The sequence below is a fragment of the Cucumis sativus genome, chromosome 2 (assembly GCF_000004075.3).
Source record: "Cucumis sativus cultivar 9930 chromosome 2, Cucumber_9930_V3, whole genome shotgun sequence".
In the NCBI taxonomy this organism is placed as follows: Eukaryota; Viridiplantae; Streptophyta; class Magnoliopsida; order Cucurbitales; family Cucurbitaceae; genus Cucumis; species Cucumis sativus.
The window spans coordinates 8,856,432-8,923,480 of NC_026656.2; the positions used below are offsets into that span (position 1 = coordinate 8,856,432).

The 67,049-nt window shown below is 31.6% G+C and overlaps 6 protein-coding genes across 7 annotated transcripts; 2 read left to right on the forward strand and 4 right to left on the reverse strand.

Annotated features, from left to right (window-relative positions):
• Positions 1–15,390: 15,390 nt before the first annotated feature.
• LOC101214231 (small EDRK-rich factor 2) lies at positions 15,391–16,380 on the reverse strand. Its single transcript, XM_004138912.3, has 3 exons — positions 16,165–16,380; positions 15,905–16,007; positions 15,391–15,806 (listed from the first exon to the last, which is right to left on the reverse strand). The coding sequence occupies exons 1-3, from the start codon at positions 16,169–16,171 to the stop codon at positions 15,710–15,712; spliced, it is 207 nt and encodes a 68-aa protein (XP_004138960.1). The 5' UTR covers positions 16,172–16,380; the 3' UTR covers positions 15,391–15,709.
• Positions 16,381–24,570: 8,190 nt separating this feature from the next.
• On the forward strand, positions 24,571–29,268 carry LOC101214469 (PLASMODESMATA CALLOSE-BINDING PROTEIN 3). The gene is made up of 3 exons (XM_004138913.3): positions 24,571–24,960; positions 25,473–25,506; positions 28,708–29,268. The coding sequence occupies exons 1-3, from the start codon at positions 24,642–24,644 to the stop codon at positions 28,955–28,957; spliced, it is 603 nt and encodes a 200-aa protein (XP_004138961.2). The 5' UTR covers positions 24,571–24,641; the 3' UTR covers positions 28,958–29,268.
• A 400-nt stretch (positions 29,269–29,668) lies between these two features.
• On the reverse strand, positions 29,669–37,806 carry LOC101214711 (purple acid phosphatase 15). 2 transcript variants are annotated; one of them, XM_004138914.3, is made up of 8 exons: positions 37,200–37,806; positions 36,050–36,241; positions 35,612–35,948; positions 35,208–35,425; positions 34,915–35,105; positions 30,429–30,713; positions 29,959–30,127; positions 29,669–29,876 (listed from the first exon to the last, which is right to left on the reverse strand). In XM_004138914.3, the coding sequence occupies exons 1-7, from the start codon at positions 37,462–37,464 to the stop codon at positions 29,972–29,974; spliced, it is 1,644 nt and encodes a 547-aa protein (XP_004138962.1). In that variant the 5' UTR covers positions 37,465–37,806; the 3' UTR covers positions 29,669–29,876; positions 29,959–29,971. The 2 variants fall into 2 exon arrangements, with proteins under 2 accessions (XP_004138962.1, XP_031737178.1); XM_031881318.1 differs by having other exon boundaries at positions 30,011–30,127; positions 37,200–37,491.
• Positions 37,807–48,678: 10,872 nt separating this feature from the next.
• Positions 48,679–51,966, forward strand: LOC101214953 (ER lumen protein-retaining receptor). Its single transcript, XM_004138915.3, has 6 exons — positions 48,679–48,987; positions 50,088–50,353; positions 50,500–50,615; positions 51,248–51,321; positions 51,404–51,467; positions 51,573–51,966. The coding sequence occupies exons 1-6, from the start codon at positions 48,897–48,899 to the stop codon at positions 51,607–51,609; spliced, it is 648 nt and encodes a 215-aa protein (XP_004138963.1). The 5' UTR covers positions 48,679–48,896; the 3' UTR covers positions 51,610–51,966.
• A 567-nt stretch (positions 51,967–52,533) lies between these two features.
• Positions 52,534–56,271, reverse strand: LOC101206604 (UV radiation resistance-associated gene protein). Its single transcript, XM_004138961.3, has 6 exons — positions 55,842–56,271; positions 55,092–55,298; positions 54,242–54,422; positions 53,712–53,860; positions 53,237–53,464; positions 52,534–52,911 (listed from the first exon to the last, which is right to left on the reverse strand). The coding sequence occupies exons 1-6, from the start codon at positions 56,037–56,039 to the stop codon at positions 52,795–52,797; spliced, it is 1,080 nt and encodes a 359-aa protein (XP_004139009.1). The 5' UTR covers positions 56,040–56,271; the 3' UTR covers positions 52,534–52,794.
• Positions 56,272–57,580: 1,309 nt separating this feature from the next.
• Positions 57,581–60,501, reverse strand: EF1 (elongation factor 1-alpha). Its single transcript, XM_004138916.3, has 3 exons — positions 60,361–60,501; positions 59,226–59,702; positions 57,581–58,700 (listed from the first exon to the last, which is right to left on the reverse strand). Exons 2-3 carry the CDS (start codon positions 59,685–59,687, stop codon positions 57,819–57,821), a joined length of 1,344 nt encoding a protein of 447 aa, XP_004138964.1. The 5' UTR covers positions 59,688–59,702; positions 60,361–60,501; the 3' UTR covers positions 57,581–57,818.
• Positions 60,502–67,049: the final 6,548 nt, after the last annotated feature.

Here is a 67,049-nt window from a genome sequence, read left to right on the forward strand (position 1 = left end):
CACATGATTACTACTTTTATCTAAATTTTGAAGTCTCCGTTTTACGGATTCTTACTCACATATCCAATAATCTTAAATTGTTAGCAACCTACATTGTGGTAAATATGATCACAAAAACTTACAATTTTATTTCAACTTCCCTTTCCGTGACTCACTATTCACAAATAGACAAGAAACCCTCTTAACAAAGAAACATAAAAGAAAAGTATCTTTTAAAACATGTACCACAAGGAAAATAATAATAATTAAATTATAAGTTTAGGCTATGAAACATCTATTTGTGGGGTGTACATGAGTTGGATTGGACGGGATTGAGAAAAATTATGGATCAACCCAAAGTATTCGAATTGACAAAAAAAAAAAAAAGAACAGGGTCAACCCAACCCAACTCAATCCAAAAAAGTTTGGTGTACACGAGTTTGGTGTTTTTTTTTTTTTTCTTTTTCATCTCTCCGTGATTTAGACAATTTTTCATATTATTTTTCAATATGTAAGATGAATAGATTGTCATTTAAGAGACAAGATGCAACAAATTTTCATATTGTTCGAGAATGCAAGGTGAACCATTTTTCTACAAATCCATTCAAAATGAGGTTTACTTTTAGGTTTTTTGTTCTAAGTCTACAATATCTCATGCACGCTCGAGCAATCTCTGGCAAAATTAAAGAAAGAAGTGAAATTTTGAGACTAAGTGTTTCTTGACTGAGATGGAGGACAAAGACCTTTAGAAATTAAGTTCTTGGACAGGAAGGCAGAGAAGTTAAAAAGCTTAGAACTCGGACCATCTCGGGACTCAGTTCTGTTGAGATTGAAAATAGAGAAAATAGTTTTATATATATTATATACATAATTGGGTTGACCCGGATCTCAACCGAGACCCTTACTTGCACGACCGAACTACTTGGCTCAACTTTTTTTCCTCAATTTTTCTAACTCAACCTATCCCAACGCAAAATTTAACTCAATCCAACCCTTACAGTTTGAGTTGGGTAATCTGCATTAGTAGAGTTACCAATTTTTTGAACACTCTTATATATTAATTAGGTCTTTAAATTTGTTAGGATTTTGAACTTTTTAGTTAAAATTTATTATAGGTCATTAACTCATTCAACATTTTAAAAAAAACTCATGAATCTATAGACACATGAGTTTAAGTTATTTAATGTTATGCTAGATGCTACAATCAATTTTGTCAAATACATTAGATTAGTTAGTTAAATAATTAAAACACTGAACATACTAAGAACTTGTTAGACACATGCAATCAAAAGTTCAAGAACATATTTAACATTTTTAAATTAGAAGAACCTCTATTAGAGACTAAATTTGAAAGAGTAGATAGTTGTTAGATGGTTTTAATTTATAAAGTGCAAAATAATCTCTTAAACACAAGAATAAGATTAAAAAATTTGTCTCTATATTAACTAATCTATAAAGAATTTGGTAACCTATGTAGTAGTAGAATGATTTATTTCTTTTTTCCCTTTTCTATTTCTAGTGCAAAAGTAGTATTATGGCATTCATGAGTTAGCCTTTTGAAAATAATCAAACAAATGTACAACTCAAATTCAAATTTTATGTTTTTAATTTTTGTACTCTTTTTTAACATTGTAATATCTTTAAATTTTAAGTTCAATATTAAATTTAAAAATATGTCACCTACAAAATTAAAAACACCAACAACAACAAAAGTAGTAACCTATTAATTTATATAATCTGTTTGATTGACACCAAACTATATTATCAAAATGACCCCCAAGTGGTTGGAAATTGAAGGATTGGTCCTATACCACATAAAATATATTCAAATAGTCCCATAATATAAGTATATATGATGTTAGGGCTTTTATATATATATGTATATATATAATTCTCAAAATGTTATGAGAAGCAAAATCATTAACTTGGGACAGACCTTAATTTGGAAATTCTGATAAAAAGGAAATTTAATATGTTATTATGAGGAAATCATTGGTGGGTTTTGTCAATAAACAAATGGGCCACAAGAAAGTTTAAAGAGGAAGGCATATATATATTATAATGCATTTTATTTTGGGGGATGGGGGGTGCCTTTTGAGATGGGTTTTGGGGCACTCAAACAACTTCATAAGTTTCAAAGCATACACTACACAACCTCCCAAATTTATGCTTCAAATGATTGTAATCTTCTTGGAGTGGCGGATGGTTTGGAGAATTAAATTTCTAATACTACGCTATCTTTATATATTCACGAGCTAGATATGAAATTATGAATTGATGTAGTACTAGATTTTACTTTGGGTATTTTATAGTTATAGTGTAAGCCACTTGCTTTGGTCATTGCCATTTACGGGTAAAGGCTTTGAAACAAATAAAAGGTAAATCATGAGAATGAAAGAATGTGAAAGAAAGAGTGAGGAGAAAACCCGTTTGTGGAAGAATTTGGTGAGTAGAATAATTTGAATAATGTCAAAAAGTGAGAAAAGGGCAAAATTGGGGAATCTCCCTCTCTTTCTCTATGTTAATATCTATAATTGAGTTAGCACATGCCTTCAAGCTAAGCTAACTCTATTTATGTTTTAATTTTCTAATCTTCTAGTATATAATATGTTATTAAGAAGCCAAAAACACACTAGGCCCCACACTTCTTTCTCCTTTGGTTTTCCCTTTTTTTTTTTCTTTTTCTTTTTTGCCTTTTCTTTCCCCACACACTTATTCTTTATTCCTTCAAACAAAAAATTTCCCCTTTCTTTCCCTTCTTCTTTGTTGCCTTTCTCAAATCATCCACCATCTTTATACCAAACACAAAATTAAGGTTAGTTTCTTTCTTACATACATAAATTTTATTCCATAATATAAAAATATACTTTACCACTCCAAACAGTACTATATATGAATTTCAATAAAACAATTAGATCTTGTTTGTGGGTAGATTAAGTGTTTCGTTTGATATTTGTTATTCTCTTAAAGTACAAGGTATGTATATTATGATTCGACTAGTAGTTAAAAAGAGGATGAATTAGAGCAACTAGTAAGCGAAAGATTAGGAAAGAGTATTATTATGTGTCCCAAATTAAGGACACGTTAGATTGACATTCTTATGTCTACTAACTCATAAGTTTATGAGAGCTTTCCAAAATGGTCCAATTTGGAGAATATTTTATGCATACATATATATATAATAAATAAAGATGACTTGGTTTTGTCTTTGTTTTATATGTCTCTGTCCGAGGGCATTGGCCAACTCAATAACTAAAACTTTTGGATGAGAATATAGAGAGATGGAGAAGTATTATTTCTTTTTTAACCAGCTCTAAACAATTAGGGTTCATTGCATTTAACCAAATAGACCACAAAGAGAAAAAGAGAGAGAGAGAGAGAGAGATGAATTTAAAATGAGAAAAAGAAAAAAGAAGAGGAAATTTGTCATTTTGTTAATAAGAGGTTTGGACTTTGGAAGATGTTGGCTTCTCAACCCTCACAACTACCCTCCAAAAGCCCTTTTGGTTGAAGTGTGTTTCTCTGCCTTTTTTCTTATTTTATTTTATATTTTAATAAACCAAACATTATACTCATTATTATTCAAACAAATTCCCAAAATATCAAAACCCTAAGCTAACCCCCACTTCTTAATATCTAACCAAATTCACTTACTTTCTTCTAATCACTTTACAATTTATTCATCCTATTCTCTAACTATCTTTATTTTCTTTTTTTCATCTATTTCTTTTTCTCTTCACTTCCCCCTAATTCTAATGCTTATTCATGTTGCAAACACGTAGTATTAAAAGGTACAAGTTATTGTCTAAGAATTGGTGGGTAACTCTGTCACCCTAACTAGAGTTAGTATGAACCTTAAACAACTACCATCTACTAAACTCATGTTGTTCAAATATTATTATATTATATTAAAGATATATATCATAATATAAATAAATAGACCATGATAATAAAAACGATATTAGTTAATTACATCTAGAAGCAAAAGAGTCAACAAAACAATTGTCTTAATATATATATATATATATATATATATAATCTTAGTACATAAAATTGAATTAATTCTTCAACTAAAATTGACAATACAACCAAATTAGTTAAATACAAAGAACTATTTGATTGATTATAAATGTCTAACCTTTAAAATAACTTCCAAAATTGTACTTATACAATAATTAACAACTCTAGAACTACCCCTTAATTTCTATAACATTCCCCCACATCTTTTTGAATCTTTTTATCCTATGATGTGAAACATTATTAATTACTCTACAAAAAAAAATATTTCTCATACTTTTTCCATTTTTTTTTCTATCATAGAATAATTTCCATTATCTTTCTTCTTTCTTTTTTCATAAAATATAATTAAGAGGTATTTGAAAAGAAATAGAATCCATATATCTTTATAGTAGAATCTAGAATCTTTGCATTATCTCTCAACCTAAATTTAAACATCTCCACACACACTCATATTATATCATTTCTATATATAACCAAAGAAAAATGTATTTTTAGACATTATTTCTCAACTTTTACACCTTACAACTCGAAGAAAAAAAATCACTTTATCTTGCTTTTCATTACCCTAAACGAATATTTTCTTCCAAAAATGTCTCGGGAAGAATATCTAACTATGCCTCAAAAAAAAAAAAAGAGACAAACGAAAAGCTAAAAAGAGATTCGCGGTTTTTATCTGATTCCTTATAAAAAAATTTAGCTTCTCTCAATGAAATTTTCTCCAATGCTACAAAATTTGTCGAGAAAAATAGTTTTCCTCCACAGTAAAAATATCGCGTAAAAAAAAAGTTTTAACACCGTGATTACTTGTCATTGGGATAACAAATCTCTACCGATGATACTATTACAAAGTCAAGAGTTATAAAATACAAAAACAAATATTGAGATCGATAAGATATATATGGTTTTCCATCGTTGTTTTAATTACATCCACAAGACAAGAGAGAACAATATTGTTAGAAAGAATGTTTTCTGAATATAAACGGTAGAGAGTTTACGTATTGTACTTTTTTATATACTTTAGGATCAAAATCCTAAATAACCATAAATGCATACGTTGAATATGGAAATTGAGGAGCTTTCGACCGAAGGACTTTCATGAGCGCGCTATCATATTAATATTATCTTTGAAATTATTATAATGTTAGTACTAAATAAAAACAAAAGCTAAATGTGTCCACAAGAGTAAACTTAGATTATTGTATATTTAGATGAAGATTAAGAAAAAGAGAAATAAATAAGTATGTATAGAAAATGATTAATTAAGAGTAGACTTGAGAAAGCAGCAAAAGGGAGGAAGAGTTTGAAGATAAATTAGAAAAACTTATCCCTTTGCTCTGAAAACAAATGAAAGCTTGTGGATCCCTATAAACCATATTGCCATCATGACTTCCACTCCCACCTAACTAACAAGCAAACCACATTTGATCAAACTGCAAACCATTGGAAATAAAGTTCTCTCTTCTTTTTCTTTTTACTTATATATATTATTGAACAGCTTGGATTTGAATGTCAAACAAAATATATTTTAATTCTATTATTAGGGTTATGATCCTATTTTGTTTTTCTAACTACTCATAATTCTCATCTTTCAACTTCACTTTGAAATTCACGTACACTTAGTTCTTACAATTTCTTTTAGGATAACATGACTAAGGGAATGAACGATGGAATAACCTCTTGTCTATTAAACAATAACGAAGTCATGACAATTACAGTTGAGTTAAGCTTAATTAATTTGGTTGTTTTTAATTCTTGTAGTTACTTTTTTTAAAAAATGAAAATAATAATTCATAAACTATCCTTAATTAACGTAAGGCCCTCGGTTTGCTATATTGTCAAATATATTTAAAGGCTAAAGCTATATGTTAAATAATCGATTGACCCAATTGATGGATAAAGGTAAAATTATTAACATTATACTCACATTTTAATACTATAAACACATTTAGGTGAGGAAGTGAAATTAACAAGTTTAAAATTAAAATGAAAGTAGATTAAAAAAACTCAAAATAGTTAGAGAAGATGATGTAAATGGTTAATGAAGGAGATGTTATGAAATAGAAAATATATAAAGAAAAAGAAAAAAGAAGTAGAAAAGAAGAATAAGTATAGGATTAAATAGAATTAATGAATGTTAAGGGTATTTGTTTAAGTTATCACTTATGATGTTGTTGTGATTAATTAGGTGTAATGGAGAGCCTTAGTGGCTTAGTCATTTGAATAATGAGGGAATGGGTGTGGACTGTGGAGGAGCAAATGATCATGTCAAAAAGTGCAACCATTGTCCAATCACCTTCTTACACTTGTCAACTTTTTCATGGTCAACAATTTAGAGCCACTAGTTTATTTGCTATAATTTGTGTGGCTGAGGCCTATTTTATCACTTTCTTTATGCTTTCTGTTTTGCATATGACAATTATTAAACATAAGAGCAGTTTCTAAGATAATTTTGTTTTTCTTTTTTCTAATTAAATGTTATTTTCAACACCTCACTTTTTTGTTTTGTGCTTCTTCTTTTCGTTAATCAAAATTATAAAATTCACCGATAGTTCCATCTCTCATTTTATCATTGTTGAACTCTAAAAAAAAATCAAAATATCGTCTCTTCAATTTACAATGTCATTCATATTATAATATTTTAAAATAACAATTCAAATCATTAGTTCTTTAAGTTTAAAATTTGATTTCAATTTGGTTTCTAGGTTGGTTTCAAACTTTTAAAAGTATCCTCCTTTATATTAAAGGTTTTGTTTCAATTTGGTATCTAAATTTCAATAGTTATTATTTTTAACTTCAATTTTTTATTACATATTTAGTACGATATCTATTAATTAATTCAAAAAAATAGTAACGAAGTAAAATCATGAGTGTTACATAATCCTAAACACATGGAATTGATAGGAACGAGATTTCTTTCAAGTGTGAAAAAAGTAATTGAGTCTTAGCCTACCTTAGTCTCGACCAAGGTTAGTAAATCTCACACATGCAACCCATAGTCCCTTATCTAGAACGTCCCTAGTGGATCAATCCAACCGTTCTCTATCATTTTCTGAAATGGATAAATGAGATAGAACATTAATGGTTAAAAGGGATGAAAGAAAACCTCGGACCATAAACTATATGAAAATAAAAGGGGTTCTTCTCTTTTCTCTTTTTTCTTTTTTTATAAGGTGATAGAGAAAGTTGATGTAAATTTTGGTTGGTTTTGATTGTGATTGAGAAAGAGAGAGATAGAGAATATGATTAATTATGTTTGTATGAGTTGTAGTATATGTTATATTATGTGGTCACATTCCCTCTCCATTGACAAGTGAAGGTCTTAGGATAACTTTATTTATTAATATTTCAAACCATTTTCTTCCTCCAAAATGACAAAAACTATCATCATTTCATGTCTTCTATCTCTTATTTTTTTAATACATAACAAATTAAACAAAACTCCCAATTCATTAAAAAGCCTCAAATACCCCAACAACTCCCATTAATGAATTTAAAACTTACAATGTTAATCCTAATCTTTTGTCATTACCCCCCACATTGACCTTGTTTTAGCTCTTGATTATTATTTTTTTTAAACTTTTTTTTTTATTAATAATTTAAACAAAAGTGCATCTAACATGGTTATTTTTATTTATAAAAGTGTTTGTGGTGTGATGTTTAATATAAATATGTTTGGAGTTAATAAAAGTCAAAACCTCAAGAGAAATAAATTTTCCATCTCCAATCAAAAACGAAGATGAACATAGTGTTATATAAATAATATCACGCAATATCATCAAAAAATCACAAAATCCTATGTATAAGAGAGAATATGAGTCACATGAATTCACGTTATATTGTTTTAATGTCTCAGTTTTAAGCTTAATTGTCTCATATAATAAAACATATTATATTTCTTATGGAAGCTCAGCACCTTGTTCGTAAGATTCAACCAACTCTACTTTATGAAATAAACTAAACTTCAACAAATTTACTTACCAGAGAGAAGTTTAAAGAAAAGTAAAAGTACAATTTGAATAAGAGACATATTTTTATAAACTAATTTGTGGTAATTCAAATAGTAGCCTCTCTTTTTCAAGTTGGTTAGTATTTTAAAAGAGAAGATTTATTCAAAAAAGAATAAAATTTATGAAAATTGAAAAGATGTAACTTTTAGGAAAATAGTAACATATCATTTATTTCACTGATACATAGTAGATATGTTAAAAAAATGATCGTGCTCAATGAATATACGATATCCTCGTACTGAATTAAATTAAACTTAATTTAACATTTGCATGTTTTCGAAAACAAGAGATTTTGGATTCAAATTCTCATTTTCAAGTTGTACTTACCTTTAAAAAAATAGAAGAATATTCTTATATTGAAATAAAAATTTGATAATACTCACATTAGTCAATAAAAACTAGAATATGGTAGCTTCAATTAAATTAAGGCATTATTTTGTTTGAATAGCAATATAAAGGGTTATAGGAACTATAATATGTTATTTTGAGGTGTGATTAATTAATATATATTAATTAGATTTTTGTTGCTCATTGTCAATGACAAAGACATTTTGTAAATTTTAATTTTAAAAAAATGACTAAAATCAAAATTGAAATATATAGAAACCATAAATATACATAACCTTTAAAAATAGAAATTCTCATATGAGCCTTTGACATGCATGAATTAAACCATGCATGCTTTCAAAATAAATTTTCTTTTTTTGAAAAACTATAATATATATATAATAAGTAGGCTTTTTGGGAAAAGAAAGAGGTGTGGATAGCACGTTAACGTATTTGGAAGTGCTTTCAAGTTCCTAGTAAAGAATATTTTTCCTTTTTAGTTTTAATAATAAAAGCATTCACTTTTTCTTCCAACTTTACTATTTTGTTTTTATAAAGAAAAAAAAAAAAAGCCTTATTTTCAAGTAATAAAATTTTTAAATGTCGATTTTAAGCTTTACTTTAAAGAATATTTTGAGTATTTACCATATAGGATAAGATGACTTTGGATATGTGTAATAAATAATAACATCTTCACTACAATATATTGAAGTCATAAGAGGATTTTCATTTTCAATGAATAATTGCAAAGACTAAAACCAGTATTATTTTTAAGAAGTTGAAAGATTAATATAAATATTTTAAAAATTTGTAAGTCAAAAGAGATTTTGAGCCTAATACTTATATACATTATTATAAGACCAAGGTAACATGTATGTTGTTAGAATGAAGTACTATTATAGAATAATATAATAATCAAAGCTTAATTGAAAATTAAAATTTATAATAGTTGACAAAATTACATAAAAAAGAACAAATTTATGTGGTTGATAACGTATTTATGTAACCATTGTATATTTGTTAAATAATTGATATAGTATATCTAAGTGATTGTTAAAGATGAGAATGAGATGAATCAGAAAGTAGAGTTTGGAATAATGTTATTAAAGGAAAAGGAAAAGTGTGTGAGGATGAAAAGAGGGAAAAAGAAGAAATTTTTTGAAAGTAGAAAGTAAAAAGCAAAATGATTTTGGACCACATTAAAATAGTGGAAATTAATTTAGATGAGATGACAAAAATATCATATATTGTTATATTTTAGAGTTGTATAACTTCATATTCATATGGTTTCAATTTTGCTCTTTCAACTTTTAATTTTGTGTTTAATTAATTTTTTGTTTTTAAATTTATGTTTAATGGACTTCTAAACAATGGTTTTTTAAAAAGTAACTCATTATGTATAAAGATGAAAGAATTTGGTCCTATTATATGTTAATTGGGTTCATTTGGATTTTAATTTTCGTTATGATTTTTATACTTATAACATTGGTTCTCCTTTACCTTCAAAATGTTCCGTGAAATTTCAAAAAGTGACCACAGAAAATATGGAGTATTATGGAAAAAATTTGGTTCTTTATTTATGAAAATTTTAGTTATAATTTTCTCGAATATAATTCTATAAATGATATAGTTGCTTGAAGAATCGACAAATGGATGATTCATGTGCAAATTTATTCTAAAAACAACGTGAAAATATAAACAAATGACAAAAACAGTACAAAGTAAAAAATATTGATAAAATAGATATAAAAATTGTGGGTCACCCACATACCACCAGGTCACTCCACTGCTTACTAGAAGTTACGGGTGGAATCGGATTGAGTTGAGAGATATTCTTAACCCAATCCATATTTTTGGTTATTTGGATTGACAACTCAAATAATTCGAATTTAGTTTCTAATCCAATCCAATCCAACCGTAAAATATGGGTTGGATTGTGGAATTGTATATATAATTTTTTTTAAAAAAATTTTGTTCCTATTTTCTAGTTTCTAATGGTTATAAAAGTTTCTAATTTTTTTTAAAAAAAAATTTTGTTCCCATTTTATAGTTTCTAATAGTTATAAAAGTTTCAAATTGTTACGTTTAAAACTTTCATACAATAATATTTGTTTATTTATTTATTTATATATTATATTAATTCAGATTGAGTTACCAAATTTTTCGATCCTCAAACTTGGAACCCAACTCAACCCGAAAAAATTAAATTTTTTTAACCCATATATTTTACCCTAGCCCAACTCAACTCTTATAATATGGGTTGAATAGTTCGAGTTATTCGAGTTTAACCTATATTTGTACACTTTTGAAAGGGTGAAAATTGTAAACCTAATTTACAACTTCCATCTAAGAGTTTAACCTATATTTGTACACTCTCAAAGGGTGAAAATTGTAAACCTAATTTACAACTTCCATCTAAGATTTACAACTATTGTTATCGGTGTCTTATTTTATATTTTGGGTTCAATTTTCTACTGCTTTAGATTTTCTTATTTTGATTAGAAAAAATTCTTATTATGGGCCAAAGTACATGTTTTATAAACATATAAAGACAATGTAGTTTTCTTTAGAAAAAAAAATGAAGAAAAGAAACAACACTAAGTCACGAAAAAAAAAAGTGAAAAAAGAAAAAAAAAAGACTTAACGTGGTTAGTAATTAAACCCGAGTCTAAAATATAGTTAGTAACAAATTTATATATCTTAAATGAAAAACGTATACCAAATTCACAATTTTCGTCCTCTCATGTGATGGGATAAAAATCGTAGACTGATTCGCAATTTCGACAACCATTTTTTTTATCTAAATAATATTATGTTAAAAAGATATTCATCTTTCTGATTAGGTTTAAATGTTCCACAAACTTATTTACACAATTTTCAAACCCGTTTAGATTCTAATAATCCATGGTTTTACAAAGAAATTTGGTTCACGTACATTCAACTAATTTTACGAAAGAATTTATTTGACCCGATAATACTTTCGACAATATTTGAATGTCAAAAAAATTTAGGTCACCAATCACCCTAAATTGAACAATCAGTCATGTTATCAATGTTATTGTAATAGTCATTGTTTTACACTGAAGCTATGTTATCAATATATTAATATATTTATTTATATAGAATAAAATAAATGACACTTTTTAAGTTGGAGATTTAATATCAGTGTTAGAACTATTAGACTTGCAAATATATCAATATATGGATGAATACTTTCATCAAAATTCAACATACCCCTCAACAATAAAATAAATAACGCAACCCTTCAATCTATGATGTTTTATGAACATTTGTAAAACTATGCATATTTAATTTCTCAATGTAAAACTCTTCCATTTATTTTCATCTTGAATCCTAACATATACTTTAGTACATAACTTTTCAAAATTATAAAACTTTTCCAATTAAACAACCCTTGAAAGACTAAAAATTGCACAAATCAAATCACACCTAAGATGTAAGTGTTTGTTCGACGAAACTAAAACTTTTTACATTTACTTTCTTATTCTTAAATAAAGATGGCAACTCAACAATCAATCTGAAAACCAAGTTTTGGTTTTTTAGCATATGTATAGCTTCTAAATATAATAGAACAAAAAGCGGATAAAAATCATATAGTTTCATAACTTTAGTGCATATTTCAATACATAAGAGTTTGCATATTTAAAACAAAGGATAATACGTAAGTCCAAGAACTAACAAGATTGAGTTTGATATGTTTTCATAAAACTAATGCAAGTAGATGAAATCGAGTTTCTAAACCTAATTCTTGTCTTCTCTCCTCAAGCTTTTCTAATTGTTTACAAATATTCTAATATCTCACAACTCCTCACCTACTAATAACAAAAACTTCTCACTTTCAGCTTCTCACTTTCAGCAATTTTGATTCTCAAACTAACCATTCCGCAGGCTTCCTATTTTCTACACTATCCATTCCAATGTCACCAATACTAAATCTCACCCTAAATGAAAAAACTCCATTTAGGCTGATGTTTGGCTCAACGCATGATACAACATTAAATGGATCGCATCACTACTCTGATAAGAAAAGACTCGTGGAATTGAAGCCTATAAGCACTTCCTAGAAGCAAAGGATGGCAAGGAAGAGCAATATGATAGATCATGACCTTTTTTGAACAGGATATGTTTCCTGGTGCTGTAAGCTGAACAAGGATGCGTAATGATCAAAACATTGCATATAAGCAGTGTTGGCAATGAAGAAACTGGCACAGGATCGACAACAACAGTAGCCTAAGATTTCACCCACCTTGCCACTGTTAATTGGAACTACTTTGGTTGAGAAAATCTATCCCTTCATCCACTAAACAAGGCCATCTCCTACATCCCCTTTCTAGGAAGGTTACTATTCCAAGACAGGCTGATAGGCGATAGGCAGAGTAGGAGAAAAGATTCGAGAGGGAAAAATATTGCAGTATAAGTTATAAACAACTCCAAGAGAACTAATGAAGACAGGGAGATTAATTACGACTTCAAAACACACTATAGGCCACTATCTACAAATGCTGTTATGTACATTGCTAAATGAATATCATTTGCAAGTTCAACTAGGTAGGGCTTCCGTTTGATTGCTAATGTCCTTGAAAATTTTGTTTCCAAGGGTTTTGGAGATCAGTTTAGCTGAAGGATTCCATGAAGAAAGGGATAGTTCATCTTACCCATCTTCACACTGTTGATGAAACTATCCACTCCTCCTAAAAGAGAGGAGATGTGACACCCCAAACCTAGGATTCAAAACCTGGATATGGCAACTGACATTCCCCTACGATCTGACGATATCATCCATGCTTGTATTAAAAGGTTATTAGTGCAAAAGTTGTCCCCACAAACCAACACAGATCCTTCCATGTCCTCACTCACATGCATCCAAGAAAATTTCCCAAGTGGTTATCCAACAAAGAATTGCTCCAAACTAAGCATGCTTAACTTTAGAGTTCCTATGATTGAGCCAACGAAAAAGAAGGTGCACCCGATTCAGGTCTCTTTAGTCAATACACATAAGCATAGTGACCCATCTTTCTTCTTCACAAACAAAATTAGTACACCCCATAGAAACTCACTCGAGTAAATGAATCCCTTATCAAGTAACTCTGGAAGCTAAATCTTAAGCTCTTTCAATTCTGTTGGAGCCAACTTTAAGAAGCTTTAGAGATGGGAGCACTTCTAGATTCTAGCTCGATTGTAAAATCTATTTCTCTGCACAACAGTAATCATATGATATCTTCTAAAAAGACATCCGGATAATCTCTTACCACTGGATCAGACGACAAAGGGACCTCAACATAGTATCAATTACACTAGCCAAGATACTTCACGTACCTTGGTTTTGTGGGCTTTCATAGCAAAAATTACTTTGGGCAAGACTATAGTTTCAGCCCCTTTGAACTTAAAACTAACTTTTGTAAGAGGGTTAAAAATTACCTCCTCGCAGGAGCAGTCTATACTGGCACAACCAATCCATGCCTACTATCACATCAAAATCTCGCATGTCAAAGACTATTAAAGATTACATCTAGTGTATGGTTTGTTATCTCAATCTAGGACTACTCATATCTCTAAAGCTTAAAACTAGAGATGTTGAGGTCACTTTTTCACCAAAGCTCAAGGTAAGAGATTATCCAGACGTCTTTCCAAAATATCTCCCAAAAATTGTGGTTGTGCTAAAAAAATAGATTTTACAATTGAGTAAGAACCAAGGACTACTCCTATCTCTAAAGCTCCTTCCAGGATGCCTTCAACAAAATTGGAAGAGCTTAAGGTTTAGCTGCAAAAGTTACTTGACACAGGATTCATACGCCTGAGTGTGTTTCCCTTGGAAGCACATGCTTTTTTTTGTGAAGAAGAAAGATGGGTCACTATGTTTATGCATTAACTACAAAAAGTTGAACAAGGTGCATCTTCCTTTTTTGATGGCTTAATTATAGAAACTCCACCAATTCTACGTTGAGTGACCTTCTGAGAATTTTCCTAGAATGCATGTGAGTGAGGACAAAGCATGATGGGAGGACCCTTGTTGATTTGTGGGGACAACATTCACTCTAATAAGTCTTTAAGACAAGCAAGGATGACAGTGTCAGGTTGTAGGGCTGCAGGAGAATGTCGGGGTTGTCAGTTGTCAAATCCGGATTCCGAATCCTTGGCCTGAGGCACTACAAAAGACCTTCGATGATATTAATCTCAATCTTATTGAAGATATGTAGTTGGGAAATTTGTAGTCAAACAACATTAATGTTGTGGGCTAATTTGGTGGGTGGGTGTGAGATGTTTTAAAAACCTTTTTCTAAACTTTCCCCTTAAGTCATAATCAAAGATCTTAATTTTTCTAGGGTTCAATGATTGAAGGTTCAAAAACAATTCTCACAAAAAAATAATAATATAAAAAAAAGGGTTAAAAAAAGCTTATTTCCATGGAAGAACCTTTTGTTAATCTCTTTGATCCAGTATTTTTTAGATCTCATCCTCAGTTTGCAATAAATTGAAGAATAGGATGAGAGGTTTTTCTTTTTCGCAAAGAGTAGATAAAGAGGGATGGTTCACATTTGGTTTGGTGTGAGGTTGTTTCATGAAAATGTGTGAGAATGGCAAGTTTTGTGTAGAAAATTGGTCCCACAAGAAAAGAAGCATGTCCTTTCTAGCCAGTGAATTACGAAAGTATCCCTTTAGAACCTAAAGCAATGTGGCACAGTATTATGTTAAGTAGTCCAAGAAGAGGATTTTGGTTAGTAAGTATTCACATAAGAGAACCTAGAGTGTTGTAACTTGGCTAGTTTTTTTTGTTGGTTATTCTGTGTACACAAAGTTGAAAATCAACCAGAGGTTTTGAAATTAGGAAAAAGATGTGGGATCTGGCCCAATTCAATGCCTCTCTCTAGTGTTCAAGGACTAAATTACTGAAATAGAAATCTCCTACTCTAGTTTTTCCCTTGCTTTTGTTCTCTCATTTACTTTAATGACAATTGGCTTATTTTGTTACATTAATTTGTAACTACAGAAATCTAACTCAGTGATAGGATCGTAACTATTTGCTATTTCCCCAAAATTAATAATGGCATAGGAACCAGTGAGATATCATAACAGATGAACAATAATTTTACAGTAGGATCCAATCTCAACAAAATCCGCAATTAACAGCATAGTTACCTCGACAGAAGAAGAGATCAAGAGTACAAAGATGATGACAAACAATAATCAACAATGAACGTTGACAGCATAATACATATATCAATTCACATTACTGAAACATATGAAGGTTATTCCTCCAATATCAAACAGTCTAAGAACCACGAGATCTCAGCGTTCCGACAAGAACAAAGCTAGGAAAAATCAACATAATTCATGATTCTAAACCCAGGACCATTTTACTTCTTAGTGCTCGGTTTACCTCCGGATGAATTACCTCCCGATCCCGCCTGAGCCGCCTTCTTCGCGGTTTTTTCTTGTAGCGCCTTAGCATCTCTAAACCAAAATGGAAAACCAATAATAAAAAAAAAAAACCCAGATCGAAACAAAAGGGAAAAAGAATGAAGAGAGAGGATAGAAGATAAAAGAAAAACCTTTCACGGCGCTGCTCGGGAGTCAAACCATCGTCTTTGTTTTTTCCCTTGCCACCGTTGCGAGCCTGAGCCCTTTCTCGGTCTTTCTCCCTCTGGTTTCCGCGTAGAGATCTGAGTCAAGGGAAACAAACTTGAAAGAAGAAGAAATTTACAGAATCAATGAATCAAAAACACCTTAAAAGAAAAGAAAAGAAAGCATAAATTGATGGAAAATCGAAAGAAAGAAAAAAAAGATGAAAATTGAAGATTGAGAAGGATATGAGTCATTTGAGGGAGATTATTGAAGTGGGTGGTGAAGAAGGTGGTGGAATTGGAGGATTGGGGAAGAGACTTAGGCGAAGAAACGAAGAATTCCAATCTCTAAAAACAGAGAGTCAACCGAAGGTAATCGAAAGAACAGGGGAATCGGAGATTCATTATATAGTGAGTGCTCCCACTTGTATTCCTATTCTATTTTATCCTCTTCTCTTCTCTTCTCTTCTCTTCTATTCCTTTCTTTCCTTTTTAGTAAAAAACAAAAATTAACCTAAACTTTTAGAATAAATTCTATTTCCTTTTTATTTTTTGGTTTTAGTTTTGTATGAATCCTTTTTATATTTTGGCTTAAATTTAGGTTTTGTTTTGCCTTACAACCAAAATTAGCAAAATAAAAGGTTTGCTTTACTTTAATAAAAAAAAAATATTTAAATTGATAAAATAGCAAAATCAAAAAATATGAAGAAAAACAAATTGTTGAAACAATGTCTTGGATGCCTCAATTTTGAATCCTAAATACAATTCTTTAAGAAACCACAAATACTCTATAATTCTTCAAAATCAAACTACTAACACGCAGTTAACCTCTATCATCATCAAGGCTCCACATAATTTTTATAGTCATTTCACATCTTCTTCAAATTATGCACGTTCAAGCATAAATGATTGGAGCTTCTAGCATTGTCCCCTTCAAACCCTTCAAAGACTTCATACATTTGGCACAAATCAAGGGATTTTCTTCTTGTCGACTCTTCTAACCGGAGATTCACGTGTCAAAGAACCAAATTCCAAGAAGAACCACGAATGAGAGAAAGAACATCGCGATGAAACTCACTATGAAACTCGTCGAAAATGTCACTCAACCCTTATATCCTCCTGCTCGCGCCAAACACAAACTTTCTCTCTCTCATTGTGTTTGTCTCTTGTGCCGACCGCCCCCTCTCTCTCAATCTCATTCTTTTCTTTTCTTTTCTCAAATAAAAGTAAAAAAAAAAAGATTCAGATAATTGCAAAAATACTATTGAGGCATAATTACAATTCTAAAATTTAAATTCAAATTGTTATTAAAGATATATTAAGTACTGTTTAATAAATTATTTAAAAAATAAAAAATAATCTTTAAAATCTTATTTATATTTGGCATTATTTTAGGAGAGGATCTAAAATTTATATTCAAATTGTTATTAAAAATATATATTATGTATTATTTAATAAATCGTTTAAAATATAAGAATGTTGAAAATCTTGTATATTATATTTGTCATTATTATAGGGGTGGTTGTTGCAATCTTGTCCAGCAACAAAATAGCAGATTTAGTTCAACTAAATTTGAATGTTGTTCGCAAAATACACCGTGCTACTATTTCAAATATCTCGTCTTCTCATTTTTTGAGCTATTCAAATACATTGAATTTGGAATATATGAATTACCCTATACCCCATAGGAATGGTACTATATATTGACGACCAATTTTTTTTACATTTTTGTGTGTCCCAAATTTGTTGTTTATAACATCATTCATACTCGACATATACTATGTTTAGAAAATCTTAATTCTATTGGTTATTATAAAGTTTGGTTAGTTAAACAACGTGATTATGATTCAATGACACTATTTAGGAAATCATTCTGATTGTTGGTTTTGTAACAAATCCATTTTAATATTAAGTTTTTTGAATTGAGAAAGTATATGATTATATTAACAAATAAATATTAATATTTGAATATGTGATCATGATATAGAAAGGATAGTTTATCACACTATTTAAAAGTATTATTACAATATAATTGACTTCAGCAACATATGCTATACATTCTGTCAAATACTGTGGAGCTAATCTGTAAAGAATAATATTGTCCTGTAGTATGTACAAATACAATGTAACTCTATAAAAAATCAACGCAATCAAACTTGGCCAATTTAACCAATAAATCGATTTTGTTAAATTAAGAAAAAAAGAGAAATAAACAATAAAACAAATGAAACAAATTAAATATATTCAAATTTATACTTTCCTTATATTTTCTAAACAAATATTTTCAAGTAGGTTAGTGAAATATATTTATTTACTAACCATACAAATATTTTTAAAGAGCTCAATCAAATATTTTGGATTAAATCGAATTTATTAATTTAGGGTTAATAAATAAATAAATTTAAAGATTATAAAAACAAATTAAGACTAATAAAAATTTTCCTATATCAAACTAAATGGTTGTTATAAAAAAATACCAAAACAAATAAATTTTCAATTTCAAATTGTTATTAACTATACGTATTTGGGTGGTAGTTAAATTCAAATTGTTACTAGAAATAGGAAAAATATGTATTATGTATTATATAATAAACTATTATGAAATATAATGAAATTGAAATTATCTTAGCCATTATTTTAGAGGTAAGAAAAAAAAGTTGAATTCAAATCATTATTATAAATTGTTAATTAATTGATTTAAATCCCAAGAATCCAAAAATCGGGTGTAAATTATAGTCATATATTTAGGGGATGTCATCATATTTAGTTCAGACTTTTCAAAATTGAATGTTATTTGCAAATACATTGTATCTGTGATATTCTATTTCATTCTTTCATTCTTTTGCAAATACATTGTATCTGTGATATTCTATTTCATTCTTTCATTCTTTGTCATCATATTGCCAACTATACATTGTTAACATTTGAGGTTTTGATATAAATCTTAATATTCTTTTGATTTACTATTTTTGTTATTTAATATTTTGTGATTCGTTATCTAAATAACAATTTACTTAAATAATTATATTCTATATAACATTTTAGAAGCCCAACAAAACCCTAGATTCAATCATGTATAATTATAAAAATACCATTACAATTCATGCAATTAATTTTCACATTTTTTTTGTTTTCATATGTGCCTCCTTTTTCCTTTGAGATAGAGATAGAAACACTAAGATTTTAAATCTAAATTTCTCTAAATAACTGTTATTTAGGTTGTGATTGATTCATGATCCAAAAATTATCTTGAAAAACAAATAATTTAGTGGAAAAAGAAAACAAACTCTTCTTTTTTATTCTTGAAAATTCAAAATTTGTGTTTGGTATGAATTTGAAAATACAATAGTGTATCTCTTGTTCACAATTTCTAAAAATAAAGAAAATGATAATTTATTATTTTCGAAAATTGGCTATTTCATACATCGCACCCCGTCTCCAAGCCCCTTGACTTTTTCGGGCCTACAAGAGGGTGCAAGGGCTAACAAATAGTGTCATACTTTGATAATACTCACCAACTAACTAACCTACCTATCATAGCAGCCTCTAAACTAACCTTGCATGTTAACTAAAACGACACAAGCTAACAGCTTAACAATTATACTAAAAAATAAAGAGATACAACATAAACATTATAAACTTTTTTATTTAGACCCACGACTTCTAACTTATGCTAAATGAAACCACATTTTAATTATTAAGAAAATAAGCTCAAATCACCAATAGCAGTTGTAGGGCAAGCTCAACACATTGAACACCAGCTGGAAAGTGAGAATACGTTTTGAAAAGAATAAGTTAAAAAACTCAATGAATGACTATTTTATAAAACATGTTTTTCTAAATAGTTATGTGATAACCGGTAGAAATACAAGTTATTATAGACTTTTAAGTAAAATAATGAAGTTTCGTTGCATGAGAAAGGAAGAAAATAGAGAGAAAAGTAGGTAATTTGGTTATTTCGTAAAATGAATGATACAAAAGAACTTTATCCCTATTTTATTGCTCATTAGTGTTCTTATCAAAGGATTTTAGGTGAAATGGAGTGAAGCTCGGCAATACCATGTATACGAGAGATGACTAGTTCAACCTTTGTGGTGAAAATAAATACAAGCTAGGCGATTAAGGCACTAGCAAACAAAATTGGTTGGCGACATGAGCTTAGCTTAACTGACATATGTATGTTCCAAAAAAAACAAAAAAAAAAAAACAAAATTTGTTGGCGAAAAATTATGAGAAATGACGAAAAGACGTCTGTGTAGCACTTTTTAGAAGTTTTAATGGCATGCATAATTTTGGCCAAAAAGGGAGAGAGATTCATCCCCCATATTTTCTCCCGACAAATAGGCAAAAATCATAGTCAAAAAGTGTGAAAAATCACACTTTAAGGCCTAACATTTCATTTGTATTCCATTTGTAAATTTTTTTATTGTATTGTCATATAAGATGAACACCATGACCAAGAGGCGTAATTTTTTTTTATTATTAAAGCAATGCACTTCTTCTTCCATTCTCCCATCTTTCTAATCTTTTTCATGTCAATATGTTTGGTTAGAGCGCTAGTGATAATTTGTGTTTTTGATACTTGAAGAATAATAATGGATGTTTTATGAATTTTGCTAAGTTAAATGTGAATGTCTTAACATTGCATATTCGAGAGAAGAGCAATGACTTAGATCGTAATCACCTGACAAGTGAAAACCACATTTAACTAAGCGAATGGTAAAAAAATTGTAGCAATGCAATCTTATTGCCAAACTCATCCTTTGCATACATTACTGTGAGGAAATCATGTGTGCAGCGAACGCATTGAGAGGTTCCCGCCTTAATTAAGGATAAATTATTTATGAAATATTCAAGATGATCAGATATAAATCATAGATTAACTGTGTGTATCTTCATCCTGAGAGGCGAGCAAGTATGACAAAAGCACCGGGAGACTGCTCGCCTTAATACTTAGTTAATACATGCTTTGCATTGCCTCATAGATTGATCGGGTTACAAGTTTGTTAGAAAACCCTTAGGATTTACGTCCTAAAAACTCATAGATTGTACATATAATCTATTGATCGTCATTAATAAAGTGTTATTATTATAATTTCAATAAATGTTATTGATTATATTATCAGTTTTTTCTTAATAATCAAAATCTAATAAGCTAACATCCTAAGTTGTTTGATGAGTCTTGAACAGTATGTAAAGACATACAGAGATCAATGTTCAAGATCAACTTAAAGGGTTCATAGTATAAGGTTAAGGTTGAGTACATTATCTTGGTAACACTATGAATACGACTCACTTTGTATTTGATACAAACGCAATGATCCAAAGGGTTCATGTAGGTGACATGCGGGTGAGGATATCCTATGCAATGAGTTTGCATAAGATCGGGCCACAAAATAGTAACCACTAGATGTAACTCCGTTAACTAGTTGAGTTTCTATTTCATTAGGATGACCTAGGTAACTTAGTCTTAATCCTGAGTGTATTATGAACTCCTATTCACGAGAGATTGTCCTTTGATTTGTATGAGTGAGAGTGACCAGATCGCCGACTCAATATGCTTATCATTTTGGGGACAAAATCAAGTGGGGAGCTGGGAACATAATTACACAAGATGGAACATAATTACGTTTGGTGATTCACGCGGTAAGACCAAAGTGTGATAGTAAGATGCTGGTGAGCCTGTAATTCGTCATAGGGAAAAAGATTAATGGTATACATAATTAATTACATAAAACGAAAGGACAACAATATTTGGAGAAAAGTTTTCCTCATCAATTTCTTTGGACAAATGAACGACATATCCATTTTTCTCTTTGAGATTTTGTATTAATAGGTGAAGTAGGCATTCTTAGGCCAACATGTAAAATAAATATGATACGATAAGTTTTAGATAAATTATCTATGACTTGGTAAAATATTTATTGCTTTTGGTAAAGTAGCCATTAGGAGAATCCTTTGGTGGAATGTTCCACCACTTTTTATATTTGTATTATATAAGTTATTTTAGTTTTTTAGATTATAAAAATTATTGTTTACAAAATCTTATCAGATAAGATGTCGTGTCTAATTCGATCTTATCTGTTAATTTTCTCAATTTCAACTATGGTTGAAGTCTAGGTTTTATAAAAGACTTTCAAAAGTTGTAATGCAAAATACATCGCAAAATATTATCGACCAATCACACTAAGCGCCTAATATTCTTATTGCTTCCACTTTTTGTAAACTTTGATCATAAGCTCCTAATATTCTGACTGTTTCCTTGTAAACTTGAGTTTGCTTGTCCATTGTGGCGAGAATCAAACTTCAACAGCAAGGGAGCTAGCTTAGGGTTTCACGGTTTGATTTTGAAGAAGACATGATTTATTCATATGTGAAAAAGGAAAATACATAAACATTATCTTGATGATCAATTTCCACTAACCCAAAGCCTTTCTTGAAGGGCAACACCCATCGAGAAAGACTTTAAAGTTAATAAAATGTCGTTTTGGGTTAATTTAAAACATTTTCTTGATGAGCATTGTAAATCAACAAAAAGTCTTTCTTGATGGACAAATCATGGGCCTTTGCCGGTGGTTTGCTTGATGAGAAAATAGTGTCAACTTAAATATATTTCTTGATGGGTTATACCCATCAAGAAAATTATACAAATACGACGTCATTTTATAGTAAGCCTGAACGATGTCGTTTTTTATTGGTACCAAAATTTAAAATAGGTGTAAATTTTATTTTGGTTTGTGTCAGACAATTACTTGATTGACAATGCCCGTGAAATAATATGGTATTCTTCATATGTATTATTGTCCATCAAGAAAGGTTTTTCTTGACGGTTTTTCACAATTAATGAAACAAAAAACCAACAACTCATAAAATTTGATGAAACTTTCGTATTTGTTCGTCAATGAAGGTATTTTTCTTGATGGTCTTTTTCCATGGCCTTCAAGAAATTAAATTTTGTGTTCGTCAAGAAAGACCTAATTTTTAGTAGTGAAGAAAATAATTTTTCCTTCTCTTCTTCTTCATTTTGTAGGTCGTTGCCCCCCTTTGTGCTTTTTGTCTGTTGCCTTAGCCGACTAAACATCATCGCTCTTGCTGATTCGACGTCCCACAACGAGACGATGTGACGTCGAGTGTCATTGTTCAATCATGCCCTTCGTCTTGCCCAGCCACCAAGCCCCACCTAGGTGTCCATCGTCGCTTCGTTCCTTCTACCTCTATTTATCTTCGTCGAAGTTAGATTGGGTAAGCTTTGGGTGTTTATTTTGGTATTTTCTCGATGGATTTTGAATACCCAAGGTGGATTGGATTTTAAATGGGTTCTTTCTTGACTTTGGATAGTTAATTGGGTGTTTTTGGAGTATTTGGTGGAGATTAAACTATTTTCCAGCAGTGTTTTGGTATTTTCTAACAAAGTTTTGGTAAATAACTAAGAGGTCAAAGTTGGATGTTGATTGATAGTGATAAAATTAATAATACTTTATGTTATGCTTTAGATTTGATTCAAGGAGGATGATTGTGTTTTGGAAGGAGGATTCTTTGCATAATTGTTGTTTGAGTATAAGTTGAGTAAGGGATGTACTACTGAAATCCTCTATTGTTAATAAGATGTGTTTCCACTAGTTTATACGTTGTTATGGACGAATTCTTACTATTCTTGTGACTACTTTTATAATTAGACTATGAAAGTACCACTAGTATACATGTTATGATTATCGATGATTATGTGATGATATTATAGGAATATAAATTTTTACATGCTAGGTGTTGGATTGACGGGGTCTGTTAACTTTTTCTATCTTCATAGTACATCCTGTGTTTTTTGCTATTATGATTGTTATGTGTACCCTGGAGGTCACAATTATAACTGATGTGTGCTCTTACGACAAATAATTTTGAGCCAAAAATTAATATACAATGTTAGTTCAATGAGTCAAGATTAGAATTAATTAAAGATGACACGGAAAAAGTTCCATGGTTTGGAAGATGGCACAAAATACAAAAAAGTGAGCATATTTGGTGAAGAAGATGTTGTCAATTGTGCATTGTATAAAAAAACGCGATGTCAAACCATGTCAGACGTGCACACTAATGTTGTCACCTTCCATAGTAGTTATTTAATACATTTTTAAAACTTTCTACATTTTTAGTTTTTCAATTTAAAATTTACAATTTAGTCATTTTAAGTTTCTATGTCCTATTCTCTTCAATTTACATTTAAGTGTATTTGAATAATTTTTGAGCTTTCACCCCATGCACGACCATTTGGCTTATAAAATGGTTTGTAATACTTTGAAAATTAAGAATAACAATATTAAAAAGCTTGCGCTTATTTACACCTTTTGATATTGTGTTATCTTTTCAAATATTGTTATTTGATGTTAAAGTCAATTAATTGGATTAGTTTTGATGAAACTAATACTGAAATGAGTTGTCTGTCACCATGATAGATTTTAGGTTTGTTCTAAGTTAACGTTTTTTATAAGTTTCTACGAACATTGCAAGCTCATCAGACTCAACAACAAAGACTAAAATGATTCTATGTGAGAGTTGAAAATGAATAAAGTTGAAGCTTAACACCAAACCAATATTTAAACCCTAAACCAAATTTAGAAAACAAAAAAAATAAATTAAAAATAAAAGGATGAAAGGAGGATGTGAATTTGTGTTTTCCACAAAAGCCCATTCCGTTCCAAACCCTCTGTTTCTTTTCCATTTCCTTTACCAAATGGCCACATTTCTTCTCTCCCACTACTCCTTCTTCTTCTTCTTCTTCTTCTTCCTCTTCGGAACCTCCACCGTCGACGGCGCGTACTGGTGCGTGGCCCGCAGCGACGCAACCTACGAATCTCTCCAAGCCGCCCTTGACTACGCCTGCGCCACCGGCGCTGAGTGTACTCCGATTATGTTGAACGGACTCTGTTTCCTCCCTAACACCATCCAGGCCCACGCCTCCTACGCCTTCAACAGCTTCTTCCAGCGCAAGGCTATGGCTCCCGGATCCTGTGACTTCGCCGGCTCCGCCACCATCGCCCAGAGTGACCCAAGTCCGTCCCCTCTCTTTACCTTCCTTCTCTGTTCTTCTTCTTGGTGTGCTTCAGACAGTTAGCTTTAAACTCTTTTTTTCATTTTTGCTCCTAATTTTAGCCTTATAAGGTATTTCCAAATAAATTAATTTTTTAAAATATAAAATAATAATCATAATAATTGTACTAAGACTGCATTAAAAATGCATTCATCTCAAATTTTTTAAAATGAAAAATCGATTCATTGTTGAACCATATTTTTCTGTATTTGTAAAATTTGTGCTCATGTTAAACTAAGTCCTTTTTCTACCTTTATCTTTAACATTGAAACATACTAAAATCCATTTGATTTTAATTCAAAAAATGTTTGTTACAATCAAAGTTGGTACAACTCATTATATATATTAGTGTGGAAGATTGTTAGTAAAATGTTGTTTATTAAATCAATTTAGAGAGTTACAAGTGTTAAAGAATAGTAGTAAATGGGTAAAGTTTTGGTTTTGATTATATTTCACATTGTTGTGTCTGTGCAGGTTATGGATCTTGTGTTTATCCATCTTCTCTAAGGTACACTAAATATTATGTTATTATTATTTTCTAAATGTTCATAGAGATAAATCTTATATTATATTCTACTTTTAGGAATATATTTAGTGGAGATTTCTTCATGTTCAAGTAAATGAGTTCTCTTTAGAGTCTTATGAAAATCCTATATTTGCTCTCCCATCCCCACTCAACTTAGTTTAAGGGAACAAACTTTGGTTTTTTGAGTCCTTCAACTTCTATTAATTTACCACCTAAATACTTGTATCTATTTAAACTTGTAAATTACTTTTATAAATATATCCAAATTAAACTTGAATTTACGTAAATATATCAATTTAAACCTCTCACTTTTATAAGTGAATTCAAATAAAACGTAACGGAGGTTTAAATAAGTATAATTATGTTAGTTCAAGATTTAAATTCATACAACCCTAAAAGTTAATTATTAGTTCGAGGTCTAAATTGATATAACTCTTATAGTTTAGAAAGCATATTGATACTTTCTCAAATAGATAATAGACAGAAAATAGGATATATTAATAGAAGAATTTGAAAAGATAAAAACACACTAATTTATTGCTTTATATTTTCATTCTTTTTAAGTTTTAAATATAGCAAAATAGATTTTAATATATATATATATATATATATATATATATATATTTACAAAATATGATAAAAAAATCATAGCATATCTACAGTAAAACCAGATCGAGTATTATTTTATATATAGATTATGATATTTTATATCTATAAGTATTTGAAGTCTTTTCATTTAAAATAGTTTTTTCTCTAAAATCAAGTGTTTTTTTAACAAGTTATTAAATAAAATATACTTGATTTTTTTAAAAAATTTAACATTGTGTAAAACACTCATTAATACATAATTATTTTACTAATAAAATAAATGAATTAAAATAGAGTGATTTTGTTTAAATGGGTGTAGAAATTGAATAGGCCAATTTAAGTTTTAAGATAAAAGAAAGTTTATGTTCCTCCATATCTTCTTCCATTCCATTGGAGGAGGTTTGATTGTTCAAATATGGGCATAAGAAGAGAACAATGCCTCTAACCTTTAAGAATATGAGAATGTCACCAAAAGAATTTGAAGTGATGGAGTTTGTAAGGTAAAGCCTAAACTTTACCATTGTCTCCAAAATTCTCATTCTTTCACCATCTACTTTAAAATAAAGATTCTACAACTAAATCATTTCTTGCACAGAAAATACACATTTTCTGTCCTTTTTTTTGTACCATTTTTATAACTTGTCAAAAGAGTGGATAAATTATAGGCTGAATTATTTATATTGAAAAAAAGCATAAACTTTACTAATTGCTTCTAAAATATTGTTTTTTAAAACTAAGAAAAAGTAAATGTAAATATTGCAATTTTTAATTAATTAGTATTGTTTTATTTATTTGAAAAATAGTAATGAGTAATTTGAAATTTAGCGAAAGGAAGAATATGATTGATTTGAAAGAAAGAGGAGGGTAGAGGGATTGTAGAAGATGTTAGTGTTGTGGGGGTGAAGAGAGCGTAGGATGAGTGAGATGGAAGGGATTTAGTTTGAAAATGAGGTTTCAATGAGTATTGAGAGAAGGGTGCGTTTTGGGGAGTGTACAAAGCTGCTCATATATCAGTATATGTCAGCCTTTTTCTTTGGTCATTCATTTCTGAAGCTCTCAGACCTCACCCTCTTTTCCTTTCTTTCTTTCTTTTTTTAAAAATATATTTATAAATACAACACAATTTTTTTTATGCAAATTAATACTTTATTATATTTATAAATATTTCTAACTTGTCATTTAAATCCATTTCTCAAATTAAGAATAAAAAGATATTTTTAAATTTTACAATTGTTTTGATATTTAGTCCAAAATAAAGAAAATAGATGAACATAAATGCTCTACTTTTAGAAATGTGAAAAGTATTAGAATCATGTTTAAAATATAAAATGTATTGAATATATATCTGTTTGTGATTCTTTTTATTATGAAAATACCGTATCAATATTAAATTCTTGAAATGAGAAAATAACTTAGGTATGGAAGTTTAATATTATAACTAAAATTGAAATATGTGTTGTTTTTATTTCAACTAACATTTATGAAAATGTATTGAATACTACTGTCTGGTGGCTAAATAATATTTTCTTTTTTTACTTTTGAGTTAGATTCATGTTTTTGATCCATTTTTAAAAAGTGAGAAATTATTATTATTGTGTGTTTTAAGTAGTGAGATCTCAAGATAAAAAACTGTATGAAGCGAGACATTTTTTTAAATATTTTAGGTTTGTCATTTTTACCATAATCTTTCTTCTTTCTTTTTTTTGTTGTGCAATCTTTTTTCTTCCATCTCTTTCTTTGTAATTTGTATTTTTTTTCAAGGTGTTGTTTGATTAAAGATCGTGTACCAAATATAAAATATCGTAGTACACGATCTTGAACAAAAATCGATTGGAAATTGGTACATGATCGTTTAGATTTGGCTACACGATCATACCAAATCTAAACGATATTGGTACATGTTGAGATCTTGAAAAAACGTTAAATATAAACTATATGGGATATCCCAACATTTTTATATTTGGTACACTATCTTGAAAAAAAATGGTTGGGATATTTATTTGGTACCCTATTTTGAAAAAAAATTGGGATACTGATGTTTAGAGATCGTTTAATCGCATATAATTTTTTAGATCATTGTGTATCATGATCATTTAGAGTAAAAATTATGCCTGCATTGAAATTATTCTATAATGGTAAATATTTTAAATGTTTGGTATATTTTTTAAAAAACTCCATCAAAAATGGAGATAGTTAGTGATGATAAATTTTTGTAATTTCTCTTTCTTATATATCCAACGGTGCGAAACCGAGAATTACCCTTAATTTTCTCATCTAAAATAGTTAGAATTTTCAACTTTTATGTTTTTCAATAGAAAAGAAAGGGGAAAAAAAGAGAATAAGAATTATAGATTGAGTGGTGTGATGGAAGATATAATGCATCAGAAGATGCTGTTGGGTTGTCTTTGTCTCCTAAAGAATCAATTCATTCACAACATTTTGTCTCCAAATCTTTTGCTTCATTCCTTTGGTCAAAGTTTTATTCAAGAATCTTTTTATGTCTCACATTTCCCTAAATTACACAATATCTCTTCTAAATCTGTCTTCATTTCAACAATTTCATCTAACAAAAGTTCATTTGTGATGATTTTCCAGCTCTGCAGGAGGAGCAATTACACCGAGCCCTCCAGCAAACGCAAGCCCCACAATAACAGTTCCTGGTACAGCTACACCAAACTTCAACAATGGCGGTACCAGTGACACGAATGGCTTAAATCCGGACTACAACCCGACATCAACCTCAAATCCAACCAACTCAGAAGCCTCTTTGAGTTCTACAACCCCAAAACTTGTAATTTTAATTTTGTTTTCAATTGCTATCTCACTCCCTTTACAAACAATGTAGGAGGGGGTGCCATAGATGGGGTGTGAGAATGTGCAGAGGGTTTATTCAGTTTTGTTAGAAATGATGAGGCTTCCAAAGGTTTGGTCAAATGTAGCTTTTGATGGGATGTTTTAAACTTTTTTTTTTCTTTGGGTGAAAACTAAATGACATAGGTAAATTCAGCAGGTAGGTTTAGTTAAGGGTTTCCACTTTCGTGAGGGGATTTACTCATTCAATTCAATGGTTTAATTTGATTCTTGTACTTGGCTATGTATATGACTAACTTTTAGTAGAAAGTTCAACTATTGAATTTAATTTCTTTATTACTTTAATTGCCCTTTTTAGTTGTGTGCTCCTAGTCGACTTTTGACTATTTTGTTTTAGTTACTAAATTTTACATAAAAAAAAAAAAGCATGATGAAAACACAAGACTTGTTCGTATAGAAATCGAATAATTTGGTAGATGAACAAAACAATGTTTATTAAATAAGTTATTAAACCATTTAAAAACTTGAGTTTGCTAAAGGGAAAGCACATTGTCCTTAAGTCCAATGTGCATTTAAGTTGGTCCACTCAAGAAACCTTTTTTTTTTTTTAATATAAAAAAATAAAACAATAATTATTTTCTAGATAAAATATGACACCAAAAATTTAAAACCAGAATGTTTAATTTTTTTTTTTTTTTAATGTGAAGTTTAGAGACTAAACTAAAGTGCTTCAATGAGGCTAAAATAAAAGACAAAAATATTGGGATGCTAAATCACATCCCATTATCTATTAATTGCCTTAACAAAATTGGTTTTTTTAGGAGCATCAATGATGAAGAATTACAAAAACAATACAAAACCCAATTGATGAAACTAAGTATAATTCTGAACCTCCACATTGCTTACCTTCTTCCATTCTGTGTTTGTGTGTGCTGCATTCATCAAGTAGGAACCTAAATAAGAACATGATGAAAAGCTCAGAAAATTTTCTATATGGCAATTAGCAACACCAGGGTATTTATCAACAATATGTACCATGGTTCTACTGTCACATATCTTCTTGTTTTCCATGTCTGTATGTATGTACCTTCTGCTCAATTAGACAAATGTCTGGTTGTCGTACGATGTATATTATATCCCCAACTGATTTATATGAGTCCTGGTTTCGATGCCAAGTCCACAACGCATGAGTTTCATTTTTCACCTGCAAGAAATACCTTTTTTAGTTTGCCACACTTCGAACATCGCATCCAACCGAACATAGAAAAATTTCCGTTGTGCATTTTTCTTTTGAGTATGTGGTATTGAGGTTTCTTTTGCCATCCTTGCCATGAAATACAACAATTCTTGAGGTTTGATCATAAGATTTCATCTTAATCCTAGGATCTAGGAAGACATGACACTTCTCTAGAAAGAGGGCTTATTTTGTGTTCTTAGCACATACCATTATATCAATATCACATAGAAATGAAATGTTGTTCAATCAAGAGAGAGAGAGGATGAACCTCCAAAATGCCATGGCCGAAACTACTTTCACGATATGCACTATAATCAGGTTGCTGATCCCAGCAGAATTTTCCTTCAGCTGGGCCTGATGTGAAATTGAATGCACAGAAGCCACCCATGTATTCATCCGGTGTCGAGAATGGGTCTGGACAGTTTCCAGGTTCATCAGCATGTTCAATTGCCATTTTCTCTCGGTTACCACCATCACCTACTGTTATGTAGACAGGACCACAACGATCCAAAGTGTAGTCATATACTCTATTCGACCTCTCATAGGCATGAACCTGATCATGAATGTACACCCTCCATCAGAAACAATGTTGTGAGAGTACAGGGATATTTTGCAAATATTAGTACATAGTAGTAATGGTATATTAATAATTAGGTCGCGAGATAGTCATGAAGTTTAATTATAAGTAGACAAAGTTAAGCAATTGGTGATTAAATTAGTGCATTGGAAAGATCTCAAGTTGAGGTCCAAGTACCTCAGATTACTTATTTATTTTGTAGTTTCTTCTTAATATTGCAATATATTAGTTCATATATTTTGTGTTTGGAAACAAAACAAATATGAACAATATTTTCTATGTAAATATGCATTTAACCATTCAAATATTTGTTTACTTAAATTGTGCAAATAAAGGGAACATCTGCAGCAAGTTGCAAAGAATCTGAATTGGCACATTATGTTCTTGTGACATGGTTATGATTTTGTAATTAGGAACTTATGATTTTAAAAAGATAAAAAAAAAAAAAAAAAAAGGCAAAAGAGAAGCCAAAACAGCATTGAATAGGAAAAAGTAACAGAACAGTTCACCAATGAATAAGGATGAGTTTAGTAAGTTTTCGAATGGTGAAAAATACTTTTTATTTAACGGGTACGAGCCTCTTTATTACATTTAATAAAAGAGACTAATGTTCAATGTACAAAAGAATTATACCAAGAACGTAAAGGGTGATCACAAACAAAAGTATAGACGAACTGAATAACAAAAAACAACACAAACGAAACCTGAGCAAAACAGTAGAAAAATAAGAACAAAACCAACTTAAAAATCTTTCCACAAGAAGCCCAAAATGGATGGGAGGAAAACACCAGGGAGAGCAAATAGCCAAGTAGCTTGTTGAAAAAATATGCCTCCAAGGTAGTTCTTAAATCTTGAGTGAGTGACTAGACCCAGAATATTTGAGAAGAACATTAGAGGGCCAAAATAATAGAAGCATCCGTCGACGTGATCCACCAAACCAGCCTTCGAAAATAATTGGCTGAAAAAATAAGATCAGGTCTAAAATCTGAACTCAAACCAAAATGACTTCACATTTCTCAACAATGGACTTCAAATGATCTGAAATTTCACAGTGCTATCTGGAACAAGGTATTGAGATCAGATTCTAAAGGATCCTTAATCGACTAGTCATCATTTTCCGCTATCTATGACATATGTTCGGCTTCATTGCTGCTCACCCTAAAAGGAGAGTCAAAATCTGAACAATCGTCTTTTTCGGTGATGAGAATGGGGTTTGGGTAGGAAAACCTCTAAAAAAATTTACCTTTGAATTAGGCATCGAGAAAACTGAGTATTTAAAATGAGGATGAGCAGAGCTTTGAGAATGTGACTTGTATGATTGAGAATGGTCTTGCAAAAGGGCACAATTTTCCTCCAAAAAATCAGGGTTCTGATCCAAAATCAAATTTTCTTTTGTAAACTATTTAAAAATCCTCTTAACCCTTTTCCTTCTAACAAAATGCTTTGGAGAAGTCTTGAAGGGATGTGGGAGAACTCTTGATTTTGGATGTTTTTTAGACTTCTTCTTTTCTGACACAGATTTGGTCAAGGAAGAGAGGGAAGAAGAAGAAAGAGCAATGAAGGAAGAGTTGGAAGTTCGAGCTTTTACAGAGGGGATTTCGGTGGGCACAAAACCAGCAACGGGAATGAAAGCAAAAAACTTTGATGAGGTTGAGGGAAGTGACTTTCTAAAGGAGGAAGGAGTTGCAAAGGGGTGGCCACACTTCGACTAACCTGCCTTTCCATCTATACTGAAACTTGGAATTCCAATTGGCAATAAAGAATCCTCAGTCGCAATAATCCCTTTCCTCTCTTGAAGGCTTCTCCTGCATTTTTCCTTTCACTTTTGGAGACCTTTTTCTTTTTCTCTCCTCTTCAAAAATGGCTCTTTAATGGCATGTGACTTCTGGACTTCCTTTTCAAGGCTTACAACGAGCGAGTTTTGAATAAGACTTTTTGCACCAAGAGGATTTGCAACCCTTGGACTACTTTCAGGAACTCCATGCACCGTCGTAACCTCTCTTCCGAAAAACATGAGTTTGGTCATTTCCTCTTGTTTCTTCCATCGTCGGTGGGAAGAAAGCTGTTGGGGAGTCTCTGTTTTTAGAATCTGATGCGATCTGAATCTGGTTTTCTTTTTGAAGCATAAACAAACAAGACGTGAATGGATTTCTTGAAAAAATTTCTGGGTTACAACCCCTTCTAAAATTGAGCCAAAAGAATCTAACTCTTCATCAACCAAAACTTGCTTTAAACAAGCCATGTCGAATGGGTTGGAGAAATCTTTTATAAGTAAAGCACCTTGAACTTTGATTGAGGATTCCAGACATTCAATATCTTCAAAATTCCAAAAAATGTTACCTCATTTTTCATCTAAAATTTCTATATTAGATGACATAAAACCACATAAATTTTTCTGAACTTGAATTTTTGCTTCAGTAACATTAACAATGTTCAATGTTTCATTTGCAATAGATACTAGTCCATCATAATAAGACGCAATAGCTTCAAAGGTTTGCTGGCTCCAGTAGTCTAAAGGTAAGATTTTAATCGAGATCCACTTGTTAAAACCCTTCACTACTTTCAGACAACTATGCAACTGTTTGTTCCACCTTTCAAATTTTAAATGAAAATGACAACAAACTTGCCATTGCCCCGGTTATTCAATAAAATCTTCCACCTCACCTTGATCCAAATGGAGTAAAGCACTATCCATAGACAAAGGATTGATAATGACATCAGAATCACAGTATAATTTTAGAGTGCTAGCTATTTCTGTCCATTCATCAAACTCAAACAGTTCAAAGATTGTTGAAATCAATTTTGCAAACTTCTGGATTCTTGATAATCCAATATTGGCCCGTACTCTGTTTTTCAGGTGCTAGAAAAGAGGAATGAATGTAATTCACTGGCTTCACCATCTCTGAATAACTATCTTTCAACACCTTAAAATTTTGCTCCTAATCTTCTTACTGCTTATTGATGACCTTAAATGGGATGGGTACCAAATCATGTATTCATGATTTGACCTTAAATGTGATGAGTACCAAGTCATGTATCCATGACTTGACCTTAAACGGGATGAGTACCAAGTCATGTATTCTTTCTTTTGGAAAGGAGACAAGCTTCTTTATTAATAATAATACTCAAAATACAAGAGGGTTATATATTGAGAATAATAGAGAAGCCTAGAAATGGGAGAGAGAGATAGAGAGAATCAGTAAGTGCACCCGAACATCTCAACTAGGTTGATACCCCCAAGTCATGTATTCATGATTAGACCTTAAATGGGATGGTACCAACTACCAAGTCAAGTAATCATGATTTGACCTTAAATGGGATGAGTACCAAGTCTGAGAAATTTGACTTAAGCCTCCAAAAATTTTGCTGAACAAAACCCAACCCTGCTTACCTTGACCTGAGGGAATATGGATGAAGGATTTACCACCTATACAGGGCCAAACAATGCATCTCATTACCCAACCGAACTTAGCTCTAAATCTAGGAACTGAAACCATTCAATTTTCAACTTTTTTATTTTTGAAAAAGAATCCATCTTTCAGTTGTTGGTTCAAATCTAAAATGGCTTCGTGAAACCATATAAGCTGAGGGAATGATAATGACAGTATTAAGTTGGCTTTACATCTTCCACTTTAAATGATTCATCCTCGTACCAAATGCAGAAAAACAAGTTATCAATATTACAACTTTCCACTTCCATCTCTGACTATGATTGAAGCATCCAAAAAGGAAAGAGTTTGAAAACACACTCGCTGGAGAACTGAAAACGAAGGTCTTTTTGCTGGAAAATTGATCGATAAGTGGTGTCGGAAAGGGAGAAGAGTAAGGGGAAGAGAGAGAGGAGAAAGGAGAAGGAGAGAGGAGAGAGAACTTACCTTCCAGAAAAATCAATTTTTCACCCGATTTGTTTTTTTTTAATAGTGAAAACTACTTTTCAAAAATTTCATAAGTTTCATTACATTATAAGAAAATGAATTTTAAAATTCTAAAAGGACTTAAAAGCACTAAGATTTCACCACTATTTTCAAAGGTCACACCTAGTTCATTCTAAATGCTATGAGAGTGGATCCAATCAACACTATACAGGTCATTTGTTATGTTGTCTAAAATAGATCAATTAGTCGCAACAAAAAACGATGAAATAAAGAGAACAAGAAAATCATGAAAGAGGACATACATGACCGTTGAAAACTATGTCAACTTTATACTTGTAGAGCAAGTCTTCCATTGCCATTTTCATACACTCTGCTTCTCTATAATGAGCAGTGTAGCTGCTGTACCAGGGTGGATGCCATGTAGCTATCAACCATGGAGTAACTTTCCTGTCAACTTTAGCCAGGTCTTGCTCTAGCCATTTGTATTGATCACCTGCACCAGGCGAAATAAAGCATGGTAGATTCAGCAATTTTAGTTAATATGGAACTTTTTAATCTAAAGGATTGTGGAAAGAGGAACAGGTTTTGGATTTACTTGATTTATCATATGAAATGTAGGCACCAAGCATTATAAAATGAATGCCACCAGCATTGAAAGAGTAGTAAAATGTCGAATAAGAGTTACTCTCTTCGGATGGGAATGAAAATCGGGAACTATAAGCTGCAAATGTTTGATTTTCAGCTTGCGGTTCTATCTCATGGTTCCCTTCCACCACCATCAACGGAACTTCAGATACTAGAGGCTGCATATACCTGATAAAGGAAAGGCAGTAAGAGATCATTTCCTAAAGTCGCATTAGGTACATCTTTTTCAACTAGCTATAGAACGTTGCCTAATTGTTTCTAAAAGAACCGAAGATCTGGATTCTTAACAACTTTGCAAGACGAGTCAGTTTAAATTTTTAGAATAAAGGAAGAAAAGGAGGAAGCCCTACTCACCTTCCCCAAAAGTCCCAACGAGGCTGATAAGTTTCATGAATAGGAGTTTCGGGAAAAGAACAAGAGTAACAATCAGAGCCAGTGCCATTTGTAAGATACAAGTTAGCATAACTCACATCCCCAATCAATAGAACAAGGTCGGGATGATTACTCAAAATATGATTAACTGTTGATGTAGTGTTGTATGTAAGACCCAAATCACCAACCACTGCTATTCTATTAGGGTAACTCTTAGGCCCAGAAACAGGCATGGTTCTGAAAAAATATACATCACTCATTTCTTCTGCAACTGAAGGGTCTCCACACTGATATTGGTACAAAGTATCAGGCTCCAATCCTGTCAGAAAAAATTAAGAGAGCTCCAGAAATCTTCTAATGGATGAAATCAGGTATTATAAGAATGATGTAAATTCAAGTTAGAATTGGAGTTGATCATACCCGTCAGACGAACATGGTGTATAATTCCAGAAGTATAGTTCCTGAGGCCTTCAAAGGGATAAAGTTGATTGTAGATAAGAGAATAACCCTCTGCTTGGTTATCCATTGGCATACTAAACTTTCCATACATGACAATACTCGCAACTTCTTCAGGATCTAGTGGTTGAATGTCGTCTCCAATTTGAAAGTCTCCTGCACATCAATCGTATCTCACTGAATTGAATTAATGGCTTCACATAACGTTAAATTCAAATCTCTTTGGAGAAAAAAAAAATCTGTATAATGAAATTTGAACAAATCATTGGCGAAAGCAATATAGAGTTTCTAAAGACAACATCTATTCCTCATATGGGAAAAGCATAGATACGGATATGAGACATAAACACATTGAGACGCAATTTTTTAAAAAAATATAGGACATGGACGTCTTTTCTCAAATGTGCACCTCAACAAGATTATACAATAAAACAAATGCGTTTGATGTATTTTAGTCTCAAATTTTCTCTGTAAATTCTCTGTCCTATATTATCATATGTCTATTTAGTATAGTTAGCAAATGTTCAATACGTGCAGTTACAAATGTTGGACCTATATTGACTTCGTACAATAGTTTCTATTATGTGCTAACAAGAGTCTAGTGTCAAGTGTTCGATAGTCCAATTATCGTAGTGTCCAGACTTTTGTTGATGACGCTGGTCAAACTAAAGTGTATATTCTACTTAAAGGGTGACTGAAGCATTTCATAGGTTCAAAACATGCAATCTTTCAATCAAAAATCGCCAACTCCTCGGAAGAAATATCAGTTCGTGAAACCACCCAATGCATGTTCATATTACACTTTTCAATTTCTCTCCAATAGAGTGTCAAACCGTGGGCAATCGAAACTATCTCCAATTGAAGCTTATGCCAGGAGGGATGTCTTTTACGCATTTTGTCAAACACTAAATGAAGCTTGCCAATAGAATTTCCAGAGCTTTACTCAATGAAGCTTGCAAATGAAGTAATCTCATATAATTCAATCTCGTAACGGGAGAATTGGTAATTTGAGCAAGCAAAAGCTACTTCAACCGATCAACAAGTCAAACAAGCAAGCAAGTACGCAACTAAATTAGCCACACTCCAAACGATCAACAAGAAGTATTAGAAGAACCTGTAATCCAAGAAATCCAAACGGAGTCATAATCTACAGAGAGTGAAACAGAAATCTGCTCGGGCTGAAACTGAGCCCCATTTTTCTGAACTCTCGGATCAGTTTCCGGCAAGTCCTCGGCCACACCCCGGAAGCTCTTATCAAGTGGGATGGTCACAGGCTTAAACGGCCCTTCAGCGGTGGAAGGAATTCTACCATAAACCGAACAAAACCTCAAAAGAAAAAAGGAAGAGAGCAAAAGAAGAGCAAATGGGAAGAGACCCATTTGCCTGGTTGGAAAATTCTGAAACCCCAGATGATGAAAATTAGGCAGTGGGGTAAGGAGAAATGAGAGGGAATGGGATTTAAATAAGAAAAGGGACGAAAATGAATATCAAATTGAATGGGGGAAAGGAAAAAACATGGTGGAATCCCCATGTGAAGGCAATGAGAAATGGCGACAAAGGAGATGACGTCCAGTGTTCTCTACCATGCGAATGGATTCGTTTTTTGGGAAAGCGGATTTCTCCACAAGTCCGAATTCGAGACTGACAGATAGAAAAAATGGTTTCTGGTGGCGGTTTCTTTTGTTAATTTATGAACTTTCGATAGTGTTCAACAAAATGATGAGTCTGAAAAAGAAGAAAAATATTATAAACGCCGAACGGTATTTATTGTTTCGAGGCGCTTCAGATACAATATTTCTCGAGTTCAATTACGATTGTGTCCCTAAATATTTAAACTTGATAAAAGGAAAATTAGGAGCCAAAAATCAATAGAACTCAAATACAGGTTTTGTTTAAAACTTGAGTTCAACTTACCAAAATCAAACTTCATAAGTTCATATACCAATTCATTTCTCTCTTACTCAACTTCCATCTCCACACTTTCTTTCCTTTCATTTTAGCGAAGAAGGAATATTTTCGGTATGTATTCACTATTTTTTTAGAGACCTTTTGATCTGTATTTATATTACAGATATTCTATGCAATTAGGGCAAAATAATAAGAAGAAGACTAAAACAGAGAGACACATGTCACAGTTTTATAGGTACATGATCTTCCACAAATAACAGCAATATAACAAATAGAGGAATCAAAATAATTTCTAGAGTTGTCATCTTGCCAAATTACTTTGTACACACTGCACTACTATCACTGCTAACTTGGCTGTCGTTTTCTTCCTTGACATCCCCGCAAATGAGAGGGGAGTGAAAGGACCCCGAGTTTGGTACGAAGATGATTAAACCGAGTATGCGACAGTGGTTTAGTCAAGCAGCCAACAATTTGGTCATTGGTGGGTACATACCTGATTTCAAGTTGACCACTGAGCACCTTATCCCGCACAAAAGTGTATATCTATTTCGATGTGTTTTATTCGGGCATGAAATACAGGATTTGATGTGAGGGCACTGGCACTAATATTGTCACACCATATGACGGGTGTACGGAGCCGAGAAACACCTAACTCATGAAGAAATTGTTGTACCCAAGTAATTTCAGCAGATGCATGTGCAAGTGCTCGATATTCAGATTCAGTGCTTGAGCGAGCAACTACTTGTTGTTTCTTGGATGACCACGATACAAGATTATCTCCAATGAAAACATAATAAGCAGCAATAGACCTTCGATCATCTATGTTGGAGGCCGAATCAGCATCAGATGTATGCCACAATATTAAAGTCGGTGCTTGGTTGGATATGAATACCATAATGTTTAGTGCCACTAAGATACCGTAAAACACACTTTACAGCTTGCCAGTGAGCATCAGTGGGGATCGTAAAAACTAACTTAGATGATTGACAATGTAGGCAATGTCGGAGCAGGTATATGTGAGATATTGGAGAGCTCCAACTGTGCTTCGATATAGAGAGGGATTTAGCGCCGGAGACCCATCAGATATCAGTGACTCAAATGAGGCTGTGGACATAAAAACACGTGTCTCTCTTTTACATCGATATAGAGAGGGATTTAGCATCGGAAACACGTGTCATCCAAATGGTATAGACCATCTTTTAGTGTTCCCTTCAAAATTGTTTGCCCCGTACCCTTGTCCTTTACAAGACAGTAGTCATCATGAAATTCAACAAAATTGTGATTATCTCTTGCAAGTTTAGATACACTGACTAAATTTTTGGCAAGGGACATATAGAACATTATCAAGAGATAACATGTAACATCCATTCATGAGAGTTGAGTTACCAATGGATGTAATTTTTAATTTATCACCATTACTTATTGTGACTTGATCCTTACCTCCATATTCCATTGGATTAGCAAGGTTGGTGTAATCAGCAGTCACATGATTCGTAGCTCCGTTGTCTGCATACTAATTGGTATCAACACTATTTTCTCTAGTCACATTGAATGGGTTACCAGAATGAGAAGTCACGAAGGCAGTGGGTGATTGACCATTGTTATTCCTAAAGTTGTTGGTTGTCCCTTTGTTTGAATTATTTCCAGTATTGGGAACAAATTCCTTGTTAAATCTATTGTAGCAAACATCTGCGGTGTGTCCTATTTTTCAACAAACTTGGCAAGTCAGGCGAAATCGTCATCTACCTCAACCTCGCCCTCCTGATCGTCCTCCATTGTTACCGCAATTTCCATAAGAAAAATTGTTTCCTCGACCTTGCGGTGTATGATTTGAAAACCCTCTATTACTTACCATATTAATAAAGGGGTTATTGTTCACAGCTACATTCTCCTTTGAGCATTTTGAGTTTGAGTTTCCAGTCTCATTTCATAAGACAACAAATTTGATTGCATTTGCAACCATGATAGTTCTGGTTTACCTTGAAGTGTTGCTACCACAGAATTATAGTCTTCATCTAGTCCAAGTAGGACTTGTGAGATCAATGCCCTTGTCGGAACAGGGCTGCTGGTCTAGCCTAAGTTGTCAGAGTGTATTTTCATTAGTCTTAAATATTCAGTCATAGAATTATTACCTTTTCGAGTTTGTTGAAAGGTTTGACGAAGATAATCTTCTTCAGCTCTGGACTTAATATCAAATAGTTCTTAGATTGCATCCCACATATCTTTGGAATACTCAAATCCCATCAGTTGAGTGGCTATTTCTGACGTCATAGAATTATACATCCACCCTAGAAGTAGTTGGTCAACAACTAACCAGGCTTCAAAGGCAGGATTAAAAATTTCTTCGGTTGGAGTACTCGTGGAGCTGCTTGCCACGATTTGGGAAGTTATCGTCTCCACAGTTGGTTGTGCGGTAAAGGTGACAGTAGGTTGACTTACATACATTGGAGGACACGATATGTGGCCCAGCATGTATCCTTCAATTTTGTATCCTCTCAAGATTGGAAGGGCAAGATGTTTCCAAAGTAAGAAGTTGCTTCGATTGAGCTTGGTGGTTGTGACTTGATTGAGTAATTGATTGAGAGGTGGCAAGATGTTTCCAAAGTAAGAAGTTGCTTCGATCTAGCTTGGTGGTTGTGACTTGATTGAGTAATTGATTGAGACTTGATTGAGTAATTGATTGAGAGGTGGGTTGGTGAAATTGAGGTTTATAGTATTTCCATTGGCGTTGGCCATTTTAGCTCTGATACCAAGTGAAGACTAAAGAATCTTGTGGAAATATTTTCTGTATGTATTCACTACTTTTTTAGAGACCTTTTGGTCTGTATTTATATTACACATACCCTATGCAATTAGGACAAAATAATGAGAAGAAGACGTAAAAGAGAGACACGTGTCACAGTTTTATAGGTACATAATCTGCCACAAATAACATAAATATAACAAATAGAGGAATCAAAATAATTTTTAGAGTGGTCATCTTGCCAGCTTACCAAATTACTTTGTACACACTGCACTACTATCACTGCTGACTTGGTTGTCGTTTTCTTCCTTGACAATTTCAACTATCTTTTAGTCTCCTCTTTTTTACTCACATTCTTAACCTCGTTTCACTCATTCATTCCATCATATTTAAAGTTTATAGAGTTCAGATGACCAATAGAAATTTTTTTATTGTTGACTCAAATGGAAGAAAAGAAAATTGAAAAGAGGAAGAGGAAAAAAATGAAAATTAAGAATAATTTTACAAGTTTCAATTGTGAGCAATAGATCAAAACTCTTGTTGAAGGGTGAAAATACCAGATTAAATCGAGCTACTATATAATTATCTCTAACTTTAATATCATTTTTACTTACCATTTTTTTGTTTTAAGTTTTGATTTGAAAATCTAAAAAAACTTACCATTTCTTTGTTTTAAGTTTTGATTTGAAAATCTAAATAAGTATCTTTACCATAATAATATTTAAAGAGGTTATTAAAGTATAAGGAATAATGTTGTAATTTTTATAGAGTAGGACAATGAAAAAATGATATTAATATTATTATTAGGATAAGATTAATAAATACCATATGAGTATAGTCAACAATTTAATACTGTAGTAAAGGAAATGGAAAGGCATTGACTAAATAAATTTATATTGATTAATTTATTTTTTTCAAAATCCTATATTAATTTTGATAGATAACAAATAAATTGAAACTATTTATAAAATATAACAAATATATATATATGTATATTGAGTGAGCCATAGAGAATTTGATAAATTTGGCTAAGTTTTGCAAATAGTGTTAATTTTTTTGATATATTTAAAAATGTTTCGTTAAAATATATTTTAAATTGTTATTTTTATTTTTTAAAATTTAACGTTATAGGTAGTGTTCACGTTAGATTTTGAAGAAATATAATTCGTGAATTTAAACTTTATATATTGATTTAAAACTTATAATTTCTTGATCTTCAGTCTTCATGAAATTTAAGAACTAAGACATCTTCAGAGTTTTAGATGGACTTGGGTTCTTCTGCATATTGGACTTGGGCTCATTTGACTGTTGGATTTGGGTTTGGACCCATTACCATTTTTTTATCCAATTTTAATATCTAGGGTCCAAATTGAGTAGGACAGGATAAAACTCAATTACCCAAACTCAATCAATTTATAATTATTACAATGTTACTATAATGACGTGGTAGAATTTAACTAGCTCAATTTTCTTGCTAAAAAATGGACAAGTACACTTTATTAAGATTGTTTAAATTTTTTAATTTGCTACATAAGAACATATATGAAAACATAAAAATGCGACTTTATTTTTTATATTTTTTATCAATTCGTTTGTTTTCAAATTTCTATTTTCAGATTCTCTTGGTGTGCAAACCCTTGTATTTCACCCCCAAACAATTTGTGTGCGATCACATTTCATATTCTATATAATTGAATAGATAAATAATTAAATATTATATATATATATATATATATATATATATATATATATATATATATATATATATATTTATTTATTTATTTATTGTTTTAGCTATTATATATTTTATTATTTTCTGTTAGACATGTACTACTTAAATTAAATTAAAACTATATTTACTTTATAATATATATGCTAAAATTTTGTAATCACCCACATTGCACGTGCCCTCATATTATTATAGTAAAATGATAGAACAAAAGGACATGATTGTAATTAGTGGATTTTTAAAATGGGTATTTTGGTTCAAAAATGTTTTCTTGGGGATCCTAGCTTTTTTAGCGTTAAATTAATATGCTACCGGAAGAGAATTGAACTAAAATCATTTAAATTTCATAAACTCCGAGGATTAAACATGTTAAGGAAATTGGAGAAAATTGAGTTTTATAACTTTCACATTTGAAGTTAAAAGATTATCGTTCTTTACTTGATGAATTTGAATGAAACCAAGTTGTAGACGATTACAAAGGTCTTCTCTACTATTCTCTAGGTCTAAAACTTGATTGTGGGATCCGAGAATCATGCATGAAGCTAAACAAAATATCAACAATCTTATTAATATTTGTATTTAAAGAAAAATATCATGCAAACACTTTGCACAATAAGTTGAAACTTAATTGATGATGATTAAGCTAAAGGATTTGGTGGCAAATTCTAGTATAAACAATACAATGGAAAATTCCCCTTTCATAAGTCAAACATTTTGACTTTCTATTTCAAAAATTCATTTCATTTTCTAATTAATTAATCATAGACTATTTTAATTAAATAATAATAATAATATTTAATCTTTTAAATTTTTTAATTAATTTTAATATTATTATTTCCATCAATCTAATTAACCTAATTTGAATCTCTATTTGAATTTTGAATATTTAAATCTGATTTAAATACCATTTTGATAACTTGTAGAAATATAAGCTATTATGGCCTTTTAGGTGGAATAATGAGCATTAACGCGAGATAAAGAACAAAATGCATAGCAAAAATAGACAAAAATAGGATAATTATGCATTACAAGTATCAAAACAGTAAAATGCATGTTTATCATGGTTTTTGTTACACCCTGCTCCCAGACACTATATTATGAAGTGGAGACGCAATCGCCTAGACATTCTACGTGAGTTCTGCATGAACAACGCATTGAACACCTAGTGAGCGGAATTAAAGGTAAGACAATAAAATTCAATACGAGAAGTGAACAAGTGTAAAATGAAAACTTCATTAATAATTCAATGTCAAGGTACATTCAGTACATTGTACAGTATTCATTGCAAATCATTAAACACAACTTAACACACGGCCACTTAAACTTTTCCTGTCTAGCTACTATATGTTATGCGAGTTAACAGTTACCACTACCAAATGATGCGTTCAAAAGGGACACAGTAGGCGATCAAGACTACAAGTTCAACGCTAGATGTCCTTCTCTACCTAAGGAGGGAAAAATAAAACATTTAAAAGGTTAGAAGAAAAAGTTTAGGGAGTGAGATCTTTTACCAACGACCTTTTGATAAATCAAATTTTCATTAACGCTATATACACAATTTGTCAAATCAAGTGATATAAATAATATGTCAATCAATCATCATATTTTGGAGATTAAGAATACTTCTTCAAGGTGTTAAGCATTTTTCATCATCTCGATTTTATCATCTCGATTTTATCATTCATAATATTTTTTTATAGAAATTGTTATTTTCGAGTTCTTCACTGTAGTTTGTCTCGCGTCGTATGCTTCTCGCCTGCTGCATAGTCATCTTACAGAATCATTATGCGTGTTCAATTAAGTATTTGTACCTCTTTCCTTGGCTCAAGCATTTAGCACCCTAAACTCAAAGTATTTAGCAAGTCCATCAATTTCACTATGCATAACACACCTTCCAATCTCATCACACAACAAGCAAAGGGCATTCCCTACCAGATCACACTGAAAGTGTGAGGTATCCTATTCAAGATCACACAACTTGAATAGAACGTCTTATTTCATATCACACAACAAGGATAAGACATTAATCGTATAGGGTGCAAGGATCATCTTATTTCAACCTTAGCAAATTTCACGAATTCTTCACAAATCATCATTTGAAACAATACTAACAGGGATATCCCCCAATGCTTTTGATCATACATGCAATGCAAGACTCAGAGAGTCCTTTCAAAACATTTATTCCACATAGAAAATCATTCTCAAATACTTCTTCTAAATTCACAATAAATCCAATTCATTTATAAGTTATATGCATTTTAAGAGTCGGAAGCCATAAGGGAAATCATATGATTCATGGCTTCAAAAGAATATAAATTAAGTATTTAAACACATTTTAGAAACTCTTTTGTATTCTAAAAATATTTGGAAAGAAGAACCACTCACAATCATAATTAATTAAGCTTCTCCGCCTAGCTCTTTACCCCAAAAGTTTTTTTGTATTTTCTTGCAATCTTTTTCGGATGCAATAAGATTCTGTGTTTTGGATCTTTGAAAACCTTGAAAATCTTCTAACTTTTCTTTTAAGAAAGCTCAAAGTGAAAGCAACTCCAAAATGACCGAAATTCCTTTATTATAGGCCTTTCTTGTGAAGTTTTCCACGATGGAATGATTACTATTGTCGGTGGTGAGGAGTGGTCCAATAATAAAATGTCAAGTGTCTCTGCCATATCCTTATCTTGAATTTGAATTGGATGACAATTTCAAATCAATCGCCAACTTTCTCACATGAGCAATGACGTCATTTCTTTATGGTGAAGTAAGCTAGTATTGCAACAAGGGTTTCTCGCATAGCCTCTTTTCTTATCACACAGTACTTCTTATTGCATAGGCCTTCACCACATAGAATCTCATCGCGTAAAGGAAGTTCGCGATCACGATCTCACAGCTTTCATGTCTTAATGTAGGATTTTAAGCAAAAGAAAGAGGAGTAGCGAAGAGACAAGCATTTGGTGAATAAGGTGCACGTCAATCAGACGACACGAGGAATGGTGTTAGGCGATCTATGTCATTAGAAGACAAGAATAGTTCGCGTGGATGTCAAAAAAAGACAAAAAGACGTCTGCGACGCGATGCAACATTGTTAGAGAATTAATGTTGCCCAAACTGTTAAGTTCCATTGGCCCTCGTCTGTAAATACAAGGCTATCTTCTTCCAATGATGTGTGAGAATTTTGTGGAGAACAAGCCCAACTTCATTCCTTACCTTTCTTCTCTACTTTAGGTGAGAGTTGAGAGGAGTCCAAATCTCATTCCCCCTCAGTTGTAATAAGCAAAAATGAAGCCAATAAGCATAATAAATTATGCTCAAAGGCTCAACTCATTTCTTGTATCTTTCATTGTAAATTTTACTTACTTTGTGTTTGTAATTTGAATCTCATGGCCCGAAGGCCTAAAGTTTCCTTTATGAATGCAAAATATTACTACTTTCACCTACCCATCTCTTTACTTTTCCAAAATATTTGTTTTTTGTAATCATGATCAAATGTACAATATAAATAGTTCATAGAGAATCTAGATGTTGGTATTATCTATATTGCTTAGTAGGTGTTGTGTTCAATCCATCATTCTATTTGAAAGAAAGAATGAAGTATTGGGCGTTGTCACTCGAAAAAGTAATAACCTGAACATCACTAAACTAGCGGTGAAGAGTGTGTACAGATACAATAATACAAATCAAGAAATCAAAATTGAATCAAATGAAGAAGTTGAAGAGATGCAATGGTTGGAAGTTGAAGAGTTATTTGAACAACCCAAAAGTCATAAATTTAAATGTTTAAGGAATAATGTATTTATGTGTTTTCATTTATTACGGTAGGTGAAAGAGCATAAAATTAATTGTTGCAACATTTCATTTCATATTTTAATTAGTATAAATAGGGTTGAAAAACAGAGAAACTCCTCTCGTTTATGGTCATGCCAATAAACAGAGAAACTCCTCTCGTGTCACAGAGAGGGTCGGATCTTTTGTTCAAATCCTAGAGAAATCATTTAAGAGCACTCACCTACTTACCTTAAAGTAGGGAAGAAGTGAATTTCATCTTGTGTGATTATGTTCTCATCTCCCCATTCGATCTTGTCCCCAAAATGATAAGCTTATTGGATCATTATGTTTGTATTAAATGCAAAGTGAGTCGTATCCATAGTTTTATCAGAATAAGGTATCCAGTCTTATCCCTATACTATAGACCCTTTAAGTTGATATCGAACATTGATCCCTATAGGTCTTTACATATTGTTCAAAATTCATCAAACAACTTAGGATGTTAGTTTATTGACTTTGGGTTATTAAGACAAAAATAATAATATAAACAATAACATTTATCAAAATTATAAAAATAACACTTTATTAATAACAGTCAATGTACTATATTTACAATCTATGAGTTTTATGGTATAAATCTCAACAGGAATGAGGTAATTAGATTTAGAAGGAAAGAAAAACTAAGTCCACAGTACATATGACTCTATGAGATTCTAGAACGTATAGAGCCTACGGTCTATAAGTTAAGGTTGCCTACAAAACTATCTAGTATCCACGATGTTTTCCATGTCTCCATGTTGAGGAAGTATGCACCAGAGTTCTCACATGTCCTTCAAGATCAACTCCTGGAGGTACAAGAGAACTTGACTTGTGAAGAGAAGCATCTACGTGTCTTAGATAAAAAAAAGCAAGTGTTGAGAATAAAGGTGATTCACATGGTTAAGGTTCGGTGGAACAATCATGGCATTGAGGAAGCTACTTAAGAGAATGAAGAACGGATGAAAGCCAAGTACCCTAAAATAGTTTATTGTAATGTTAATTAGTTCTTATTAACCATTAATAATGTGTTTCCTTTTAATTAAATTTAATCAAAGAAACTCACATATTTGTTTCCTATCAGTTTCAAGTCTGCTTTAGGATTAGGTAATTTTGTTGGTTTTACGTTTAAGGATATGAAATTGGAAAATTGCATTTTTTGAGAATATGATACACCAATTTAGCACATTATTTTAAAATTTTGCAAATATGACAAAACTTTCACTTCTCCATCTTAAATTTGATATTATTCCTAAACTACCCTTCAATAACTTATTTCTCTTTCTCTTTTTAATGTCTTACTCATTAATTATTTATGCTTCCACTTTTTAAAGCCCTAACTATTTGTTTATTCTTATACTAGAAAAATTATTTATTCTTTCCGTCTTAATCTTAATTTCAAAATATCAATAGTACAATAATCGTAATATAAATAACATAATATAATGGTTGTTGATTGAAGTAATTTAACTTTATTTGTGATTTTTTTTTACTTTCTTCAACGTGTATTTTGAGTTGAATTTGATTCCAAATGATTTTGTTTTACATTTTTATATTAATTTTTTTGTTTTACTTTGTCTCAGTTTCGTATGTCAGTGTTGTGATATACTTATATTATATGTATTAGTTGGTTAATATACTTACTACGTGATTTTCATTTTTTTCAAATTTTATGTAGTTCATTAGAGTATTGTTAAGTATATGAATGATGTAACTCAGTGTATCATTATCAAGTATATAAACAATATATTGTTAAAGCATATTAGTAAAGTGAATCATTATCAAGTATATGAATTGAGTTTACAAGTGTATATCAATAGTATATCAAGTGTATAAGTAGGACTTCAAGCATATCAAGTGCATTTAATCAATCAATTGTATAAGTGAAGAATACTAAATGTATATGTAGTGTATCAGGTGTATTAAACATATATTAGTATGTTTCAGTATCGAGTGTATCAAAGAGTATCAGGTGCATCAAATTTATCAATCAAAAGTACCGGATGTATCAAAAAGTATCGGGTGTATCAAGGGGTGTATTAGGTGTATCAGGCGTATATTAGGTATATCGGGCGTGTAAGGTGTATCAAACGTATCTTAGTAACAAGGGCATTTGTGACATTTTACCTCTTAAGGTGCGAGTTGACTTCGTTTTTGTCATTTTCGCAAATAATAAAATGTATATGCTATGGACTTAATTATTATAACTCATTTTGTTATTTTTGCAAGTGTTCCATAATGTATAACACTCTATAATAATTAAAATATTAAAAACAATACCCTCAGGCCTCATTCTTGCTCGGTTTTGACTGAATTTTTAAATAGAAAATTGATGTAAAAAACAATAAATTTTTTGTTTTCTCCAAATAGAAATTATACGTTCGACTTTCTACTAAAAACAAAAAACCAAACCAAATGAGTGCAAATTTGGTTGGGTTTCGTACACTTTCTACCTTTTATAGTCTTTTTTTGTTCCAACTTCCAACTTCCAACTTCTTCTATTTTCTCTCTTAAACCCCAAATAATTGCTTTCGTTTTAAAATACGACGAATCAAAAACAAAGCTTTGTTCCTTTCCCGGCTGATTCCAACACCCAGAAAAAATCACTATCTTCCGACACGGAAACTAAGAAGATGAATGTGTTCAGATTGGCTGGGGATATGACCCATTTGTCCAGTATTCTGGTTTTACTTCTCAAAATCCATACTATCAAGTCTTGTGCTGGTTCGTCCTTCTTTCTCTAATTAATCAAACCTTTTCCACTGTTTTATTGGTTGTGGACTTTCTCAACTCCCTCCTCAATTGTTCGTGTACTTGTATATGATCATCACTTATTGCTGCCTCATTGTTTTCAAACTTAATGAGGCTAGAATTTGGGCTAAGGGTTTGGTTAGTCCTTGATTTTCCTCAAATTTGATTGGAATTCGAGTTTGAGTCATGGATTCGACTTCTTGGGGGCGGGTTTGATAATCTCTTCATTGTGAAAACTTGAACTCGTGAACTCACATTTTAACTTTTATGAATCATAAACTTACAAATTCGAATATACATTGCAAAACTCCAAGCTTCCTACCTTCAAATTTAGATCATACAAGGTAAAGTATAGTATATGCAGCTATTCCTTTGGTTTATGAAATCTTACTGTCTTCAATCAATGGACCACCGCAGGTTGGAGCTAGTGAAAAAGTAAACTGGACTAGATTGGGTTCAAGTCCTTGGAAAATGTTTTGGAGCAACGAGTGGGGTTGTTTAGTCCATATTAGAATTTAAATATGAGGAGTTATAGTAATGAGATGAGACCTATAGCGTGCGTTAGAAGTAATGGAAGTTATGTTTTTTCAGTCATGGAGCCATGAACTCTGCGCCAATGAGGAGTGGAGATCTCTAAACTCCTACTCCGTTGGTCAAGTATCCCCTTTGGAGACTACCTTTGTAGAATATTAAAAATTTTGTGAGTTGTTGATAAGCAAATCTCGGAGGGTAAAATAATTTTCCATAAGCTCGTGATGGTTTATGGAAACTAGTCTAGACATTGGCTAATGTCTTTTATTAATGGAATATAAATTCTTTGGATGTGGATCAGGATATTTTCTTTACCTCACAAATTTCGTTTTCATCGTTATAATCTAGCCAGTCTGTGGTCTCTGGATTTTCTACACTGATTGTTTCGTCATAGAACTGTTCGGTTTGACAAGTCTCGTATGTTTTCTTTGCTGCAATATGAGCATAACTTGTTGGTTGTGAAAAGTTAGTCTAATTCTGATTAGAGGTGCCATGTCTACTAGTATTATTATCACGTCTGAATCTGATTATTGATTCTGCAGGCATTTCTTTGAAGACTCAAGAACTTTACGCCTTGGTGTTTATTACCCGTTATTTGGACATTTTTGACCGATTTACATCAATATATAATTTTCTAATGAAATTAATATTCCTGGGGAGCTCTCTCTCCATTGTTTGGTACATGCGACGTCACAAAGCCGTGCATAGATCATATGATAAGGACCAGGACACATTTCGCTATCAATTTATCGTGTTGCCTTGTCTGCTGTTGGCACTGGTTATTAATCATAAACTTACATTTAAAGAGGTACATACATTGTTTCTTTTTCTTCTCTTTCTTTTGAAGTGGTTCTTATCACAACTGAGTGTCGAGTCCATCATGAATCATTATAGATATAGCTTTGCACCATTTTTCGATCCCTGTTCTATGTTCTTAATGAATGAAAATGTTAGGTAATGTGGACGTTTTCCTTATATCTCGAAGCCGTTGCCATTCTTCCTCAATTGGTGTTGCTACAAAGGACAAGGAATATCGATAATTTAACAGGACAATACGTTTTCCTTCTTGGGTAACCCTCCATTTCCAAAATCTTTTCCAAGTATCTTGTCATGTACATTTTATTTTGATTTTAAACTGCATATGGGTATTGAAGGCTTCTAAAGGAATTTATGTTCCATCCGTGAAGGTGAAAACAACATCTTGTTTTCGTTTTTGTCTCTTATCATGCTGTTTCAAGACATGCTTAATTGTCTAATTTATCTGCAAATTGTGCTCGCAAGTTATGATGATGCCAAATGGGTTACTTAGTATTAAACAAACAGAATATTGTTTCTTTCTCCTTGATGCAAGATTTTGTGTTGGCTTGATCACCTTTTCAAGGTAATTCCTTCAGGTCTTTCACATCTCTTGTTGGGAAGCTATCCTGTGGAAAACTTTAATGATTTTGAGAATCATTCTGTCATTACCAAATAGAAAAAGAAAAGTTTAGGTTGGTTGAATTATACTTTGTAACTTCTTTTGATGAACTTTTGTGGATTTCTTTCACTGAAAAGAGTGTTGCATCCATTTATATCCCTGCAAGAGATACAGCTAGTTGAAAGCCAGGAATGCCTTTGTGCAAAAGCATGAATGCATACTTCTTTTCATCTAAACCTAACCCTTTGAGCATACATTTATCTCCTTGTTATCTTATCTTTTCAGTGCGTACCGTGCACTGTACTTGCTAAATTGGGTCTATCGCTACTTCACCGAACCTGGCTTTGTCCGCTGGATAAGTATGTCTCTCTCACCCTCACACTCACACTCACACAGGCAAAATTATTCCTTACTCATCGTCTAACAAATTTGATTTTGCAGCTTGGATAGCTGGTCTTGTGCAAACGTTGCTGTATGCCGATTTCTTTTACTATTACATCCTAAGGTAATTTCAACAACATAATGTCTGAAGCTTTGTATTATAATGCATACGTCTTCCATCCTCGGATGATTTTCTACCATTGACTCCATTTTAATTTACTTCTTTCAGCTGGAAGAACAACGTCAAACTTGAGTTACCAGCTTAACTTAAAAGGTTTAGCGTTAGAATCGTGTTAAGCTTTGGCAGAAGGCGAAGAACTTGAAAATCTCACTGCATTTTTTATTTTGTTTTTATTAATCTTTTCTGTTAGTTTTGAATTAGTTCTAGTCTGGGGCTTTATTTAAATTAGGAAGACTTGAATTGGAGAGAGCCTTAGAAATATAGTCTTTCATTTTCATCCTTTCGTAAGTTTACACTCTTCAAAAGAAAGTTCAATTCCAAAATTATCATACATGCAGCTTTCTTCTACAAAATGGGGGCTCTCGTAATTGAAGACTGCAGATGGATGTATTTTATGTCAAATTATAAAAACAATACTTCCGAAATTTGTCTTTTTTGAAAACCCACTTTTATTCTTCAAAACGTTGCTATACTCTTTGAGGTAGAAAAAAAAGTTGGAATGTTGGACAAAGGTCAGTCATTCTTTCAAACTTAATATACGCAAGCGTCATAGTTACTACCACAGTCTAGATCACTCGCTATATCTATTTTCCATCTTATTCCAAATGTAGTTTTGAAACATTAATGAAAGTTGCATCTTATTCCAAATGTAGTTTTGAAACATTAATGAAAGTTGCAACATTGTACACAAAACAACGAAAATCCAAGTAAACCTTTTATAATTTAGTCTTTACTAAATAAAGAAACTGCCCATCGCAAGAATTTCAGCATTTTTTAAATTTTAGGCTAAAAACATACTTGCTTCAAACAATTCTGGTCTCAAATTAGCATCTGAAGATCAAAATGGTATTCTGGCTCTCAATAACTCAAATTATTTTTCAACAAATCTAACCAAAGTATTAAGCACAAATCTAAAAGCACTAAAAGAAATGGAAACTAGTCAAATTTTTTCGCTAACTGATATAGACTCTATCATTTCAAGTGAGGAAAGATGGAAAAGATGAGAATATTGCAGGATGATCATCTTGAAATTTTCCTTTATGCATTTTGGTATCCTTTCTCTTTGGTCATCGGTGTATCGAGTACTTAAACGACAAACTAAACAATACACTTCAGCTTTGTATATCGGTATCAGCAACAACTAACAATGTTATATGATATGAAAAAGGTGCAGACCAAAAAAAGAAATTCGCACCTGTGTAAGAATATGCAACCGATCCATTTACAATGTTGTTCAACCTACAAGCCTAACTTCCTTTGAAAATTTGGATCATTTATCAATATAATCTGCAGATTGGATGACCCTGAAAATCTCCTTCAAGTTAGCCAATATATGACGTGGGCCCAAACTCTTCACACCAATAAAGTTCAGAAGTTGCTCCAAGTCCTGCAACAGATTGACAGAGAAGAACTATGACACAAGTAGAGCTTAAAAGATCAACACGATGTGGCTTGTTAAAAGCAATAATTCAAGTAAACGTAGAAGGTCAAAATTATAGTTCTTAAGCCAGGAGGACTATGGATGAAAAACCAAAACAGAAAAGAAAAAGGAATTGAAATGCGTGAGATGGAGACCATTCTGTAGAAAATTGAGAATGGTGAATTTGAATTATATGAGCTAACCATCTTGATACTTTGCACGAAAAACCTACTACTTATTTTGAAACTTGATGAATCACAAAATCCAGACAAAGAAGGAATGAAGGAAACACCTTGTTTAACAGAAATACAGCATAAGCAGCTCTCGTTGTATCTTGTCCATCTAAAAAGAGTGGGAACTCGACATGCTTCATATTTGTAGAAGGTTGAGTGGTGGATAAGGTAACAGATGACGTGGGTTCTATTGAAGGTGCGTAGTCACAAAGGTAGGAACGAGAACCACCCAAGCGTAAAGGGTAGCGTAAGGGAACTTTTAGATATGAAGATATAAGGGAGACAGCCTGCAGAAAAGTAGAATTTAGCGTGTACATTTAACATTATTGACTGTTAAAACAGCATCAAGTACAGGTTAACCAAAACTAAATCATAATATTTCACAACAATCCAGACTAAATACACCAAATAGGCAAATATTACTTGCAAAGTCTAACCAACATTAAGCATCTTGTAAATTAGTAGTAGTAGAAGTCAAAGAAGAAGAAAGTATAAGTTGACAGCACAATCATATCAAGATGAAAGAGAACATACATGAGCTACGTATCCCAAGGCAGATGCAGACCTCTGAGTCTCTTTCTTGTCACTGAAGAAGCTCATTTTTTTAAATGGAAGCACATTCAAACTTAGACCTAATATTGTCAAAGATCCATGATTGACAGGTTTAGATCCAGAAGAATTCCCTGGTGGAATGAAAAAAATGTACATGATCAAAAGGCATGATCAAATGACGTCTAAACATGGTACAGCATAAAAAATTCTGTAAAGACAAACAATAATATTAACAGGCTATGAAAGATAAGGTAGAATGGTCTAGCATATTATGCATTCTAACAGAAGGGCTTAACAGAACTAATATTTGCTAGGTTTTGCTTCATAAATAGTAGCATCAAAGTTTAAAACAGAGAATATTTTAATGAATTTTTATCAATTTGACCGCATTTCAAAAGAGAGAAATAGTGCAGATTTTTTAAAGAATTCCTCCACCTATCTTGCAATACCTGGATTAAACCAAGTCTCGTATGTGAAAAATTATTGACTGTCTCAGACTTACTAGCATATACCTAATCTACTAGTGCTGGGAAATGATTCGAGCTCCTGATCATTAGCAGGTCCAGTCAAGATTTTAACTGGATAGAGAAATGCAACTTGCGAAACCATAAATTGTTGTCTTCTTCTCAGCATCTTCTGTAAGCTTTTAAGACGATCATAGCCTTCCTCCCCAGAAAGTAATCTATTCGATTCCTGTCAAAGATAGGGAATCATAACAGCATGCCAGTTACCTAGTTAGTAGAATGCCTAGTAAAGATTTCTCTAACTTTATTTACTATTCTGGGTGGAGAGCCTGTGACTTGAATACCAACAGAAGAAATGAAGAACAAAAGAAAAATTGTAAATATTTTCAATCAGCAATGTTGCCTAGGACATGGAATTCACAAATTTACATTCATCAGGCAATTGTTGAGGCCTTGTTAGCAACCTGAGGCATCACATCCCATTTAGTATGAACCATCTTAAGGATTTTCAACAAACAATCAGTATGATAGCTTTGCAACCTAACTTACAGAACAACACTACAAAAATTGTGACAAATGTGGTGAAGGATAACATATGTTAAAATTGATCTGTTTGACTTTCAAAATACCAGAGACGTTAAGCCAGAGTCATTATCCATTTTTTATGCTAATAACAAGTTCTTTGAGTTTATTATCAATAAAGAAGCTTGTCTCCATTTAAAAAAAAACAAGTTGGGCATCTCTACAAAAGTATGGTTAATGAATGTATATGCGTGTGTGTCATGATTATTTCCATCTCTACTAATTCGTTGATACGATCACAAATCTGCTCAACATAGTTCTTGCTCATATTAACGAAATTTCTGATGTGACTTCTAATCATACTGCAGATAGTTACCTGCAATCGCTTCCTAGCTTTAGATAAAGCAGTCCCAGCAACCAAAAGTGATCTGACTTCAATGCTAAGACTCTCCTCTTGTTTCTTCACATCCTCTGATACAAGTTTAGAACGCATCCCCATATTCTCCACAATACATTTCCTCGCTTCAAGCTTCTCGCGCATCTCTGCAAGCTCATTTGACCGACTAACTGACTCGGAATCAACCTGTCCAACAAATAACAACCAAAAGTCCATAGACTTAATCCACATGGCTTGAAATCACTCACATAAAATCCCTAAAGAAAATCAATCAAAACCTTTCAATCCCCCAAAAGGGAAGGCACCAAACTAAATCAAGAAGTGCTCTCTTAATGAAATTTCAGTCATTAGCCTTCAAGTGCAACACGGAAATGCCCAATCGTCAAAATATATATCCTAAGATGTAAATGACGAGAAATTAGACCTACACTCAACTTGTAGTTTTAAAAACAAATGCCATGATCCGAAATCGAAATGAGAAAAAAAAGGGTCTAAAACCCTCAGCCTCGTTGAGTATAACATAAACTCCTCTGCCGCATAAACTAAACAATTCTCGCACTACACTTCTCCAACATCACTAAGAAACTAAATAGATCCCATTCCCAATAATCCCCAGACGTTCCAAGGAAAAAAAAAACCCAATTCACACAGTATATGAAAAATGCAGGCTGCCCAAAATCCCCAAGCAGAAGATAAAAAACCACAAAATTAAAATCAACGAAAAGGAACCTGAATTAAGGAGTCAAGCTTTTGTTTAAGAGATTCTTTGTGTTGCTTGGCTTCCTGGAGTGCCGAAGAGAGACTCCATAGCCTGGCAAGCTCTTGTTCGAAGTCCTCCCATTCAATAACCTTGGCATTTTCCGGATCCGATAATCTGGTGGAGTCTGAAGAAGAAGAAGAAGAAGAAAGGGGTTTGTCGTTTTCCATGAAGGAGTTGAAAAGAAAGGAGGTTGTTCGAGTTGAAGAAGTTACAACGGCTCGGCGTCATCGTCTTTCCAGTTCGGAACAACTGTAAAAAGCCTCAAGAAACCATTGGAATACCTTCCTCTCTTCGTCTTTCTTACAAAAAAGAAAGAAAAGGGTTCAGATTCTCAGAATTGAAGCGAGAAGAAGAAAAAAAGAAGGTGAGGCTTTGAGATCATGAGATGTAATGAAAATTGATAATTGGGGAAAATAATTGGTTTTATTAAAATTTACACTCTTTATGGAAAATATTAGAAATAATATCAGATCTCTTAAACTTTAAAATATCAAATAAGTTCTAAGCTTTTTATTTTTATTTCTTTTACATTTTTTTCATACTTGATGTCTGTGTATCATTAACAAATTTAGTACACATCTACCTTAATTTCAGCCATGTTCTTTCTATTTTAGAGGTGGATGTTCCATTTCCATCCCCGAAATTTGATCTACTCAGAAAAAATCCCATTAACTTTAGACATTCAATTATGTGTCTACTAAATTTGTGAATTTTAAAATGATTAAATATGTCATGAATTGTTAGGTATTAAAGAGAATGTTTTGGTGAAATATAGATATAAAATCGAAAATTTAGACATCTATTAACACTTTTATGAATAAAAAATTGGTAAAATTGAAATTTTCAACTACCCATATAATGTTTTTTTTTAAAAAAAAAAATCTAATTGAAATTCACGGTTTTATGAGGGGGGAAATTGAATTTTTTTTTAATTGATGATGCTTGTCAAAAAAAAATGCATAAATCAATTACAGGTTTTGAGTTTTAACGAAGTTTTGTTATAATGTTGGTATTAACCATGGCTGGTTTCTTTCTCTTCATAGCATAGTGACTCCCACTTCCTGTAGACAATTGGGTTAAGAAGCACTAATGTGCTCTGACCTTTGTGTGTTTTTTAGTTCCACGAATGTGAAGTGAAGATTGGAAAGTCTAACATCGTGTTGAACCAATTAGTTAGAGTACATAATAAAGTGTTAAAAAGGTGATTGATTAAGCCTATAATTAATTGGAGTATGTTTATGCTTTGCCATTGCCATACACCAAAGTGCGAGCTACCTAAGATGATAATCTCATTTTGGAGGGTGACTCATTTACCCATATTGTTATTGCCTTCTTTTAAAAGATAAGGTACATAAAAGTAGATTACAAACGGGCAAAGATGGAGTGAGTAGTAGTGGAGCTGTGCTCTAGGGTGGGGGTGGGGCGGGTTCACCTCACCTTTCGTTTTATAACTAACTACTTTGATTAAGATACTGAAAATTCGAGAAGAAAAACGCACTCAATTCTCTAGAGAAAGTAATATATTTTATAATAACTTTAGTCGTCTATTATTTTTCTTCCCCTTTGGTCTTCTTCATAATTGTTTAAGAAATTGCGCATTAACTATTAACTTAGCTGAATTCTAAAATTGACTAAAATGCAATGTCGAGTCAGACAAATTGCAGAAAAACTTTCCTAGAAGATTGTGGGGTAAAAACAATTTAAAAAATGGCAGAAGAGAAATTAAAACTTAGATTAAAAACATTTAACCCTCAGCAGTATCCAACAATTTAATGTCTCAAAATGACTCAAAACAGCATACCAAAATTAAAAAGAGAAAAAACACAAAACCAGACATGTAAACTAAATAAATAAGAACCACTAAGAGTACCAAAAACCAAAAGTCTCATATTTTGCATATTAAAACCATGTTTTCTCAATGACACAACGCAGGCTTGATTGATCACCTATTTCTTCTTCACAGCGGACTTGGTGACCTTGGCTCCTGTTGGGTCCTTCTTCTCCACACTCTTGATAACACCAACAGCAACGGTTTGACGCATATCACGGACAGCAAATCGACCCAATGGTGGGTATGTAGAGAAGGTCTCCACAACCATGGGTTTGGTTGGAATCATCTTAACCATACCGGCATCTCCATTCTTCAAGAACTTGGGCTCCTTCTCAAGCTCCTTAGCAGATCGACGATCGATTTTGGTGAGGATCTCAGCGAACTTAACAGCAATGTGGGAAGTGTGGCAATCAAGGACTGGAGCATAACCATTACCAATCTGACCAGGGTGGTTCATGATGATAACCTGAGATGTAAAGTTAGCAGCTTCCTTGGCAGGGTCATCCTTGGAGTTTGAGGCAACGAAACCACGCTTGAGATCCTTGACAGCAACGTTCTTGACGTTGAAGCCAACATTGTCACCTGGCAAAGCTTCTGGGAGAGACTCGTGGTGCATTTCAACAGACTTAACTTCAGTGGTCAGTCCAGTTGGTCCGAAGGTAACAACCATACCAGGCTTGAGGACACCAGTTTCAACACGTCCAACAGGGACAGTTCCAATACCACCAATCTTGTAAACGTCCTGAAGTGGGAGACGGAGGGGCTTGTCTGAGGGCCTCTTGGGCTCAGAGATCAAGTCAAGAGCCTCAAGAAGGGTTGGTCCCTTGTACCAATCAAGGTTGGTGGACCTCTCAATCATGTTGTCACCCTCGAAACCAGAGATGGGAACGAAGGGGATTTTGTCTGGGTTGTATCCGACCTTCTTGAGGTATGATGAGACTTCCTTCACAATTTCATCGTACCTTGCCTTGGAGTATTTGGGTGTGGTGGCATCCATCTACAGAAGACAACAATGAAAGGCAACACAAAGATACATTAGAAATTGGATTAACTCATGGCAAAATTTGAATGCTATATGAAAATTTTAATTAATAAACTAGAAAGTTAAAACAGTAAGAAATGGAATATCGAACACTCTATTAACAACTAAGAATATTAAATGTTGCATTATTAGCAAAGTATCAGTGTCTATTATATGGGGAGAGAGGGGGATTTGAACCCCCATTGATTCTTCGAAAAGAACCACACCAGTTTTAGGACCGGAGCCAACACCCAAATGGCCATTCTCTCCTCGTGAAAACAGAATTTAATGACTAATAAAGTGAACACAAATCATAGTCAGGACAATGATAAATAAGTCCATAGATGCCAACAAATAGCCACATTGCATCTTCACTATGAATGTGACCCTCTATCAGATTGATAACATGTATTATATTGTCGAATTTAACAACTATTAAATGCATAAAGAAACTCAAACATGCAAGAACGTAATATAAAAAATGAATGAATGTATAACAACCTTGTTGCAGCAGCAGATCATTTGCTTGACACCAAGGGTGAAAGCAAGAAGAGCGTGCTCACGGGTCTGACCATCCTTGGAAATACCAGCCTCAAAACCACCAGTGGTGGAGTCAATAATGAGGACAGCACAGTCAGCCTGTGAGGTTCCAGTAATCATGTTCTTGATAAAGTCACGATGTCCGGGAGCATCAATGACTGTGCAGTAGTACTTGGTGGTCTCAAACTTCCACAGGGCAATGTCAATGGTAATACCACGTTCACGCTCTGCCTTAAGTTTGTCGAGCACCCAAGCATACTTGAATGACCTCTTGTTCATCTCAGCGGCTTCCTTCTCGAATCTCTCAATCACACGCTTGTCAATCCCTCCAAGCTTGTAGATAAGATGACCAGTGGTGGTCGACTTTCCAGAGTCGACATGGCCAATAACCACGATGTTGATATGAGTCTTTTCTTTACCCATTTGGTATTAATCGAACTGCAAACAAAGAAACAAAGAAAGGATAAGAACTCCCTACGTACGAAATCGTTAACATAACAGCAAAGAATTAGACAGAAAACAAATCAACTGATATTTTACGCATAATCGATATAAACAACATCCTAAAAAGTAACATGACAATAGAAGATCTAATAACCCTAAAGTTACGCATAACAGTACATGTCGAAGGGTTTACAACAACATAAACACACCAGAAACAACCTAATCAACAAATCTAGAAAAACCAATTTCAAAAGAAAAAATAGAAGCTAAATCTCAGCTATGAAACAACATATACGTAACGTCAGATTTCACAATATTATTGAACATCCATAGAAAGATGTAAATCAGAAAAGAAAAAAAAAGACAAGGCATGCCATCTATTGCCGAACACCTAAGATGCTATAAGTTTATGAAAAAAAACCATACATTAACTCAAAGTTTAACCAAGATCCGTAAAGGGTCATCAATTTACAACGTAATAATTCTAGATCTGACTTAAAACATTAAAACAGGCATACAAAACAAATCAAGGAAGAAATATGACATGCTTATGCCTTATAATTGCATAAAAGTTGCAAAGAAATGAATCATCAAAAGAGAAACATGAAATAAAAAACAAAACAAGGAAGAGGATTAAGAATCGAAAGCTTACCCACAAGAATTTGCAGAGAAATCAAAAGAAAGAAGCAGCCTAAATTTCACGCAGGAGCAAGCAGCGAGGTATTTGCAATAAGGTTTATGGTATATTTATAGCCAAAGAGCGTCTAGGGTTTCTATGAGACCGTGGTATCGCTTTTATTTAATTTTACAATTATACCCCTCGATCTTGAAACATAATTACGATAATAACCCTTGATTTGTTGCCCTAATTCCTCTTCTTCGACGGATATACTTTTGAGGCGCAGTCGTACGGCAGACCACAAGATTGAGAAGCCGCGACCATCATTTTTCTTTTTCTTTTTTTTTTTGTTTTCCTTTTTTGAAAATTTACGAAATTGGTTGTTCGAAATTAAATTCTATTTAAAAAAGAACTTAAAAGTCTATGACTCTATTGTATATTTTTGGAATATTGCGTACTACTTAGGATATATGCGTTTTCAAATTATATTCTCTATAAATAACAATTTAGACATTCATTTTTTTTTGTTTAAAACCATTTCAATATATATAGTTCTTTATCTATACTCTTTATAAATCTAAAAACACAGTTATAGTTATTTTTCCTATTTTACCAAGTAGATTAGATTAGATAGTTTACAATTTATTAAGTTTTAAATAGTTTACAAATTATTAATTTTAAAATAGTATTTGGACTAGAATGAGTGGATTTGTTTTCATTTTTCTAACATTTGATTTAAGGTGTCATCAAATAAAATTTTAAATTTTAATTTTAGATAGTTATTGTGATGTTTTATAAAATAATTATTATTATTATTATTATTATTACATTTAAATAAGTAAGTAATGTCCAATTATGCAAATTACAATAAAGGTAACCTTATTAATTTACTAGTAAATCTCATATTTTTTTTAATTTAAAGTTTGATTTTGGATTTTTTTTTTTTAATACTTAGGGTGGACCTTCATTTTGAAACTGATATTATAAATACTATGTCTCTAAAAAAAATTTATTACTCTTTTGAATTTTGAGAAAAGATATATTCAATTGAATTAAAATAATCATTAACTTTAAGATGAAAAATGTGTTATATTCTAAATAAACAAATGGGGAACCATGGAAGTTTTTAGTCCGAGGTTAGAAAACTATTATTACAAATTGTGATTAAATTATAGAATTACAATTGTTGAGCTTTTAGTTCTTACTTTGTTTGTATTATTTTAATACATAATAGATAATTAATTAATTGTAAACTATGATTTACTCTACAATTATTCTCTCCCCATCAAAGGATAAATAGGTTGGGTGAGTTAAAAAGGAGACTTTTTGGACTTACCCAAACTTTTTTATTGGCAAATTGCAAGATCTTCCATCCAATTTTAAAATTGGGGTACTGTTATTTATTTATTTTTGTTTACTCTTTTTAAATATATTTTTTATTGACTTACTCAATATATATTAATAACTAAAATTTCATAAAACTCAAATATTATGAATTTTTAGAAAAATAGAAAAAAATGACGAACAAAACTACTCAGATAAATTTTATTATAATTGATTTTTGTCAAATGTTCTATTTTTTATAACTTTTCAATATTTAAATACCAAATTCCAACAAACTATGAATTTCATAATAATATATATGAATTATAGCATTTGTAAGTTATAATATATATTTTTAATAATATTAGAAATTCGGACTGGACTGAGTCAACTCAAATTTTAAAAAATGTAACTCGAATCCAACCCAACCCAAAAAACATAAAAAGAATTCAACACAACTAACCCTTACGATTTTGGTTGTGCAGTGTGAGTTGTTTGAATTGTCGATTATTTGAACACCCCTAATGTTAAGATAAAAATGTTGAAACCTTAGACATTAAAATTACAATATAAAATCATCTAATTCATATAGTTAGACATCCAATTATAAGAAACCCCTACAAAGCTTTGACGAGCAAGTTTATGATTCCTTCTATTGATCTCATGAGATAAATTGAAAGAAGACTAAGTGAAAAGACTTAATACACCTCTAAATGGATGAAGGAGACCACAAACTTTTAAAGAAGCCTCAGACACCTTATTTAGCATGTCAATTAGCATTGTGGAATTGAAAAAAACAAGGTGATCTAACACACTTACACCTTCTAACAAAATGTAAACTTTCAAAAACTATGCACATTTCTAAACAAATAGGAGATGCCATACTTAGCAACTTTGATCAAAGCATTGTTGTTTAAAATCACCCTTTGTAGCCAATGATCTCTTCCTCAAGTACTTAATTTTACAACTTAGTATGTCAAAATGACTCAACATAGTTCCTCCAAACCATTCACACCCTTCAAGAGGTCAAAGCTCCGTCAAAAGGCATAAAATAATATTTTATTTATTCCACCTTAAACAAGCAGGACTTATTTCCTATTGATCATTTAATTTAATCTCCCTAAATTGTGCAAGCACCCACACAAGTCAAAAGCAAACTTATGGTCAAATAGGAGAAATAAGTCATCGACCCAATAGTATAACTCTCCTCGCCCCTAGAAAAAGATCCTAGAAGGGAGGATAAAATTAAAGTATGCTTCCATTGATTCAACAATGAACTCTAACACAAAACGGACAATGGACATTGCTATTTGTCTCTTTTAGATATTACAACGAATGGGACAAAACATTACGAAGAGTTCACCATATAAAGTTTTACTTTAGATTGAATATTGTCTTTCCACAATTTCTTCCACCATTTGGACCAAACCACTATCAAAAGATGATAGGCAATGGGTATTAAATAACTGAGCAACATTACACCCAAACTTATGTATCATTCTTATCAAAATGTTGCATTCATTCATCATTTTGAACCAAACCATTCAATGAGAGATATGACAACTTCACAACTAGTAAAAAATATCAAGATCTTAAACTTATCCACACCCCACTAGCCTTCAATTGTTATCAAAGACGAAACCATAATATTCAAATTTTCAATCTTCGAAATAGTTGACTTAAAAGATATTAGACGAAAAATCGAGAGGGTTATTAAACATTCAAACAGACTACCTACTTCCTACTTCCAACTTCCTTTTGAAGTCCCAATTTCAAAAAGTTGAGACCTCGTATAATTTTGTTTAAAAAAGAAGTTATTATTTTTATATGTTGCCAGACTACACTAAACCAGAGTGGGTAAATACTTGCCCTTTTAAATGTCCTCGTACTTAAGAATTGCGAATTACTCCTAACATATCTAACAAATTTTGTGAAACAAGCGTAATTAAATGTGATGAGAACATAAATAGGTTGTATTTTTTAACTTTTGTAGTTAAGTTGCACTTTTTGAGAATTTTATCATTTAGTACAAAATTAGTACTTTTAAATGTAAAATGATTTAATTCATATCACAAGAAAGTTTTGTTAAAATTAAATGTTATTTTTTAGTGCACAATGGCATTCCATAGTAGTTAATAAATGAATTTTAGCGTGTATATATATATATATATATATATATATATATATAAATATTTTCAATTATAGGACGTAGTAAATTATGAATTTAAAAAATGAAAACACATTAACTCAATTGTTATACGTGAATTTAAATGCATAATTGTTACAAAATTGAGAGTGTAAAGACCATCACAAAGTAAAGTTAATATAATAAATTGCTACTTTCACCAGAGTTGAGAGATCAAATGAATATGTAACTTAAACAATCAATCCAGGAAATACATTGTATTTATTTATTTTTTTAATTTTGTTTTGACGTGATTAGTTCAACCCACCAACTCAATCAAGAAAAAAAAACTTTGACTTTACTCGGATATGCCATAGTTTTTAAACTTAATTGTTGTCCACCATAAGAGTGTTTAATAAATTTTATTTCTAAATTAAATAACTAGTGAAAATGTTGAATTAATTAATACTAAATTGATATAGTTAAATTATATGAACTAAGGTGGAATTACTATTTTAATAAATTTTCACATTGATAATTAAATTATAATTTATCAAATATATATTTAAAATTTTTAATTATCAGAAAAAAATATTTTAAAAAGAATTATGATTTGAAGTTAAGGTTAGCAAAAATCTGTATGGGACCTGCCCCCAATTGAGGCCGGAAATCCCTAGTTTGACTATGGACATTATTAAACTGGTCCACGAATTAGAGGTATTCCTACCCCATCCCATCCCCGTCCGGAATAATATATATATGATATGTTTTTTATTAATAATTTAAATGTAAAATTTTAATTTAAAAAAAAAAGAAGAAAATGGATGGTTTTCCTCTGCATAATAAAAATGTGAAAACATTAAAAAAAAAGGGTATATTACTGTAAAAATATTGTAATAATACATTTATTTAAAGGAGAATTGTTAAGAAATTGGGAAGTTATTAGAAAAGCTACCATTATCAGCTTTCACACTTTAATTTCAAATTTAAAAGTTAGAACTTTAAGTTCAATTTTGTTCCGGCCAACGGTTTACGAAGTTTTGGCTTTCTTTTTCTTTTTTCTTACCCAAAGTTTTGGCCTAGAGAAACTGCCATTTTATTTTTAAAAATAGTGAAATGGCAATGCATTTCACTATATTTGAAAACATTTCTACAAATTTTCATCTAAAATAACTTATCAAATATATATTATTATTCAAGTTTTTTTCTTCCAACTACAAAATCAAATTTTAAACAATCTTTCCCTCTTTCTAATTTTTTTTTCTTGAGCTTTTTTGTTTAAAATTATTATTGTATGCTAGTCTTTTAATATTATCACTTTTTTTTAAAATATGCTCGGTAAAAATAAAATACTGAAATATTGAATTAAAAAATATTATCGATTTCAAAATTTAAAAGGCACAGATGTCCCTTTTGAAGAATAGTTGAAATTGAGTTGATTTTAAGCTACAAGTTACTAAACTAAATTTAGTAATATAAATAGTGTTTAATTTTAGATCAGTTATTTAAAATATATATTAAAATTTTTATTTGTTATTTGAAGAGGAGAGAGATGTTTTTAAAAATAGCAAAATATTAAAAATTATTTACATTTTTTTTGTTTTTTAATCCATAACAATTTTTTTAAAAAAAATCTACAATGATTTTGTTTAAATTAGATTTTTTTTACATATTTAAGTTAGTGGATTTTATTATTTTAGAAAAAAAACACAAATCTAATCAAATCTAAACTATTTTATTCCAAATTTGTATGGTTATCCATATTTAAACAATTTTTGTATGATCTTTTATATTTTGTACGATAATAGTTTGAAAAAAATAACCTTTCAAATTATTAAAAGAAATAATTAATTTTGATAAATTTAAACTAGAAAAAACTTATGACAAGAATAGGAACAAAAAGATATAGAAATTAAAGAAATCAATAAAACTGAAAACACACAAAAATTACATGAAAAAACTCAATACTATACACATAAGTTTATCCCCGCCCTGATTACAAAAATATACTAAGTTTAAAGTGCTTCACATTGCAATCATTATAAACTAAAAGTATAATCTCATCGGTTCTTTTAAACTTCCAGGACAATTGTTCTTTTAATATATTGTCAAAATCTAACACATTGTATTGTTGCAGGATATTTGAAAAATTCACACAATTTATGTGACAACGATTATCTATATCACATTCCAATATTTTTCCTTTCCATCATGTTTTCCAATGAACCATATTGAAATTAATGGCACAATTTCCAACTATTTATCTCACTCAAAAGTTCTTCAACCATGTCAACATAACTTCCACCACATATTTTGCATAACAATCATGTTAATGCATGTGTACAAACCTTGTGGAACTGGTAATACCATATCCTCTTTCGTGGTAACAACACTAGTTTGACTTGGAGTTTTTTCACGAACTTGCTCTATCAAGATAATCCATTTTCACGTGTTCGGATTGTTCGTTTTTTCAACAACTCTTTCTATATGAACTCCTTATTCATTTTCCAATTGCTAGTTGCTAGTACTTAATTATCTTTGGGTGCACACCCTTCAATCTTTAGTAATCTTCTCTAACAAAATTCAATATATAGTAGTCTTAGCAAAATCTAAATATTTATTTTTCATGTGTCTAAATTTGTTTTGTACATCCAAATTCTAAATTAAACGTAATAAGGCAATCCTAATTCTCAATCCAAAGATCCAACCTATTAACGTAGCAAGAACATTTGAAATAAAAAGCTAACACATTCTTAAAATAATTTAGATCAACAAAGAGAAAGTTAAGATTATATTACCTCTTAGATCAAAGATCTAGAATGAAGATTTGGAAATATTGTTCTAAATTGAGTCTCTCCGCAATCAAACTTGATCAATGTTAGATTGAATGGTTTGCACGCATTTTATCACAATAATTGCAAATTAAGAGAAACGTCTTGTTCTTACAAATGAAAGAATAAATACATTATATAGCATTGTAGAGATTCTATTATAATTAATGAAAATACCAAAAGTCAAAATAAAACATTAAGTGTGTTTTCTATTGTTCAATAACTAATTTCCAACCACCATCTTTCATTCTAAGTTATTAATAAATAATTGAAAATACAATAAGAATGTAATATTAACTAAATCACGAGGTCTTCAAAGTGTTGGGTTCAAGGAAGCTGAATGTGTATCCCATTGTCTGCTTCAACAAAGAAAACACCGACATTCAATACCCCAAATGGTCCTTCGACATTCAATACCCCAATACACTGACCTATTGTACATG

Bases quoted from the DNA above. Each gene is read 5' to 3' on its own strand.
- LOC101214231 (XM_004138912.3), bottom strand. The intron at 15,807-15,904 runs GTTTTTCTTTTA...ATTTTGGTTTAG, and splicing joins CCCGAGCAGCGCCGTGAAAG to AGATGCTAAGGCGCTACAAG.
- LOC101214469 (XM_004138913.3), top strand. From the start codon at position 24,642: ATGGCCACATTTCTTCTCTCCCACTACTCCTTCTTCTTCTTCTTCTTC. The intron at 24,961-25,472 runs GTCCGTCCCCTC...GTGTCTGTGCAG, and splicing joins CATCGCCCAGAGTGACCCAA to GTTATGGATCTTGTGTTTAT. The intron at 25,507-28,707 runs GTACACTAAATA...ATGATTTTCCAG, and splicing joins GTTTATCCATCTTCTCTAAG to CTCTGCAGGAGGAGCAATTA.
- LOC101214711 (XM_004138914.3), bottom strand. From the start codon at position 37,464: ATGGGTCTCTTCCCATTTGCTCTTCTTTTGCTCTCTTCCTTTTTTCTT. The intron at 35,426-35,611 runs GTGAGTAGGGCT...TTCCTTTATCAG, and splicing joins CGTTGGGACTTTTGGGGAAG to GTATATGCAGCCTCTAGTAT. The intron at 30,714-34,914 runs GTATGTCCTCTT...ATTCATGATCAG, and splicing joins ACATAGTTTTCAACGGTCAT to GTTCATGCCTATGAGAGGTC.
- LOC101214953 (XM_004138915.3), top strand. From the start codon at position 48,897: ATGAATGTGTTCAGATTGGCTGGGGATATGACCCATTTGTCCAGTATT. The intron at 48,988-50,087 runs GTTCGTCCTTCT...TTGATTCTGCAG, and splicing joins TACTATCAAGTCTTGTGCTG to GCATTTCTTTGAAGACTCAA. The intron at 51,322-51,403 runs GTATGTCTCTCT...TTGATTTTGCAG, and splicing joins TGGCTTTGTCCGCTGGATAA to CTTGGATAGCTGGTCTTGTG.
- LOC101206604 (XM_004138961.3), bottom strand. From the start codon at position 56,039: ATGGAAAACGACAAACCCCTTTCTTCTTCTTCTTCTTCTTCAGACTCC. The intron at 55,299-55,841 runs GTTCCTTTTCGT...TTTGTTGGACAG, and splicing joins AGCTTGACTCCTTAATTCAG to GTTGATTCCGAGTCAGTTAG. The intron at 53,465-53,711 runs GTATGTTCTCTT...ACTTTTCTGCAG, and splicing joins CCTTGGGATACGTAGCTCAT to GCTGTCTCCCTTATATCTTC.
- EF1 (XM_004138916.3), bottom strand. From the start codon at position 59,687: ATGGGTAAAGAAAAGACTCATATCAACATCGTGGTTATTGGCCATGTC. The intron at 58,701-59,225 runs GTTGTTATACAT...TGTCTTCTGTAG, and splicing joins TGATCTGCTGCTGCAACAAG to ATGGATGCCACCACACCCAA.